The 72,089-nt window shown below is 40.6% G+C and overlaps 1 protein-coding gene across 1 annotated transcript; it reads right to left on the bottom strand.

Moving 5' to 3' along the window:
- Positions 1 to 45,772: 45,772 nt before the first annotated feature.
- ARRDC4 (arrestin domain containing 4) lies at positions 45,773 to 58,560 on the bottom strand. The gene is made up of 8 exons (XM_004431907.3): positions 58,214 to 58,560; positions 53,952 to 54,018; positions 53,567 to 53,714; positions 51,549 to 51,651; positions 50,314 to 50,570; positions 49,641 to 49,803; positions 48,898 to 49,055; positions 45,773 to 48,521 (listed from the first exon to the last, which is right to left on the bottom strand). The coding sequence occupies exons 1-8, from the start codon at positions 58,500 to 58,502 to the stop codon at positions 48,465 to 48,467; spliced, it is 1,242 nt and encodes a 413-aa protein (XP_004431964.2). The 5' UTR covers positions 58,503 to 58,560; the 3' UTR covers positions 45,773 to 48,464.
- Between the last annotated feature and the right edge of the window lie 13,529 nt (positions 58,561 to 72,089).

Genomic DNA, 72,089 nt, shown 5'->3' on the forward strand with positions numbered 1-72,089 from the left:
TTTGGAACTGGATAGAGGTGATTGTTGCACAACCGTGTGAATATCCTAAATGCCACTGAATTTTATACTCTAAAATAGTTAATTTTATGTTATGCGAATTTGACCTCAATTAAAAAAACATCTATGGTGGCATTTCAAGAATCCAGGAGTGGATCTTTAAAAACAGATCAGAAGAATATATTTCTTAAGTACTATACACACACATGTACATACACATACAGATATAGATACAGAGGTCCCAGTATGGAGACTGGTAATATACATTGGCCAGGTAGGATGATTAATTTTATGTGTCAACTTGACTGTGCCATGGGGTGCCCAGATGTTTGAACATACATTATTCTGGGTATTTCTACGAGAGTGTGTTGGATGAGATTAACATTTAAATCAGTGGATTGACTAAGCAGACTTTCTTCCCAAACATGGGTGGGCCTCATCTAATCAGTTGAAGATCTGACTAGAACAAAAAGGCTGATTCTCCCCAGAGTAAGAGAGAATTCCTTCTGCCTGACTGCACTCAAGCTGGGACATTGACAGTTGCTTGTCTTCAGACTAGAACTAGTCCATTTCCTCTCCTGGGTCTCCATCTTGCTGACTCACTCTGCAGATGTTGGGACTTATCAGCCTCCATAATTGCATGAGCCAATTCCTTACAATAAATCTCTTTATATCTCTATATCTATCTATTTATCTACCTATCATTTATCATCTATCCTATGCGTTCTCTTTCTCTGGAGAATCCTAATACACCAGTTTACCAGGTTTCTAATACAATTATTTCTCTTTTCATTTCCTTTCCGAGCTTTCTTTCTGTGTACCATTTTATCCTTGCCCTGTTGTCTACACAACTTTACTTCAAGGAGTCTCACACTTAGTGGCAAACTAAATTGCTTATCCAACCTGAAATAAAAATTTTATCAGAAAATAAAGCTAATAACTCCTTTGTTCTTTTGACTGAAAGTTAATTTTACTGTGTGAAAATTTCACCAAATTATATGTTTCATTGTCTTTTTTCTTTATAAGAAGAAAGGTTTTTCTTTAGTTGTGCCTTTTCTGACATGCCAGTTCTATAATGAGGTGTCCAGCTTTGTCTCCCATCCTGCTGCTCATTGGTATGTTATGAAACAGTTTATGACCCTCATTAACTTCGATGGTTATAATTAAATGAAGCTGTGAAATACATCCAGGGCCAGCTCTCTGGTGTGTTCCTGATTCAGTTTCCACAGACACTCAAGAGATGATGAGTCTAGCTAAGCCAGAGTCTAGGATACTGTGACTTAAATATCTATTGTCTGAAAATAAGAGTCTTTCTCTAAAGAAAAAAATAAAAGGCCAGAAATCAATAAAAGTCAATATGGAAAGAGCATTGTGGATTAGCACAGTGACTACAATGGACAAAGCTTCAGAGGAGAGGTAGTGCTTCAGTTGGGGTTTGGCCTAATTTAGTAGGGCATTTAGTTAGGGCATCTATTGAGCCCTAAGAGTGATCTGAGCATATATTATCTCATTAATTCTTAGAAAAGCCTTGTAAAGAACATAAATTTACCCCACTGCAGAGAGGAGTAAAGCAATGCTTTTGTCCCTGTAAACTTTGTGGCATAAAGCAGATGTCTCAGCTATGCATATACTAAAGTCCTAGATGCATCTGGATGATGAGGGGTTGGACAGTGGGCCAGAGTGGCAGGAGTGTCTCATTGTGTCTGTCCCTCCAAGAGTCTTGCATTGGCGTCCCATCATCTTATGTCTGTTTCTAAGCAAGACAGTGGTGCAAAAAGAAGTGAGAGCAAACAGAGATGACTGATTCACCAAGCCCTCCAGAAGACATTCAGCGAGGTAGGGGATGCACAATCCGATTCCAATAAAGAACAGACAAATAGATCAATGCTGCAGAACACAATTCAGAAAGGAACCAGTGAATCTTTGCAACTAACTGTAGTATGTAACAAAGGTGGCCTTTCGAACCAGAGCGTAATTAAAGACTACTTGATGAATGGTGTTGAAATAATTTGTTATTCAAATCAAATTAATCAAATTAATTGAGGAAAAAGTAAAGTTAGTTCTCTCCCTCACACCATGAAAACAAAATTCTAGACAAATCAAATGCCTAAACAATGAAAACATCAAAAAAGAATTAGAAGAAAAGCAGAGTATATTTCTAATCTTGAGAATAGGAAAGAGATTAGATAAGAAACAAAATGCAAAAGTATCACAGAAAAGACGGCTACATATAATCATGTCAGGAACACATATCAAGATCTCAAAATGATCCTATTCTATTAACTCCTTTTCCTTGGTTTGGGGTGAACACAGACATGCCACCTTTCCCTGCCCCCAGGGAAGCGGGGCTAACATCTTTGTCCAAAACCTTCTCTAACAACCCAGTGTCCTTCTCAAAGTCCTTTTATGCCCTAGACATGGTCCACGGATGAAAACCATTGACGGCCTCCATAATGATCTTGTATCTTACCTTGGAATACAGCGTCTATTATCTTGGGACCTCAGCCAAAGCTGAGTAATTTCATTTTAATATCTTTGCGTGTGTGCACTTGTGTGCATGTACACACACACACGCATGTCTGATGACACGCTTCAAATTGATAGCAGCGCTAACTCCCGGGGAGGGGAAATGAGCAGAACAGTGAGTAGTCAAGACGGACTTCAGCTTTGTCTGTATCGTTTCAATTTTTATAGTGACAATATATCCATGTATTGCTTGTGTAATTAAAAATAAATGAAATTAAATATACTCTAGCCTGTGCTTGATGATTTTCTACGGCTTAATTTCCATCTGCCAATGAAATAAATCTGAAACCTTTCATTTGGGTTAATAGCCCAATTTCATGTGTTGCTCTGTTGGAAGAAAACCAAATTGTGAGTCACTTTTCGGAGCTTGTGCTGCAGATTGCTCTCATGGTCTCAGCATCTGTCTCTCGGTGCTTACTCCTTCCAGGCATGTACTTAGGATGTAACGCACATTTGCCCTGGTACTTTGACTTCCTGGCCCTTGGCCGACCTAAAGCAATAAATGGCAGAGCCAGCAACTTCCTCTCTTGCAAACATGAGAGAATACATAGCTACCTGGTCCATTTCCAGTTGGAAGCGAAAACCCAGTAGGTAGGGTGTTTATTCCAATGGTGAAATTGAAATGGGTCTTTATTTAGCTTCCCAAAATAAGCTGAATAACCACTTTTCTGGTGTTCAAACAGCACCCGGGGGATATTTTGGTAAAGTAACAGACAGTCATGGAATGAACAGGTGATTAGTCCTGAAAGTGAAATGTGACTTTGGCTGGAAGCACACAAGGCAAAGCCTCGCAGTAAAGGCACGGACCCCTACCTTGTCCAGGTACCCTTCCTCTAGGTCGTTTCCCATGCTGCATTAATAATACCTCAGTAATACCCATTTATATAAACATTTCAAAGTGCTTCCACATTGTCATGGGCCCATTTGACATCTGTGGAGTGCCCATAATTGTTGATCCTGGGGCTGGAAGCAGAAAGAGCCTTTTCTTCTCTTGCAGGAAGCTCAGATTATAGTTCAAGGAGGCAGACACTTAAGCCAACATTACAGCATGGAAAATGCTATGAGAGAAACAAACACAGGAACAGTGGAAGAACAGAGCAGGGCATTGGAGAGGTGGGTGGGAGCAGGGCTGCTTTAGGAAGAGGAAATGGCATGTGCAGAAGCACCGAGGTATGGAATTGCACCATGGGTTTTGAGGAATGTACATTATTGAGGGCAGGACCTGAGCACAGTGAAAGCTATGGCCACATGGAGGGTCTGTGTGCTCGTCTGGCTGGTCTGTGGAGACTAAAGCTGACCTGAAGGCAAGGAGAACATTCGATGGATTCTAAGCAAAGAGGGGACTTGAACATATTTGCACTGCAGGGTGAAGAATTGATTGGAAGGAAGCAAAAGTGGAGGTTGGGAGACTAAGAAGCTATCTCAGGAATCTGCAGGAATGAGGCTGCTGTAAGACAATAGTCCCAGGAAAAGAGAGAGGTGAATGGACTTCAGATAAGTTAAGGAAGCAGCATCTATAGAATTTGGTGACATGTTGGATGTTGGAGAGGTGTGTGGAAGGGTGTCTGGCTTTGGTGCTTGGATTAGTGGAGGCACCGTTGACAAGGCAGTGAAACCAGAAGGGAGACTAGGATCAGAGGGGAACTGATAAGTATATTTGTATAATATATACTCTCCCACACTTTCTAACAAAATTCAGGTGAACTAGATATGATAGTATGATGCAGTCTATCTCCTGGCAAGAAACTTTAGACTCTCAAGATAAGTGGATTTATCCAAGACCTCCACTTGCTTAGTACCAAATATGGGACCAGAACCAAGTTTTACTTTCTCTGGCTCAGAGCTCCTTTAACTGAACTGTGAAAGTTATGTCCCTTTGACCCTAAATCTACTTGCTGTTCCATAGAAGGCAGGACATATACCAGATGCTCTTTGAGCACAAGAGAAACTGTCTTCCAAATTCATTCCTTCACTTATTCGGCACATATTTACGAGCACCTCCTCTGTGCCAGGCACTCTTCTAGGTATTAGGAATTCGGCTGTGAAAGTTTCGCTCTTGTGGAGCTTACACGTAAGATAGGATGTGGAATCAGATAGTACAGGCCCAAGCAATTGTACAGAGGGACATGGGTGCTCTGGGAAAAAGTGTAGCAAGGAGAGGGCGGGGAGTGTTGGGGACAGGAGGCTGCTCCTTCCTAGAGGGTCATCAGGGAAGGCTCCTTGGATCAGGAGATGTTGAACAGAGATCAGGGAAGTGCGGGAGTCATGTGGACGCCTGGGAGAGTATTCTAGGGTAAGGAAACTGCAAGTGCAAAGTCACTGCTGTGGGAGGTGTTTGTCATAGTCAAGGAACATGGAGAAGGCCAGTGTGATTGAAGCAGAGGGAGCCAAGAGAGGATGGCAGGAGTTGAGATCAGAGAAGAAGTAGGTGATCAGGAGCCTGAGAGACCAAAGCAAGGCTCCTGCTCTGAGTCGGACAGAACCATTGGAGAGAGTTGTTCCCAGAGCAATGACAAGAAGTGACTCGCCTTTCAAAGGACCACACTTTGGCTGCAGGGAAAGGGCAGAAGCAAGGGGACCAGTTTGGAGGCTGTTGAGATAATGAAGATGAAAGAGCCTGGTGCCTAGCACCGGGGTGGCGGCTGTGGGGCGGCGAGAAGTGGTCAGGTTCTGGATATATTTTGAGGTAGAGACAGCAGGTTTGCTGGTTGATTGGCTATGAGATGCGAGACAAAGACAAACTAAGGATGGCTCCAGGCTTTTTCCTGAACAACTGCAAGAATGAAGTTGGCATTTATTTAAGTGGGGAAGAATGAAAGGAACAGATTTGGTAGCTGAAGGGAGATATTTGTTTTGGGACATGTTAACCTGACATGTTCCTTAGACAGCCAAGTGGAAATGTTGAGGTCTGGGATAGAGATATAACCTTGAGAGTCATTATCATTTAAATGCTATTTAAAACCATGAGACTAGATGAGATCACCCAAGGTCTGAGGGGGAATAGAAGAGGGAAGAGGTGTGAGGACTCGGCTGGGGAACATAGGCAATGAACATGGGAGATGAAGAGAAACTGGGAAAGAAGACCAAGAAGGGGCAGCAGATGAGAGGAGAGCTAAGAGAGAATCATTCCTTGGAATCAGGTAAACAAGCATTTCTAAAAGCTGCTGAATGACAGAAGAAGTAACGTAGAGAGACCTCAGACCTGGCCATTGGAGACCATTAGCCCATGGAGGTGACTGGTGATTGACGAGCACTGTGTTGATGGAGTGGTGCGGAGAGAGAGAATGTGTGTCTACAGTGAGAGGAGAGGAATTGAAGACAGCAAGTACAGACATGTCTTTCAAAGAGGCATATTGTAAAGGTGAGCGAACAATTGGAGAAGTACCTAGGGAGGGTGGGGGGTGGGTAGAGTTCATTTAAGTTTATTTTTTTAAATGAGTGATAATACTGCGTGTTTAATACTGATAGGGTCCATCCTGGAGAGAAGGATACATTGATGCTGCAGGAGTGATACCCTACACCATGTACACATTGAACTAACTAGCAAGGACCACATTTACTAATAAAGAGGAGACGGAGTTGTCTAATTACTACTAAATGGAGAGAATCTAGTCTCCAAGATGAGAGAGAGGCTGGTTAGAATGACTTACAAGCTCATAAAATAAATGTATTAGGGCAACTAAGTATTCCTCTGAGGATTAAAAAAAAATTATAGGATTTACACTTTGTACTTTACATTAAAACAAATTCCAGATGTATTAAAACTTAAAAGCCAAAGAGTGAAATTATAAAAGTATTAAAAGAAACTAGAGAAGAAATTTTAAACATAACTTTGGGGGTGTGGAAGGCCTTTTGGAGTGTGACACAAAAACAAGAACTCAAAAATGAAAATGTTGATAAATTCAATCTTATACAAATAGAAAAATTCCACATAGCTAAAAATAGTCAAAACATTTAAAAATATAGGGGAAAATGTATGTAATTCATAAGACTGATAAACAGCTAATTTCCCAAATATATGGGGCTTTTACAAATCAATTAGATAAAGACAAACAACCCAAAGGGGAAAATGAGGAAGGTTATAGACAGACATTATAAATTGGTTGACTACTTTGGAAGATGGCCTGGCAATATCTTTCAAAACTAAAAAATGCATGTACCCTTTGTCCCAGAAATTCCATTAAGATATTTTTTCTTACAAATAAACTTCTATGTGTGTGAAATGATATTTATCAGGGATATTTGCAGCAGAATTGTTTGTAGTAGCAAAATATTGGAGGAAACCTAAAGATTGTCTATCAGTAGGAGACCAGTGTTATAAATTATGAAGCAGCTATATAAGGGAATACTATGTATCGTTAAAAAGATAAGGCTGCTCTCATGCACTTAGATCTCTAAGTTACATTGTTAAATCAAAAAACCAAGATATAGGGCCAGCTCTGAGGGTCTAGTGGTTAAAGTTCCACACTCTCCACCTTAGCAGCGGGGGTTTGTTTCCCAGTCATGGAACCACACCATCCGTCTGTCAGTTGCCATGCTGTGGTGGCGACTCACATAGAAGAACTAGAAGGACTTACAACTAGGATATACAACCATGTATAGAAGGGGAGAAGAAGGGGAAAAAAAAGAGGAAGATTGGCAACAGATGTTAGGTTAGGGCGAATCCTTCCCTGCAAAACAAAAAACAAAAAACCCCAAGATATAGAACAGTTGTATCATGTACCATCATTTGTTATAGGAATAACACAGGAGTGAAATAGACACTCAGCCATGCCCGGAAGCTGTGAGATGTGCTGCTGGCAGTGAGGAATTTCTGAAGCTATAAAACTCAAAGGGGAGGATTGGCCACAAAACAGAGAAGCTGAGGAAACATAGGTCCTGACAGTAGGAAAGAAGCCCTCAGCAGAACCTCATACTAACTTCCGTCTCAGAATTCAGGAGGTATGAGAAGGATTAGATCCCACATAAGTAATTAATTGAAAGGTAATGGGAAAACTGTTCCATTCTCCCGCTTTCAGTGAGGCCAATGTAGGTGTCTGCCTTAACAAGAAACCAGGGTTAGGATTCTCTTAACTTGGAGTGCTTACAGGAATAGAAAGGAACTTTCTTAACTGAGTGAAGGTTGTTAATCAGCAAGCTACTGCAAATATCATATGTACCGCTGAGATTACAGAAGCCTTCCTACTATGTGAAAAACAAGTCACAAGTTCCATTACTTGTGCTGCTGCTGAACAGCAGAGCCTTGGCCAATGCAATAAGTCAAGTTTTTAAAAGATAATAATTAGATACTGGAAATAGAACTGTCATTAATTACAGTTTGGTTATGACTCCTTAAAGAAAGCTTTTTATATTTAGCTACATTAAGGAACTCTCTTATTAGAAAGTCTTAATAGGTTTTCAGTTGAAAGTTTTGAGCTTTTTCTAAGAAAAGTGTCTACACATGATGTTGGAACAAATTAGAAAACACAGTTAGACATCTATTATTTAAGCAATGCACATCTCTTTCTCCTTTCCCTCTGTCTCTGTCTCTGCTTCTGCCTCTCTGTCTCTGTCTGTCTGTCTACCTATCTGTCTCTCTCTCACACACATCCTAGACCCATGAAGTTCAAAGTCAGATGGCCAAGGAAAGAAATGGAAGGCCTAGAGAGAGCAGAGACCTCAGGAGGACTGTTTCCTAATGGCCTTCTCTAGTGCTTGGTGCTGAGCTGCCAGAGCCCTGAAAATTCCCACTGTGTACCCAGATATTCATAGAAGAGGGTCTCTTCAAATTTTCTTTATCTGAGAGAGAAGTAGAAATGGCTGCTGGAGAAAAAGGAAAGAAACAGGAAACATGAGACATGACAACTAAACAAAGAATTGGGGTTATTCCCAATGGGAGTGGGACCACTCCTTATTCCCACCCCACACAGAAGACATGAGTTCTGGTAAAGAATATTTCACAAATGTTTGGAGGGAGAGCAGAATGTAGGCATTCTTTTAAAAAGAAGAAAGAAAGGAAAAGAAAGAAGCAGCATCTGTTGAGCAGTCCCTACACTCTCTCTAACATTTTCTCAGGGTGGAGAAAAGTGAGTGGGACATGAGACATCCATTCATCTGTAAATTACAGCTCAGCGGGAAAACAACAACCCACACATTATTAGAGCAAACCAATGCCTGATTAGAACTGGACAAACATGAGTCAGATGGAAAACACATTATGGCAAATGGGTCAACCTATTTCAGGTTTTTCAGGTGAAAAAGTACTTTGTGTGAGGGGTGAGGGTAGGGGTGGGCAAGAGGAACATGATATGAAAAGTGAGAGGATGTCAAACTCAAAGAAACCATGGAATGGTAAGGCAATTCTTAGTAATTGCTTTATGCTACAGAGCAATTTAATAAGAATAAAAATTCAGGTTAGCTCGAGATGAAATGATAAAACAGTTGAAGAAAAAAGATAACTTACGATGTAAGGACTAAAGCCCAAAAAGTCATTACTGAACTCAAATATAAATTAGATTTTAAAAATGAAAAGACAAGCTACAGATTGGGAGAAAACACTTGCAAATCACTTATCTGATAAAGGACTTGTACACAGAACACATAAAGAATACTCAAAACTCAGTAGTAAAAAACCAAACAATTCAACTTTAAAATGAGCTAAAGATTTACCCAAGTAAAATGAAAACTTATATTCACATAAAAATCTACAAGTGAATGTTTATAGTAGCTTTATTTGTAATTGCCAGAAATTGGAAAAAGCCAGATGTCCCTCAACTGGAGAACAGATAAACAAATGATAGCACATCCGTAAAATGCAATAGTACTCAGCAATAAAAAGGAACAAGCTACTGATACACGCAGAACCACAAGTGAATCTCAAATGTATTATGCTCAATGAAAGAAGCTAAAGTCTATACACTGTATAATTTCATTTATATCACGTTCTGGAAAAGGCAAAACTATAGAGATGAAAAGGAGATCAGTGGTTGCCAGGGCCTGTGGGTGAGGGGTAAGCTAACTACCAAGAAGCAGGAACACATTTGGAGGATGAGGGGAGGTTTTATATCTTGATTGTGTGGTGGTTACATGACTATTAACTTGCAGAACTCTTCACTAAAAAGGGTGAATTTACAGTACGTAAATAACACCTTAATAAGAAAATGGGAAGAAATTTTAAAAGTAAATAAATTAGAAACACTAAAGAACAGAGTATGAAAATCAAATTAGTGATATAGAGAAAAGACCTAATATAATCACAGAAAATGTTGATCATAAAGGTAAAAAGATGAAAACATTAGAAGAGCCTAATACGGGTTCCACATGGAAGGAGACTGGAAGTTGCCACTCTATCCTAATGACCAGTAAAAAGCCAAACAAACAGAAAAATCAAGAACTCTCCTTAGTTTTGTGTGAGGAGTGAAGTCACCCAGCAAACTGCTGCCCCCAAATTGGAGAGACCAGCAGGTGAATACAGAGAATCACAGACTACCAGAGCAGAAACTCACGAGCTGAAACCTCTGTGGAAACCAGTACTGGGGTAGGAAAATTTGAACTGTTATTGATGAATTGCCGGAAGCTCAGTGTGGGCAAGTCTGAGAATTAAAAACTTCAGGGGGGCTCCTTGTCACTGGGCAGCCCCCACACTTCAGTGGATGTTAGCTCCAGGAGCTTGACCAGGCTCTCACAGTGACGACTGGAGAAAAATCCCCTCACGTTTCTGGCAGGGGGCGGGAAAAGGAACAATTTGAAATATGACACAGCACTCTGTCCTTAACAAGGCCTGCCCTTGGGAGAAACTAGTAAACCAGATCCTAACATGGTGGGGTTTTATCAGAGCCTAACTAACCTGAGGGAAGGGAAATACCTAACTCCAGCCTACTCTAGCCACCCTGTCACACTTAAGGGAGGGAGGGAAACTTAGAAACACTGTGAAGTTCACAGTCCAGAGGTATATGCTCACTAAAAGACTGAGACCTAATCATAGGACTATAGAGCACTTCCCCTCCCCCTACACCTCACCAGCACAGTACTAAAGGCCTATTTACAGCAGTTCCTTTTATCCAATACATCATATCTGGCTATCAAGAAAAAATTACAAGGCATACTAAAAGGAAAAGCAAACAAACAAACAAATAGTGTTTGAAGAAACAGAGCAAACATCAGAACCACACACAGAAAAGATGTTGAAATTATCAGACTGGGAATTTAAAACAACTATGAATAATATGCTAAGGGCTTAAAGGGATAAAGTAGACAGTGCACAAGAACAGACAAGCAATGTAAGCAGAAAGGTGGAAATTCTTAGGCAGAACAAAAGAGATGTGCTAGAGAAAAAAAATCACTGTAACAGAAATGAAGAATGCCTTTAGTGGGCTTATTAATAGACTGGATATGACTGAAGAAAGAATCTTTGAGCTTGAGGATATATCAATAAAAATCTTCAAAACTGAAAAGGAAAGAGAACAAAGACTCAGAAAAAAAAAAGAACAGACTATGCAAGAACTGTGGGGAACTGCAAAAGGTGTTATATAAATGTAATGAGAATACCAGAAGAAGAAGAAAGAAAGAAAGGAACAGGACAAATATTAGAAACAATAAAGACTAAGAATTTCCCCCAAATTAATATGAGATACCAAACTACAGATCCTGGAAGCTCAGAGAACACTAAGAAGAATAAATGCCAACAAACAAACAAAAAACCCCCTCTATGTAGGCATATCATATTCCAACTATAGAAAAGCAAAGATAAAGAAAAAAATCTAGAAAAAATTTAGAGGGAAAAGACACCTTACCTGTGGAGGAATAAAGATAAGAATTACATCTGACTTCTCCTCAGAAACCATACAAGCAAGAAGAGCATAAATGAAATATTTAAAGTATTGAAAGAAAAAAAGCCACCAACCCACAATTCTGTGCCCTGCAAAATTATCCTTCAAAAGTGAAAGGCAAACAAAGATTTTTCAGACAAAAATTGAGGGAATTTGTTGCCAGTAGACCTGCCTTGCAAGAAATGTTAAAGTAGTTCTTTAGAGAAAAGGAAAATAATACAGGTCAGAAACTCAGATTTGCATAAAGTGAGCAAAAACATTGAAGAAGGAATAAGTGAAGTTAAAATAAAAAATTATACTTATGAATTCATATACATATATATATATGAAATAAATGACAGCCATGATACAAGGGACAAGAGAAAGGAATTAGGATTATCTTATTATAAAGTACTCACACTACCCATGAAATAGTACAGTGTTATTTGAAACTGAACTTGGATTAGTTGTAAATGTATATTGCAAACTCTAGAGTGACCGCTTAAAAAAAGTAAAAAAATAAGTATAACTGACATGTTAAGAAAGGAGAGAAAATAGAATCATATAAATCGATCCATTAAAACCACAAAAGGCAGAAAAAGAGTGGAAGACAAAAATAGGAACAAAGAACAAGGACAACAAATAGAAAACAATAACAACTATGGTAGATATTAATCCAATTATACCAATAATTACTCTAAACCTCAATGATCTAAATATACCAGTTAAAGGACAGAGATTGTAAGAGTGGATCAAAAAATGAGACCCAATTATATGTTGTCTACAAGAAATCCACTTTAAATACGAAGACACATATAGATTAAAAGTAAATGGATGGAGAAGGATATATCATGCTTACACTAATCAGAAGAAAGTAGGAGTAGCAATATTAATTTCAGAGAGAACCAACTTCAGATTAAGGAATGTTATTAGGGACAAAAAGGGGCATTACATAATGATAAAAGGGTCAATTCTCCAAGTAGACATAACAGTCTTAACATGTATGGACCTAACAACAGAGTATCAAAGTATGTGAGACAAAAACTAATAGAAGTGTAAGGAGAAATAGATGAATTCAATATTATAGTTGGAGACTTCAATATTCCTCAGTCAGAAATGGACAGATCCATCAGGTAGAAAACCAGGAAGAACATAGTTGAACTCAACAACACCATGAATCAACTGAATATAATGGACATCTACAGCCTACTTCATCCCACAACAGCAGAATACACATTCTTCTCAATCTCACATGAAACATTTACCAAGATAGGCCACATTCTGGGCCATAAACACACATTAACTAGTTTAAAAGAAGAGAAATCATACAAGATCTGCTCTCGACCACAAAGGAATTAAACTAGAAATCAATCACAGAAAGGTAACTGGAAAATCCCAAAATACATGGAGATTAAACATACTTCTAAATAAAAGAAGAAATCTTAAAAGAAATTTAAAAATATTTTGGACTAAATGAAAATAGAACTTATCAAAATTTGTGGGATTCAGTGAAAGCAATGCTTAGAGGGAAATTTATAGCACTGAATGAATATACTAGAATAGAAGAATGATCTAAAATCAATAATCTGAGCTTCTACCTCAGGAAATTAGAAAAAGAAGGGCAAGTTAAGTCCAAGTAAGCAGAAAAAATGAAATAATAAAAATTAGAGCAGAAATCAATGAAATTGAAAACAGGAAATAGAGGAAATCAATGAAACCAAAAGCTAGTTCTTTACAAAAGTAAATAAAAGTAATAAGCTTCTAGCTAGGCTAACTAAGAAAGAAAAGAGAAGACACAAATTACTAAGATCAGAAATGAAAGAGGGACATCACTTCAGATCTCATAGACATTAAAACTATAATAAAGAAATACTGTGAACAAGTCTATGCCCATAAATTTGAAAACCTACACAAAATGGATGAATTCCTTGAAAGACTCAATTTGCCAAAACTTGCACAAGAAGAAATAGATGATGTGAATAAGCCTATATCTTGAAAGAAATTGAATCAATAATTAATAACCTTCCAAAAGAGAAAACATCAAACCCAGATGAGTTCACTGGTGAATTCTACCAAACATTTAAAGAAGAAATAATGCCATTTCTCTACAATCTCTTCTGGAAGATAGAAGCAGAGAGAATACTTCCTAACTCCTTCTATGAGGCCAGCATCAACCTATACCAAAACCAGACAAAGATGTTACAAAAAAAGAAAACTACAGACCAATATCTCCTATGAACATAGATGTAAAAATCATCAACAAAATGTTAGTAAATCAAATACAACAACGTATAAAAAGAATTATATGCCATGATGAAGCACATCCCAGATGTGCAATTTTGGTTCAACATTCAAAAATTAATTAATGTAATCCATTTCATCAACAGGCTAAAGAAGAAAAATCATGTGATCATATCAATAGATGCAGAAAAAGAATTTAACAAAATCCAGCACCCATTCAAGATAAAAAAAAAAAAAGAAAAACTTCAGTAAACTAGGAATAGAGGAGAAGTTCTTCAACTTGATTAAGAATATCTACAAAAAAACCTACAGGTAACATCATACTTAATGGTGAGAAACTTGAAGTTTTCCCACTGAGATAAGGAAAGAGGCAAGTGTATTGCCTCTCATCACTGATTTTCAACATCATAGTGGAAGTCCTAGCTAATGCAATAAGATAAGAAAAGAAAGTAAAAGTTGTACTAATTGGGAAGGAAGAAATAAAACTGTCTTTGATCGCAGATGACATGATTGTCTATATAGAAAATCTGAAAGAATCAATAAAGAGAACTCCTGGAATAAATGATTATAATAACGTTGAAGGATATAAGGTTACTACACAAAAGTAAATCACTTTCCTATATACCAGCAATGAACAAGTGAAATTTGAAATTAAAAATGCAATACCATTTATATTAACACCAAAAGAATGAAATACTTAGATATAAATCTAACAAAATATGTATGAGATCTATATAAGAAAAACTACAAGTCTCTGATGAAATAAGTCAAAGAACTAAAAATAGAGAGGTAGTCCATATTCATGGATAGAAAGGCTCAATGTTGTCAAAATGTCAGTTCTTCTCAAATTGATCAATAGATTCAATGCAATCCCAGTCAAAACCGAGGTAAGTTATTTTGTGGATATTGACAAACTGATTCTAGAGTTTATCTGGAGAAGCATGAAAGAGAGAATTGATAAGCTAGACTTCATTAAAACTAAAAATTTATGCTCTGCGAAAGACACTGTCAAGAGAATGAAAAGACAAGACATGGACTTGGAAAAAACATTTGCAAATGGGGTATCTGATAAAGGACAGTTACCCAAAATACACAAAGAACTCTTAAAACTCAAAAATAAGAAAAAAATTACCCAATAAAAAAATAGACCAAAGACCTTAACAGACACCTCACCAATGAAGATACAGATATGGTAAATAAGCTTATGAAAAGATACTCCACATCATATGTCATTAGGAAAATGCAAATGAAAACACCGATGAGATACCACTACACATCTACTAGAATGGCCAAAATCCAGGACATTGATTACCCCAAATGCTGGTTAAGATGTAGAGCAACAAGAACTCTCATTCATTGCTGGTAGGAATGCAAAATTGTATAACCAGTTTGGAAGACAGTTTGGCAGTTTCTTACAAAGCTAAACATACTCTTACCATAGGATCCAGCAATCCTTGGTAATTTGCCCAAAGGATTTGAAAACTTATGTCCACACAAAAACCTGCATAAAAATGTTTATAGCAACTTTATTCATAATTGTCAAAATTTGAAAGTAACAAGATGTCCTTCAGCAGGTAGATGGGTAAATAAACCGTTACATCTTGACAATAGAATATTAATCAGTGCTAAAATCAGATGAGCTATCAAACCATGAAAAGACATGGAGGAACTGTAAATGCATATTACTAAGTGAATGAAGCCAATTTGAAAAGCTATATGGTCTATGATTCCAACTATATAACATTTAAGGCAAAACTATGGAGACAGTAAAAAATCAGTGGTGGGCCAGGAATTGGGGGTGAAGGAGAGATAAACAGGGGGAGCACAGAGGATTTTTAGGACAATGAAAGTACTTTGTATGATACTATGTATCCATGTCATTATACACTTGTCCAAACCATAGAATGTACAACACCAAGAGTGAATCCTTATTTAATCTATAGACTCTGTGTGATAATGGTGTATCAATGTAAGTTCTTCAATTGTCACAAATGTAACCTCCCTCTGGTGGGGAATGTTGATGAAGTGGGAAGATATCTATGCATCTGTGGGGGCAGGGGGTATGTGGGAAATCTTTGTACCTTCCTCTCAACTTTTCTGTGAACCTAAAACTGTTCTAAAAAATAAATTATTTAAAAATAAATAAATAAATAAATCCATTTTTAAAATATTAGGAGAGAAACTAATACATTTGTGTAGAAATGATTCAACTAACGTTAATCCATGCCTCTGAAACAAAAACCTCAACAAATGGAAAAAAATATATAATACAAGAACATTTTCCTGCAATAAAGAACAAATAACCATATATGTTTTTTTAAAAGTTGTAGAACTCTTGGGCCGGCTCCGTGGCTTAGCGGTTAAGTGCGCGCGCTCTGATGCTGGCGGCCTGGGTTCGGATCCCGGGAGCGCCCCGAGGCACCACTTCTCAGTCCAACGTGAGGCCGAGTCCCACATACAGCAACTAAAAGGATGTGAACCTATGACATACAACTGTCTGCTGGGGCTTTGGGGGGAAAAAAACTGAATAAATAAAATCTTTAAAAAAAAAAAAATAAATAAAAAATAAAAGTTGTAGAACTCTTAATACTAAGATCTATCCCACTTGAGCTATTGAGCTTTACAAATAGATTTTTTTTCCCATAAATTTCCAGGCAGAAAGATAAAAGTCCTTTCTACAAGGGAAAAAATGTCAGCTGGCTTCAGAGTTTTCTACAATGGCATTCTTCTGTACTGGAAAAATATGGAAACCTAAGGCAAAAAGAGGCAACCCAAAATGTTATACATGGACAAGCCGCCATTAAAATCTAAAGGTACTAAGGAAACAGTCAAATATGAAGGAACTTTGAGAATATCTAAGAACCATTCTGGAAATTAAAAACAAACAAAACAACCACCAAAACCTCTATATGAATGTATCCAACTAAGAAGTTAAAAAAAAGATGAAATCAGAATGGAGAAAATGTATTAAATGACTTTGTAGTGAGCACTGAATCCATGTATATATAAAACTCATTATTACTAAATTATGAGAAATTATGGATACAGATGATATTGCAAACATCATCTACTTGAAAATCATTTAAAAAGTTCTAAAGTAACAAAAATCGGTAAGCAGAGGGAGGATCTTGTCAGAAGTGCTTCTAGCCGCAGTCTAAAATTGAAGCGTGAAGACTTTATCAGATGGCTCTTACTTTTATTTTTTTTCCTTTAATCTCCACTTCTGACTTACAGAGATCTTTTGGAAATAACACTACTCGTGATAAAGAAGCAGTTATTTCAAAGTAAATTGTCCCTTTAGTTAATCTTTTCATTTTCAAATTCAAGTCAAATTCAAATAAAGTTAAATATAATGATTTTAATAAATATAGAATATATCGAATTATCTAATGTTTATCACAGTATTTCTGAGTAGCTGGCAATGCATCTAGCTCTGTATATGTGTAGAAAGATGCCTATAGTAATAATAATAATAACAATCTTAAGAGGAATAATATTTAATATTTAGTGTATGTCAAGCAACATTCTAGGTGTTTTACATGGATTAGCTCATGTATTGTCATCCTTGTAGTGTAGGTCCTGTCATCATCATCTCCATTCACAGATGAGGAAACTGAGGCACAGTTGTGTCCTGCCCTTGGACACATGAATGGACCAGGAGGCATCTGAAAGCAGCCACTCAGACTCCTGAGTCCCACTCTGCCACCAAGCTGAGCAACCTTCCAAGGATTAATGGTGGCCAACTCCAGGAGAAGAATATTTTTTTCACTTCCATTTTTGTATATACTTTTTCCTATATTGTTTGAATTCCTTTAATGAAGTGTATTCGTTTAAATAAAAAAGAATAACTTTTCTTTAAAATTTTTGTAAAGAGTTGGAAGAAAGTTTGATGTGGACCAAGACGTAAACTGGGAGGTAGAAATGCAAATGTTTTTGCTTCTCTGAATTCCTTATATTTGAATTTTTTATTTTTTAAAATATTGAAGAAAAATTGTGATTTACTTCAAAGTGAGATTGGCTCTCTTTTAGGCAGACAAGCCAAATAGCTATTTTTCTACGGGTTCAATTTACCTTCAATTTTTATATCGATGAGGCTTGATCCTTTGCCCATTAATTTATTCCAAAGTCCTTACTTGGAAAAACATTCATTCCTGCTTTTTCTTAAAGTTCTTTGAGATCAACTACTAAGGGGAGTGCTAATTTTAAAGAGATTGGAATACAGATAGTTGCAGTAAAATAAAATTGGAAGGAAAATACACCCACAGGAGTAAAAGATATTATTTTTAAATAATTATATTTGGAAGAACTAATGTAGGGTCTTTATAAACTTCACTATGGAATTTTTATGCAGAGCTCTGTCACCAGCTATCTCTGTTCTCTACTAATCCTACTGAGAAAATTTACCAGGTACTCAAAGAGACTAGAAAATATAGCCCAAAACATAAATTCTTGATTTTTAAAGTATTCTAAGATTTTCTAGTTTGGGGCTCTTAATTAGCATCATCCTGTGTCTTCAGACTGTTAATGTAATGCATTAATTTCAAATCTGATATATTTTGGGTGTGTCCAAAGGCTCATTTGAGCCTCGCAATTAAGTAGGTATTAAATGGGACACACAAGAATGTGGTGATCTAGAGCTTAGGCCGTGGAGCCAGCCTGCCCGGGTGCAAATTCAGCTGTCCCACTAACAGAGCTTTATAATCCAGCTTTCAATGTCCCTGTCTGTGAAATGGGAAACAATAGCTGTGGCTATACCATAGAGTTATTGAAGGCATTAAATAATCAATATGTGCAAAGCCCTTAGAACAGTACCTGGCACATAGTATGTCCTCAGTAAATCTGCACTATTAACGTTGTTAGTCCCACTTGACACAGGAGGAGAATTAGGGTGAGAATTAGAGTGGTCAAGTGCCCAGCCTTAGGTCAAGGCCACTGCGTCTCGTCAAAACGGTGTGGTTGAAAATAACCACTTAATATACCCTGTGTATGCCTCTAGATTTTAAAACATCAGCAACTTCTGTCAGAAAGGTCTATAATATGTGCTTACTAATCTATATTTATGCAAATATATGTAATATATGTAAACTTACATAAACGAAATATTATATTATCATCATATGAAAATGGCTGCATGGATTCTCAAGAAATTTGGAGAGTACTTGAGGCATCCATTTACTTAAAATATAGGCTATCTAGTTAGCAGGAAATTACATGTGGGGGGGGGCGGGAGTCATGTCAGAGCAGGTGAAACTGAAGAAAAGAGTTTATCTAACATGGAGGTTGAATTTTGAGACGATCTGACTTAAAATATAGCCTTTGGAGCATAAACAAAATTTCTTTTAGGTTTTTTGAAGAGCCTCTCAAAAGGACAGTTTCGTCCTTCGGGTGGGCCAATGCTGAGGGATGGTGAGACGCCCCGTGTGACTGCTGAGCTGGGCTGTGTTGGCCACGAGCAGAGGAAACACACAGTGGTTTCACATACAAGCCTGGATGGGAAGTCACAGGGGCAGATCCCATGGAAAGCAGGCACTGGTTGGTGGCCCAGCCACGTCAGCTGGGATTTAGCTACTTAATGGTTGAACTGGGCACACTGGGGAGGTTGGGTGGAAACGATAATAGCAACAGCTAATACACTGAGGGGTCAACCTTGGAGTCCTAGCCCCTGTGCCATGCCCCTTACGTGCATGGACCCCTCCCATTCTGACGACTGGCCGATGAGGTAAATATAATTATCCAGTTATCCCAGTCAGAAAATAGAGACTTTAAACAATGGAGCAGTTTTTCCAAGGAGACAGCTGGTGAATGGCAGAGGCAGCAGACAAACCAAGGCCTGGCTGAGGATATAGTCTGTGCTCTTAACAGTACGATTTTGAATCCCTGTTCCACCACTGTCTAAATGTGTGGCCTTAGCAAGTGCCTTAACTTTTCTATTGTTCACTTTCCTCATCCATAAAATGGGCAAAAAAATAGTATCATTGCTGCAGGCCTGTGATGAGGCTTAAATGTGTTAATAAATATAAACCCCGAGATGATGCTTGGCACTGCGCGAGCTCAGATGTCGGCTGTTACTATTGTGATTATGATTTTTCAAGGTGCCTCTTATGCCCTGCTTCTTTTACACTCCACACAGCAACGAGAAGATATTGGATGCTCAAAGAAAGAGAAAATTTGACTGAGTTTTCAAGTTATATACTGATTTTTAAAATGATGCAAGGCGCTAAACTCAAGCTTCCATGACTGGAAACACCTGTCACTTCCTTACGAGTCTCTGATACCAACACCCAAGTGATGAATGGCGAAGCTCAGAGAGAGGATGTGGCTGGTAAGCAGGAAATAGTAATTTTGCAGTGACGACAGGAGGCTTCCTGAAGGACTTAAAATGGTAGCATGTTGGTGACTAATTTGGTCCCTCCCCCTCTGTCATAGTGTAATCCCTGGGACTGCTCTCCTCTCCACGGTGCTCATTGTCTTGCGTAGTCAAGGCTTCTTGGTCTTCTGTTGAAGGTAACTTAGAAAGAATGACAAAGAGAATATCCCCACTAAACAGGAAGGTGCAGGCCATGTGTATACGGCACCTCTTGATTGAACTAAACTGATGAGTCAAGTAACTTTTTGCTTCAGGTGGACAACTGCTGTGATTGTTGTTTTTGTTGTGTTTTCCATGAATGAAAGAGGAGTGTTTTAGATAAAGTGCCTTAGACTCTTCATTGTGTTGGTTCCCCATTTCTTTACCAAATTGACCAAATGCTGGAGTTTTTCTTGTGTCCTATTGACCTGATTGATACGACTATAAACACTTATTCTTTGTTACATATTCATTTTCCACTGAAATAAACCTGGGGGGAAAAACTAGCCTCCTTTTGACTAAGTGGTAAGAACAGAGACTGAAAGATAAGGTCAGTATTCCGGGGGGAAAAAGTTACTGGGGGTTTGTGAAATAAAAAAATATATATATATGTATTGGCCACTGCCCCCTAGTTCCTGGCATGCAGCTCCTAATACCCTTGGAATTTCTCGGGTGATAGGAATGTCTTTTGTTCTAATGAGGCGACTCTTGGCAGGCTCCTGGATAGCTTCAGGATGGGAGCTGGTCATCAGAAAGACCAAGCCATGATTTGAAGCTTGGAACTTTCAGCCCCACTGCTGTCCTCTGAGAAGGGGAAAGGGGCTGGAAATTGAATTAATGATCGATCCTGCCCATGTGATAAGGTCTCCATAAAAATCCTGAAAGTATGAGGTTAGAACCTCTGAGTTGATGAACACATCCATGTGCTGGGAGAATGGCACACCCCAACTCTGTGGAAACAAAAGTTGCTGCACTCAAGACCTTTCTGGACTTTACCTTACGTATCTCTTCATCTGGGAAGTTCATCTGTATCCTTTATTAGATCCTTTATAAGAAACCAGTAAACATAAGTAGGAGTTTCTCTTAGTTCTGTGAGCCATTCTAGCAAAGTACTGAACCCTAGTAGTGGGGTGTAGGAACCCCAATTTAGAGCCAGTCAGTCAGAAGTACAGGTGTCAACTGGGGACTTAAGATTGGTGTCTGAAGTGGGGGCCGTTTTGTGGGACTGAGCCCTTAACTTGCAGGATCTGATGCCATCTCCAGGTAGATAGTGCCAGAATTGAATTGAATTATAGGACATCCAGCTGGTGTTGCAGAGAATTGCTTGATGTGTGGAAAACCCCACACACATTTGGTGGCCAGAAGTGTCAGAAATGACATTTTCTGAGTGTGGGAGTAGTGTTAGAATAAAAGAGAAACACACAGGGAGTGTTTTTCCAATACAGGATGTCAGAGTCATTTCAGGAACATAAAATAAAGAAAACCAATTGAAAAGAAGGGCTCAGAGTAATGGCGCCACGTTGGCTCATGAAAGACCTCATCATCAGGGCTAATTCTCAGGCATCTGAAAATGAGGGGAGGGTGGACAGATGGAGAAAGAAAGGAGAAGACCTAGTTAAATTTTCCAAAAGGATGGTTCAGGTAACTGATAGCAACCCAACTAAAGAGTGGTTTGACTCCTCTTTTATGGAAATATTACTATGTTTGTGAAACCAAATTAATCCTCTCCCTATGTCACCCTTTGCCCTAGGTTTAAAATGGGCTTTCCTCCTGCCTTTCTTGAATGTGGGTGATGCCTTTGTTGGCTAATTAACAATAGGCCTTGTAAGCAGATCATCTTTCCTACACACTAGTTGAACCAGCCTTTGTGGGTGAGTAATGGAGGTGGCTTGACTCTGGATTATAGGTTACTGAGTGCCATGCCTCATGCCACTGGGTAGTTTCTTCCCCAATGCAGTGGGCACACCCACTCACTTGATCTCTTATTCTAGAAGCATCCAAATTTGTGTGCCAATTCTTGCAGCCTAAAGCCCCACTGAAAATGATTTGTACCAGGTGGACCTAGGTGGATTTGGTACCTTTGTCACCTAGAATGTTCCCACAGTACCTGCCTGGTCTTCTTTCCTCTTTGCCTCTGTTAAACCTACCTGCTATAGTCTAGTCTTGACAACACCCAATATTGCAAATCTGACCACACCTTCCTCTGCTCTGACCTGTCTGTCGACCACCCAAGCCCATATGGCTCCATCTCATGTGCTGTGGTCCCATAAGACTAAGCTGCCTGCAGTTCTCCACAGATTTTCGTACCTTTGTTTACAATCCTGCCTCTTCCTGGAATGCTCTTCTCACTTGTCATCAGGAGGCCAGGTCTCACTTATCAGGCGTGAGCTGATACTCAGGCACGATATTCTCCAGGAAGCTTTCCTTAAACACCTGGGTTAATCTCCAAGCACTCCGGGTATTGCTCCACATTGGGACTAATCTCAAGATTATGTGCCCATCCTCTGGATGAAATTGTGAAATCCGCTTGGGCAGGGCCCTTGTCTTATTTATTTCTGAGTATGTACCTAGCACCCAACACAGGGCCTGACACTCAGTAGGCACTCAATGAATGTTTGTTGAACTCAACCGGTTTCTGACTCCCATGGCTCTGGTCATACACACCAATCAGATCTTTGTCACCAAGTCTTTCCCTTCAGCCTGCACAGCCTTGATCTTATGACGAGGTCAAGCAGGACAGGGCCTAGAGTCTAGGTTTAAGATGACTAACAATTTCCCTCCAGAACACAGTGCCTATCCTGAGCACAGCGGAGGGAGACTAACCTTCTTGTCTTTTGAGAACATGAGCAAAATATTTGAACTTCCTTTCTTCTATCCGTCTGGTCATTGATGCATGCTTTTCTATTGCTCCATTTATATGTTCTGTGGTCTCCTGTGTCTTCTGGCCACATGGGGCACTTGACACACAGGGTGCAGGACACACAGAGCCTTTCAGATGTTCCACCAGGCCGTGGTAAACAGCCTTTGAGTATGGGCAGAGGCAGAAGGTTTTCAGAGACTGTGCCTGAGTGAAGGAAGTGGTAACAGAGATCTTTTGTCCCTCTGATTGTTCCCCACCTCTCCTTCTATCTTAGGCTTGCCAGCTGATGGAAAGTGAGAGGATTGTGGAGAACCCAGGGAGTGTCCCAGAGCAACTGGGTGTGCAGACCTCATTAAGAAGGGGACACTGCGGGGCTGGCCCAGTGGCCTAGTGATTAAGTTCAATGCACTCTGTTTCAGCAGCCTGGGTTTGGTTCCCGGGCACAGACCTACACCACTCATTGGTGGCTATACTGTGGCAGCGACCCACATACAAAATAGAGGAAGACTGGCACAGATGTTAGCTCAGGGCAAATCTTCCTCAGCAAAAAAAACAAAAACAAAAAAAAATGAAGGGGACATTGGATAGTCTGTGCATGTGAGCAGCAACCCCACTTACCAGCCCAAAGGATGCCCTGGAAAGTAGCAAGAAAGCCATGCCTGTGCCCTCATGACTCTCACACACAAATGCGTGTGCACACACATGCACACACCCATTTTTAATTCTTCGGCAACCCCACTGCTACGTGAGGTATGTCCTTGGGAACTAATGATGGAAGGCTGATACTCTCTCATGACTAGCCTCTTAGACAAATAAGAGAATTATTGTCATTTTCGTTGACTTCTTTGATGTAGGAACAAGGTAAAGACTGTCACAGGTCAGGGAAAACTGGGCACGAGATTAATTTCCAAAATGACTCTTATGCCAGGAGGTGCATGTAGCCATCATGTTTTAAAGTTTCTTTTGTCTTTGAATAAAAGATGACTAGCTGGGAGAGGAGGGGCAGGAAGGAGGGCAGGAGTGATGTACATTTTCAGCAGAAGTGAAGCCTCGAAGGATTTTATCACTTTGTGGTATTCCAGAAATGGACTCCAACGGATATTCTTATGCTGGGTAATAGAAGAGTCAGTTGGAATAAACCACTGTATTATTGGTTCAGATCATTTGTTCTAAGACTGTTCATGCAGGGAAAAGCCAAAGGAAGGTGCTGGTTTGTTTCTCCTCCCATGTAGAGGACTGGACCGAGTGTGGATTTTGAAATCCACAGCCTCAGACACGAATAACCCTTTGGAACTGGGCCCAGCCGTGCCAACATGCTCCCCACATGGTGCTTAGGCCCTTACTCTGTGCCTGGTTTTTCTGCAGCCCGTGGTCACTATGTGATGTTCCCTTTAAAATAAGGGGGCAAATTGGCCTCAATCTGGCAAACACTAATTATGGCTTTCATCCATTGGAGCTTCCACTGAGGAAGAAAGAATTTGTTGATTTTTATCACCCAAATATACCATTTTAGAATAGCTGGTACTTAAATGCTTCCTCTCCTATGATTTTGTTAAGGGCTTTGTTTTTATCCAAAGTAAAGAAGCTTTAAATTAGAGAGGTGTTCTCTGCCCTAACAAAATACTCAGAAGCCACTTCCTGTCAGAGTTAGTCTTTCCTAAGGGAATTTCCCAGATGCCTCCCTTGGGGTTTCATTAAGAGCAATGAGTCTGATTATCTACCTTTCCCAGAGTGGCCCTGGGCTGAGTGTAATTGTGCTCTTATTTAGCCCAACAAAGACAGAGTGACGGCCCATTAAATTCTATTCTACTTCATAGACTGAAGAGGCTAGGTGGAAATCGTCATAGGATATTTTAGAGACAGTAGAAGTAGGTTTTTAAGTTGCAGGCAAATTGTGTGTGTTATGGACCTGAGGTGATCACCAATCCTGCCCACCTGTTCCGGGCACAGGGACCTGGACTCCTTCCCAGCAGACTGGATGGGAGATTTCCCATTAATCCAGCTCTGCCGGAATTGCCAGAAAGCCCTGCAGCAGAATAATTTACATGCCGGCAACGTCTTCAACTTTAGCTTTTAGAAACCGCCAGTCATTGTGCAGAGCCAAATCAGGTGAAGCAAGAGTGATTAAACTGAGTAATACTGCAATGGTCAAGAAGGAAGTTCTGCTGAAAGACTCATCACATTTGTTCTTGGGTACGGTTTGTAATCTGGCTCTGAAGATCTTCCCAACAGAGGGATTGCAAAATTGTCTGTGAACAATGGCAGTGGGCCTGCAGTCATTGCTGAACGCTGAAGGTCATGGCACTCACTGTCTTTACACGGTGTGCATTTTTTAACAATCAGCTTTAATTCTTTTTCCCCTTAGCAAATAAAGTGCAACAAACATTTTTTGAGTACCTGCTCTGGGCCCAGAAATATGCTAAACGCTGGGAATATAAAGAGGAGATTAGCAGTCCTAGCCTCAAGCAACAGACACAAGAACATATTCACGTGTACACAGTGCAGCCAACATTATTGCAGACTTACGCCCTGTTTGGGGCTGAGAGGGTGGCAGGGGAGCTGATAGTCTCCCTTTCTTCCTCTGGAGTGGAGAGAGGGGCAGAGATGGGAGGAAAGAGAGATTGCTATTCAACTAAACCAACCATCTGCCCAAACTTGATAGCAGCCCTTCCATAGACAGATATTTTTACATTCAGCTCTTGTGAAACTCCAGGTTTTCAGACCTAAGGCTGAGTCCATTCTGCTGTCAAATGAGAGCCAAGTGGCCAACACCTCATGTCCACGTTGTCTACCCTGAGCATGGAGAAGAGGTGGGTCAGCTGCCGACTCCAGCCTTGGAGAAAGAAGACTTCAGTCTGAACAAACAACTCCATGTATGTGGACTCTGAGCTGGGCAGTCTCACTCTGGATTCCGTTTCCCACCCTCTGGCCCTTCATCACATTAGGAGTCAGAGAAATCCAGTGCCAGTCAGGACAATAGCCCTAGGCTTGGTCTCAGAGAAGGAAAGGCTAATACCCATGTCCGCGGTGAGGGCGGCTCTCCATGGGTGGCAATCAGGGCCAAGAGGGGCCTGCAGCATGGCGAGGTTGGTGGAGCATATTCTGGGTCTTTTAAATACATGATCTTACATCACATATGCATCTGCTCTTCTGTATCTTCCCCCATGCTCATAAAGTGAAGCGAAACAAGCAAAGGGCATATGATAGGAAAATCGGAAACAATCTTAATGGCTGACAGTAGGGCACTGTTAGATTAATTATTGTACTCTCTTAGTCTGGACTATCATGCTACCATAAAAAATTATGCTGATGAAGAAACTTCTAGCTTCCAGCATAGTGATTGAAAAAGAAAAGATACATGTCTGAGTGCCCAATGAGATCTCAATCACATCTAAACTCATAGTTTAAACAAACAAAATATAAAAATATCGATATGTGTGGGATTGTCGACTTTTTCCATTTTTTTCTGTACTTTCTGAATTTTATAAAAACAGTGGAAGTTATTTGGTTTTTTGAAAATTAACAGATCCTCCAAGTCAAGCAGCAAAGGATGGTGTGGTCTGGTGGATAACCTCTGGGGGTTAGATCTCCTGCAGGGCACAGATTTGCATCTTTCCTCCTTCCCCCCACTTCCCTCCCATCACTTGCTGGCTATTCCTTAAACCAGAGGAAGAGTCACAGACCAAACCAACTGGGAATGAACCCACTCCAAAATAGTCTGGAGTGCTTCAAGTACCTGATCCGAGCACCCCCTGTAGAGGGTTCAGGACCTTTAAGAACTCATCCATCCCACAGATATTTAATGAGCAAATGCTATATTCCAGGCACAGCTCTGAACATGGATAATATCCCTGCTCTCATTTCTACCTTTCCTCTCCTTACTAAATGGCATCTGTCTTCTCTTTGAGGTTCACTCTCCCATCATCTACAAGGAGGGAGGAGCTAAAACTAATGTCAGCCAAACCTCCACTGTTATCTCATATAATCCTCACAATAAACGTGTGAGTTTACAGAAGAGGAAACAAGCTCAGAGAGGTTAAGTAATTTGTTCAAGGTCACACAGCAGTCAAGGAGCCCAGCACGGCCAAGCTTATGCTTTTCCCATGACATTATTCTACCAATATAGAGAAGCGTAATAAAACATCAAGTTCTTTTACTCCAACCCAGCTTTGTATTCCATGAACTTTAGGAAGACATCCAGACATAGGAACTCTCCAGAATTTTAAGATTCGTCAGGTTTAAGGAGGATTGTTGCCACTCTTTGTTCAAACAATTTTTAATTTCCATGGACAACAAAACAGCACTAAGAAATTCCTATAGTTTATTTTCTTTTGTTCTTTATCTTTCATTAAGACCTTACCAGCTAGTCACAGTCTATGAGATGTCAAGGATCGTCTTCACAGACAGAAATTCTATAAGCTTGGCCAAGTTACAGGAACATAAGGCCCTACTTATCCCAAGGGTCACAGCTGTTTGATTGATGGCCTTCCTGCTTTTCTCTGGCTCCTTTCCTCTCCTGCTCACCTCCTTTCGCCCACTGAATTTTTTCAAGCTCTTTCCCATCTCAAAACTTTGCACCTGTACTTCTTACCAGGAACACTCTCCCAGCCGGCCCTTGGTGGCTGGTTTCCCATCATCATTCCCATTCAGCTCACATGCTATCCTTTCATGAAGGCTTTCCTGTGTCCTATACGAAGGAGAAAATCCCGAACTAGCCACTCTCTCCCATCCTCCTGTGTATTTTTCTTCATATTATCAACTATTTGTACTAGTTCATTTATTTATTTGTTCATTGTTTATTGTCTGTCGTTCCTTGAAGAGGCCATAAGCTCCGTGGTTGTTTTGGTCTCTGCAGCAACTAGAACGTACCTGGCATGTACAAGACACTCAATAAATATTTTTGAATGAGTAACTGGGCTCTGAGGCCAATGGGAAGAACTCTGTGCCAACACTTGCAGCCTCCAGGCAGAAACAGTGGGGTTGGGGCGTTGACAAGGGAGATAATGGAACCAAAAGACCATTATCAAAAAGCTTGGAAATGAGGTCACCGTTTACCTACCTAGAAACCCCCACTCTTTTGTTCCACACCTCGTCTTCCATCCCATCTGAGATCTGAATCTGAGAGCCTTCTCTTGGCCACTTTGACCACGGGATCAATGCTTTTCTATGAACACCCTGGCATCAACAGATTGCTTTTATATTGAAATCCATTTCTCGATTACACCCTGTTCTATTGCCTACCATTGAGCTCTGTTTCTTTGTTTTCCTTGTTAAGGACTTAACCTCATCCCAAGGATTAGATCCTTGGGAAGTTTGCTCAGGTTTCCTGTCTCGACAGCAATCCCTTCTGCTGTGCAAGTCCAGCTGATCACCTTTCACGATGAGACAAGAAGTGATTTAAGTCAGAGGGTAACCCCATTACAATGTCTGTGCTGTGTCCCACGGAGACAACCAGGGCTGAAATCCAATATCTGGTGATCGGAAGATCTGGAGATAGAAACTGACCTGAATTCCAAAAAACAACTGGAGAAAAGGAAGTCTGAGAACAAGCTGGCGTTTCTCCAAAATCTGTTCATTGTGTGAATTCCTAGAAGATAGTGTGGCACCCAGCAAGAGGCGGGAGTGCACACCCAAACAATGACACGCCAGAGATCTGCAAGGCGCCGGGAAAACAAGCTGAGCAACTGGGCAAAGAGGGCGGAGTCCCGTCTCGGCTGCCTAAGTGTTTTACGCTTGTTTCTTTGTTGCTGTTAGTGTTCTTGTTGACATGCTAAACCCTATGGAAAGATCAAAAGTTTAATAAAGGTCTTCTCTTCTAAAACTTGCCCCTAAGCAACAACAACAGCAGGAAGTGTTTTTGACCAGCCACCATCTGATAGACATTGCTTTAGGCTGTGGAAATGCAGTAGCGAAGAGCCAGACCTAGCTCTGTCTTCACGGAGATAGGATCTCTGTACAAGGAGAGAGGACCTCCAGTCCTGAGGTCTGTAAGTGAGGCTCCTCTCTGCAGGACAGTGGTGCTTCCAATTACACTGCCCCACGAGAGGGAGAATACAGCATCTCAAAGTCCAAACGCTTACACTTGTCTCAGTAAGGGATCTCTACAGAGGAATGGTGGAATGGTTTCCCCCACTAACGTCATTAAGTCACGAAGCTCTTTGGTCTGAAATATTGGATTGGAATCTCACTAAACAAGATTTCTCAATGGAATGCTAAGACATATGAGCACTCTCTAGCTTTAAACCTCACTGATACTGCCTCTCTCTTAGGATTTCTTGTGCTTCATCTACCAGAAAGCTACACGGAACTTTTAGAGAGTTTACTTCTCAGATTATAAGAGTAAGAGAATTTTTTAAATACAAAGACTGAAGAGCCATACAAATTATTCTTTGATAGTTCCCATTCTAGCAACAACGTTTTAGGTTCCAGAGAGGTATTTATTTGGACACTAAAGAGACAGTGTGGCCCATGAGAGGAGAAAATGGTGTACAATAACAAGCAGAGCTGAGGCATGAGGGATTCTGAACTCTAACTGGTGTGTCACGATGTGATCTTGGATGGTGCCACCTCTCTGGGCCTCTGCCTTGTCTAAAGTGAGGTGCTATCTGAGAGTCCATCCTCTGAGATCACCCCTAAAGCTCAGGTTCTATGAGCCTGTGAAGGGCAAAAATATCTCACACTCACTATTTGATGTTGTCTAAGTGATAAGTGGCAGATCTTTACCAGACAATCCATTTAATTTAAAAATGTAGTTTTAAGAGTGAAAAAATACCACAATAAATATAATTGACATTTGTCAAAAGCTTATAATGTGCCGGGCACTGGGCTTTAAGGCTTTCCATATGGAGTCTTTCCTTTCACTTTCATTGCAACCCAGTGGTGAAAATAGCATTATGATCTATTTTTCCACACGTGTGCAAACTGAGGCTCAGAAGAGTGGTACCACTGGCCAAAAGTGATAAAGCTGGAAATTGACAGGACTGAGAGTCAAGCCCGGGTGTTGGGCTGCAGCTGCTGAGTCCCCAGTGAGGGAGACTCTTTCTGGAGCAGCCCGCCTGCCTCCAAGAGTGGCGTCTGTGAGCCCTTTGAGGAAGGAACTGCAATTATATCTCTCTCCAGGTTTCGCACACAGAAGCAGCTTCATGGACCCATCCCAAGGAAGGGATTTCTTGTTGGCAAGCTGAGGTGTTACCTTGTAGATGACTCTCCTTATATGTAACCACCACTCACGTGGGACCTGGTGATCTGACAAAGGTGCTCAGACATCACCCCACAGCCCGATGACTTATCTAATTGTCTACCTGTCGATGCGATAGTAATAGAACATTCTGGTGGCCCCCCCAGTTGCCTGTTCCTGTCTCAGGGGACATGTCTCTGAGACGCAATGTAAGATGCTTTGAGAGGTTAGATATTGTTGAACTGGATTGCCTGCGGGAGAGAGGCAACAGGTTTCCCTGGATCCCAGCCCTGATGGCAAGTGATCGTGTGGGAGTAAAGCCCTGAGAAGAGATTCTCCAGGAAAATTAAAAGCCTTAAAACAAAGGAATAGTTTTTAGAGACCTACTAGGGCTACAAGCATTCAAAGGTCGAACTTATGCTAAATCGTTCCTTCATTCATCAAACATTTTCTGAGCTCCATGCTTGGCTCCAGGGAGGCAAAGACAGATAAGAAAAGTTGCCTACTTTCATGATCTAGTTAGGAGATAGGAGTTATCACAACACTCACTAGTATTTCTGGAAAATCCTACAAGTTACGTTGCATGGTGCATCTCTTTCTTCGGAATCAGAATACCTAACTTGAATTTAAATGATGGCCTTGTCTCCCACTCTCATCACATAACCACTCTGAACCTCAGTTTTCTCTTCTGTAAATTGGGAATAATCATTTCTGCTTCATTGTGTCATTCTGAGTATTAAGTGAGATTCTTCATGTGAAAGTAATAGCAGATGATTTAATGTAAAGGATGATGAATAAAGTGGGCATATTTGGGGGCTCCACGTGCAGATTTCTCTCCTCTTTCCATATTCCAAGATCTTACTTAGCAGACTTACTAAGGCACATAGGTGCATTTTTCTTCAAGTTCATTAATTGAAATTATTCCTTGCTTTTGTTCCTAAAATTAGACTTCCTCCATTTTTATTAATTTCTCAGTGTGGTAAAGATGGGGAACTCTTATGTCAGTTACAGCTCTTGAATGATAAGCATTTAGTGTTACTCTAATCTAAAACAGCCTTTCAGGACCGAGGCAATGGGGAATTTTGGTATCTCCATTAGTGCAAGAAGCAGGCAAGGGAACCTCAGGATTATGGACAAAAGTCCTTGTAAACAGCTTCTAACCAATTTTCCTTACTGTTGCCAAAACAGGAACAGACTTGTGAGAGAGCCACAGAGGGGCTTAGGTTTCCTGACAGGCACTGAATGGCTCCCATGCATTCTCGAGGGCTGACTCAGTTCCTAGTGGTGCCAACAGCAGGCATTAAGCAAGTCCTTCTGTTTATGTGGCAGCTCAAGGTCCGGTGGGCCTGGTCTAACTGGCTCACATTGTGCCAGTGAATTCATATATTTGGGAAAGGCAGGGTGTGGGCCAAGCTGAGTTGCTTGTGTGCAGGGCTGTTGATCTCCGGACCTCTCTGCACCCTGCATCCTCACCCTAGTGCTCCTTTCCCTGTCCACTCCCTTCCGCATTCCCGACCCTCCATGCTCATCTCTCATCTTGTCTTCCCTGGAATAGATGACCCAGACAGGCCTCTCGTCCTCCTGACTTTTACACTTTGAACACCTTTTTGTGTTTCCTGCTTCCAAGCATTACTCGAAACTGCAAAGCCCAAGTTCACGTCTAGAGATCTGTCTGCTTCCTACAATGGCAGAAATGGTAGAAGGCCGAGTTTCTCAAAACTTCTGGACTTGCCAGAGACTCCTTCCCTTGCCAGGCCTTCCATGCGGTACCCAGGAATCTCTTCTTTCAACATGTATCCCAGGGGATTCTTATGATTAAGCAAGTTTGAGAAATAACTAGAATCCCCGTGTGGGTGATAAGAGTTGAAAATAGTGTTATGGTTTACTTCTTCAAGTACATTTGCATTTTATCCTAACAGACTCTCAATGCTACTAAATGGTTGACTGTATGGATGATTCAACCAGCATGCGGTGGCCCTGATGGAGTGATAAGAAACACTGTGCACAGGAAGTTGAGAAAGGGCCCTGGATGCTAACACGTCCCAGACTTGAACCAGGTCTTATGAAACATATTTTGGTGCTGTCGAAGCCATGAAGATGAGTTTTCAATGGTGGCAATTTAGTTGCCTTGGAAGATAGAAAGGAGAGATTTATATCAAGGGTCTTTTCCCTTGTTTATATAAAAAGACTGTCTGAAACACATCAAAATAATTAAGCTCCATGAGCATGGGGACCTCTACATGCTTACTATGGTGTCTGGCACACAGTAGGCTAGCCATCAAACAAAATGGAATGAATGAATGAATGAATGCACATTGCATTCAGTGATGGTGGCTGTACAGTGCTCCTTCCTCCTATTGACACATCTGGGTCTTCCCACCCGTGTGATGTGGGGAAGAACTTAGCTGGAATCACAAGAATTGAGTGTAAACTTTGGCTCTGCATTCTCTATCTGGGGGCTTCCTGAGCTTCATTGATAGAAGGGAAGGGTGTCTCCAGGACACTGTGTGGGTCCAGTTGAGAGAATAGACTCCAAGGGCTTTGCCACCTCTCGACTCCTGAATAGATGTAAAGAATCATTTTATTTCTCCTCCACTTCAATCAGGCCAATTCTCTACCCCACGTGACACCACCGTCACTTCTCAGTTTCATATTCCAGAGGGGGCTCTTCTAGAAAGAGTCAGTGCCCAAGAGCTGTGAGACAGTCATGCATATTTGCTTCTTTTTCTCAACATGTACGTGTTCGGTATAGCTCAACTCTAAAAATCTAATGGTGAACTCTAGTATTAGCAGTAGAGAATATCAGAGAAGAAGATGTGCTCAGTGACCTTGGGCAAATTCCTAGACATCTCTAGGCCTCAGTGTTCTCCCCTATAAATGGGTAAATTGGTTTTAGTCATCTGTTCAGTCCTTTCTATGTCAGCTTGGAAGCCCCCTGTCAGGAGATAAAGGGTAACTCTGTTTAGTGCTCTGAGGATCTATGGGAAAAGGCCCAAAGGTGTAATAATAGAAAGAAAATGAAGGTTATGACCCTTTTACACCTTTCACAATGCAAATATGGAAAGGCAAAGAGCCATGAGGAAAAAAGGAGTTGTGAAAGAAAACAATAGTGGCCTTATCTGTTTTTCCTCTCTGCTAAAGCGGTCTTCTCTGGGCTGCTTGCCCATGTTGTGTAGGTTTTTATTCTTTTCCTCTTTCATTTATACACTTATTCATCAAATATTTATTGAGAAGGTAGAGTTCTCTCGGCTTTCTCATCTGCGCGATTGTGTGTCCAGGCTTTGTGCTTTCCTGTGACGAAACTTCCATTTTCCCAAGCAAAGTAGCAGTTATTGCTGTTTTCTGCTTAGCATCTCACAAGGACAGACTGTTAAAACTCTCTCAGGCGTTACTGCTTGGACAAAGAGCTGACTTTGTTCTCCAGAGGGCGGAGGAACGGCTCTGGCCTCCAGCCCCTCGCCCTGTGACCCGCCTCACCCTTTCCAGTTGTAGCCCCCCTGTGCCCAGGCAGCAAGTGGCACTTCGCTCTCCCAACTGGCCTGTTGCCATTGCATGCATGTCCCTCTCGCTCGGCCCCTCGAGCTGTTGGGAGGTGGTGTAGTGAGGTGGAAAGAGCAAAGGCTATGAAGTCAATGAAACCCGGGTTTTACATGAAATTCCAACATTAACCAGATTTGAGAACTTTGCCAAATTTCCTAAGCTCTCTGAACTTTGGGTTCCTCTCGTGTGAAAAGACGATGGTCATAACCACTTTGCAGAATTGTCTTAAGGCTAAAATGAGATAAAATATGCAAATTGTTTGCTCAAAAAATGGATTGATATTTGCTCATTAAATCTCCTCCAGTGAGATGTCCTGAACCTTATTCTTGTGCATCCAATTTCTACCCAACTTTCAAAGTCGGATTCTCATGCCGCTTTTTTTTTTTATTATTGAGGTTGTAATAGTTTGTACCATTGTGAAATTTCAGGTGTACACTATTATTTGTCAGTCACTATATATATGTGTCCCTTTACCCCTTATGCCCACCCCTCAACCCCCTTCCCCTCTGGTAACCACTAATCTGTTCTCTTTGTCCATGCGTTTATCTTCCACATTCTCATGCCACTTTTGTGTGTGTGTGAGGAAGATCAGCCCTGAGCTAACATCTGTTGCCAATCCTCCTCTTTTTTTGCTGAGGAAGACTTGGCCTGGGCTAACATCCGTGCCCATCTTCCTCCACTTTATATGGGACGCCACCAAAGCATGGCTTGACAAGCGGTGCGTCAGTGCCCGCCCGGCATCTGAACTGGCGAACCCCAGGCCGCCAGAGCGGTGCGCGCGCACTCAACCGCTTGCGCCACCGGGCTGGCCCCTGTTATGCCACTTTTAATGTGAAATGTCCAGAAGCACTTGGCTGTCTCAGCTGGACTCTGTCTTATGGCTCATATTACATTTTAACATCTACTTTAGGTATACGTGCTGTTATCTCCCCAACTAGAAAGTAAACATCTTATTTATCCTTATTTTGCCCCAAAGCTGGCACAGTTCATTGCCCATGAGATGTAGTACTCAGAAAATACCTGTAAAACGAATCAGTGAGTGAACACAAAATGAATTAATACATGTATATGCTAGTAAAAGAAATTTCTATATTTAAGAAGCTAAAAGGGGCATTTTAGCTGCTGCATCTATCTGAAATAAAAGTTTTTGAAAATGATCTCGCAGTAAGATATTGAAGCACATATAACTGACAACAGGATTTGGATCTAGAATACATGAAGAATTCTATGAATCAATAAGAAAAAAGAACAGGAGTAGGAACAACAAAGAGTAGGAACACAAGATTTCACAGAAGATGAAACCCAAATAGCCAATAAACATGTGAAAAGTTATTGAACCTCACTGGTAATTACAGAAATAAAAACTAAAATAATGAGGGACCATTTCATAAAATGAAAACTTTAGAAGTGCTAAGTATTGGTGAGAATATAGGCAACAAGGAGTCTCAAAAAACGCGTGTTTAAAATTGATCATGGTATATTCCTACAATGAAATACAAAAATACAGTGAAAACAATGAATATGTGTCAACATGGATAAATCCTGAAACCGTAACAGAGAATGATAAAGAATGACAGAGGTTATTTGGAGAGGTGTAGAATAGTGTGACAGCATTTATATACAGCATCAACACACACACATACACATACACACAACCGTGCCCAAATTGTTTCTGGAGGGAGAGACATAATGAGATTATGAAAACGTGGACAAGATAGAGTCACACAACGTTGGAACCGTGGTCTCTTCTAGGAAGGAGGGAGGGAGAAAGGCATCAGGAGATCTGCAATATGATCTTTGACTTCATCTAAAATGTTTTATTTCTATATGTAGAAACATCTAGAGCAGATAAAGGAAAATTATGGGTGGTGAAAAACTGGGTGGTGAATAGGAGTATTTTTATTTTATTCTTATTTTCTAAATTATAAATACTTCACAGCTTCAGAAATTAAAAAAATAAAAGTAAAACTTCCTTGACATTGTGAGGGGACACAATGGGTTACACAAAGAAAGCTCAGGTTTGCCAAGCACCAACCTGCCCAAAATGTTGACCTATGCCCAGATGTTTAGTTCTAGAATGTTCTAGCAATAAGCTCAAAAGGAATGTTAACCTATACAGAATCATACCTAAAGTGATCCTGAAAATCCAGATACATTATTAAAAACACTATTTAAAAAGCCCCAATTTTTGCCACAGAAATACTTTTTCCTGTATGACGTTATCTTTATTTTCTTTTCTACCTGACACTGAGAGCATATCACCTGCTGGTAATGCCTTGCCCTTCAATGCTGAGTGCTGAAGTCTTTTATAGAAATATAAAAAACAGCTCTCCCCAAGATTCCCCGGCCCCCCATCGCTTCTCTCCCGAGCAGTACTGCTGCGGGTGCTTGGTAGAAATTGGCCACAGGGTCCTATCCGGTGGCCACACTGGATGGCCCAGAACTGCCCTACTGTGGGAGAATGAAAAAGGGTTAGTTTGGGGCTTACTGAATGGGGGGAGAGTTCAGAGGGGCAGAGGACTGGTCTAGATGTTAAATCTGCCTGGAACCAAATTTAACTCATCTCATCACTGAAGCGAATGAATGACTTAACTTTTCCAGATGCATCTAACATTTATTGAACATCCATTACAGCTTCATACTTTATGGGATCTATGCTTTGCAGATGTTACTCCATTATTTCTCTAAACAACTACTGAGGTTGCATTATTATTTCCATTGTTCAGATAAGGAGACTGAGGCCCAGAGAAGTTGAGTCACCTGCCTGAGGTTGTATCTTTGGGGAGCCAGCAGTTAAAGCCCAGTCTCTGATTCTGTTTGGTGTTGCCTCTCTTAGATAAGTCTCTGATTTGATCTGTTATCCTCTGTTGAAGAACAAGCTTTTTTCTCTCTTTCCAGGAAATGTTCTTCCGTTGCCTGTAAACATGAGAAGAGCATTGCAATTTTTCCTACAATGTTCCGTCTGATAACATCAATGGACTCAAACAAAGACAGAACCCTTTTTCATCACTTGACAGATCTTTGCAAGTGGAGTAGGCAACTGACCCTGAGTCAGCGTGGAGCTTTGTGTCACTCACGTGAATGTTTCATTCAGGGGCTAGAAGGACAGAGCCATCAGAAGATTACTTTTAAACAAGAACAACAAGTTTACGTTTCTTCAAAATATGTGGCCGCTTATTGTGCAAAATGGTTTGTAATAGTTCCCAGGCATCAGAGATAAAATACTTCTTTTTACTGTTTTCTTTCGTTATCTGTTCGTCCACAGCTGAGTAACTCAGAGAGATTCTTCTCCGAGTCTTGCCTCTGAGTGCCTGTCTTGAAGGCATCAGTCATCGTAGTGGAGATTGGCCATGTCCAGTTACGCAGTCCTTCAGTCTAGTGTGAAATATACCTGGCTGGACCTGCAGGAAACAAGTTGAGGGCTTCCTGTTTCTTACATTGTCTGAGGAGTTCATGCCCAGATGGCTGGGACAGGGACCGGAGAGGATTGAGGGACTGAGTAGAAGAACACTGAAGCTGGTAGCAGCACCAATTACAGATGCAGTGAACTAGAAGGAGGTCGTTTAGGGTTCCAAGTTTTTGGAACTGCCTGAAAATCCTCCGCTAGCCCTCTTTACATGCCTTAGGGATGCGAAGTTCCTGCCTGATCACGTTTTAAAGGAGAAATCCAGGAATGACTTGAGGGAATCAGAGGGTTGGGGATGTTGAAGGTATTTTTCAGAACGGTGTTCGGCTTCTCGACACCAGTTCTGTATTCTCCCCCAGAGATCTGGTGTCTCACGTTGCCTGTTGTGCTGTAAAAGCCAAATGAGAGGCTTTTAAATTATTTCTGTTGACTACGAAAGAGAAATATTATCCGTGGTGACAAAATCATCAAATTTTATTATGCATAAGTTAGTGCTATATATTTCAGAGTTTTGCTTTAAAGGATATCATTTAGAAAAATGGGACAGCTTTTCATTGGCTTGGAAGTTTCTATTGTCAAAACATATTACCAGGAAAGGACAAAACATTGTAAAATTACAAGGAACTGCGATTCAGCCCGATTTTGACTTTATTTATAAAAAACAAATTAATAGCAAATGAATAAAACTTTTAAACCATTATCTGAGTAATAATACTAAACAAAACAACTAATAAAACAGCCGCATTCAAACAGCTGTTTAAGAAAACCCAAAGATATTTCATCCACTGTCAAACTTGGCATTTGGGCAGAATAAAGACCAAAGTAAATATTTATTGATTCATGTGAGAACTCTGAAAATTCCTCTTTTATAAGTAGAGTAAGCAAATAAACCATGATTTATAAGAACCCTGCCTAACTAAATCAGCTAATGGGTCTATTCAAAAAATTCTTATCATGTAAACTGTGAACTGACAATTATAATTGAAAATTACCAGTTTCTCTATGAATTTAATATACATATAGTTAACCACCTGCTTGACTGTTATACGGAGCCATTTAAACGTGCAAATGGATGTACAAATGTTGGAAGGCTTTTGAACCAAACACATTAATTGCAAGTCTGTGTTAATGGAAACAGGCAGAATGGATGCTTGTTTCTCTCTAATAAATATAAAAATTCCCTGGGCTTCCAAGTCTGTGCTAAGCACAAATGGAGGCCTTTTATAGGAGGAGCTCATTTGAGAGGTTGAGCCCCTCAACCCCAACCAAATAGGTGACAAGGAGATAGGAAAACGTTACATCAACTGGATTTATTACAAGTGCCGCTTTCCTAACATAGTTCTGTCCAAGTCGAGATGCTTCTCGACTGAGCCCAGACCGCTGTGGAATGGGCAGTGAGAACAGAGATGAAGTGCAAAGCAAGATTGTGGGAACATTAGTGCCCAGTTCCTTCCTATTGACACCTAGGCAAGTGACCTTGTGTTTTCCCTTAGTGGCCTGGGGACCCCTGGACCTGCCCTCACCAGGAAGTGACCCACATGCTCCAAAGCTCTTCCTCCTCTGAAAGATATATCAGTCCTCTGGCCCTTGCCTACTTATGGGATTTGGGTGTTTCAGACAGACATGTTCATGGAAATCTAATCATAGCCTGGTGTGTCCCCCTGCCCAGTCTCTCATTCAAAGGGGCCATTGGTTGTGTGGGGCAGGTGTCCTCTCTGGGGGCTGCGTATTGGGTCCCTCCTACAGTCGTGCTCTGGCTCGCCCTGCATTTCCCATGTCTCTGCCCATCGTGGTGCTGATGGAGGGGCCCCGGCTTGACTCTGAGTCGGAGCTCACTGGAGGGTGTAGATACCTGGGAAATGGTTGGGAACTTCTGGGGGCAGAGAAAGACCCATCCTAAGGTAAGAGGATTCTTGGGAAGACAGATCTGGCTCTGTCTCAGAGCTTTAGTCTTCAGAAGGGAGTCAAGGTTCTGAGGAGTATGACTTTGCCAGCAGTGCAGTCCCAAGGTTGCACACTTGAGTCTTAGGGAGAGGGAAATCTGCAAATAAAGAAACTAAAACAGCAGTTTCACTAAGAACTCAGCAATAGGTTGGGACCCAAGAAGTTATTTTTGGGGGAGCTTCTCACAAAACAAAGTACAAAATGGCAGGAATCGTTCTTCTCCACTTGGTAAAAACCAACCTCAGTCTGGGTCTAGGAAGCCTTCAGTGTGTTAGAGGTGATGCCAGGGGGAGTGGGCTGGACTTACTCAGGGGCCTTCCAGAAATTCTTGGGAGTAGGAGAGGGATTTGTCAAGAAGCTGAGATTTTTCAAAAGAAAATCAGGGTGAGAGTCAGTGAAAAGGGGATTTTATTTTTAATGGGGCCCAATTCACCTCCCCAGGCTGATGGTACCTGGGAATACCCAGGTAAGGAGAAGTATGAATAATGTACTACATATCAGACATTTGGAAATTTTCTTCAGACCCAGCTGGTCAAACCCCAGAAGAACATCTTGCTCACTGCTGTCTCTCATCTCACTGCTGTCCCTCACCTCTGCTTTGGCTGGTTTAATCAGTGCCACCCCAGCCCAGCATTAGGCTTTACTCTCCAGGCTTGTTTCTTCATGGCCTTTGGACAGTCTTAAAGCATCAATTCCAATCTCAAAGGATAAAGACTCTTCACCAGTGAAGATATTAAGAAGACTATACACGGACTCTAAGGGCAAGTTCAAGAGAGGAGCTCCAGACACCCTTTGAGCATAGTTGTGTCATAGGACTTTGTGGTTGGTTGTTCCTCATATGCATAAGCATACCATCCGAGCCTGGTAATTACCCAGCACAGTAATTACACATCAAGAGGGGCCCAGCTCACACTGGACCCAGGTCATTGTTGAAAGAGCTACAAGAGGAAGAAAGGGACCCCACAGCTCTTGAGAAATCAGTTCCTTGTTTCTGTGAAGGTGAGGGAGAGAGAGAAGGAGAAAGAGAGAGAGAGAGACATGGCAAAAGAAGACAGCCTGAGACGGCACTGCTGTGGCCTCTGACCATGTACGTTTGTACACAGAGCTCAGAGCCTGGGAGGAAATAGTGTGCAGAGGTGTCACCTGTGGTCCAGAGCCAGGCCCTGGTCCCTGAGAGCCCTGTGGGCTGGCGCTGGGCAGGCTGGGGCCTCCACAGCAGAATGGGGAAGGAAAGGCCATTGGGATGGGGGGAGGTGGAGACTGGCCTAGTATAAGGTTGGCCTCCATGGGGGTCCCACTCCAAATCCCAATGGCCAAAGGGGCCTGAGCATTCCAAGCCCCAGTCGTGTGTCCTTGTTCATTTCAGGAAAATACTCCACTTGGGGGCTGTTGGGTGACAGCAGGAGGAGTTTGGTGCTGGAGGCTCAGAGGCAGGTGACAGTGACTCATTGAGAGCCCACAGCCAATGTGTGTGGGGATGAGGATCAGAGAAGTGTTGCCCCTGATAGGAAGGGCAAGAGTAGGTGGCCAGCTGTGCCAGTTTGGGATTGAAGGGGTCCCAGGGCTTGGGGAAAGTCCTGGGCAAATGGGACAATTTTTTCCCCTGGATGAGGGTAGGCAGTCTCTGGGCAGGGCACCAAGGCCCCAGCTGGGTAGGAAGAGAGGCTCCAGCTTCAGGATTATCTGGTTCTTAAGGTATAAACTTCCTTCACAAAAATCGGGTGCAAAAACAATACCCACCAAGAGAGACAATTTCCTCTTAGTGAACTCACTTGATATATGAGCCCTCATTTTTGCTGATGGCAGCCATTTCTGATTTACTTCTTGGTTTGAGGAGTTTCTGGTACCTTCCTCTCCCTGGAGGATCCTGGTGTTGGAGTCGAGGTTCTAGGTCTCAGCAACGAAGGCTTCTCTCTGGGGAAGGGCTCCCTCCCAGCATGTGCCCTGTCCTCCGTGTGAGTCACACAGCCAGCGAGAGGCAATGGCTGAGCAAGGTGGGGGCTCGGGTGCCCAGACTCAGACTGGACTTGGGACAATGAGACACAATCCAGCTTCCACCGGAGTGTGCCTCGGAGCCTGCCGAGGGACTATTTATCTTGGAACCAGTCAGGCTAATTCTGAGGGATCAAAGACTGGAATCAATGGCTGGGTGTGGCTGGAGAAAGAAGGAGGTTACTATGCAGGTTGCATGGCTCCCACCAACTCGCTTCTTCCCTGTGAGATCCTGTATTGTGATCAGGAGCAAGTCTGAGAGCATCAGAAATCTCCCTGCTCAGTGTAGACACCCTTTGATGCATCTTCCCATTGGCAGAGGGAATTATTTTGTTTTGTTTCTGGGAGGACAATTCTGGAGCTGGTTGATTTAAAATGACTTCCAGTACAATGAAATTAATTTTCTTAAAAACATCACATTTATCTGATGTGATACTGCCACTCTCTTACAGGAACAGCTGTTGGTGTTTACAGCCATGTATGTTTGAGATAAGCTATCTTTTGACATTACCAAGGCTTTTTGTTATGTCAGATAAGATAAAAGCAGGTATTTGTAGCTACAGCTTTCCCTGGAACTCAGCATTCTGCATTTATCTAAAAAGGGCCAGATATTGAATGAAGGATGGAATAACAAACATTGAGATTTGCTTTTAAATCCACCTCGGTAGAAGTAGGTTCTCTTAAGAGGTTTACCAGGAATCTTTTTTTTCCTGTCCTAAGGAAAATAGAAGAAACTAGAGACTTTTGCTCACTATTGTACTCCTCCTATGTATATGCATACACATACTTCTTAAACTTGTTTTAATCAAGCAGGAGAAAGAAATTGTAATAGTGCTTAGGTGTTTTTCTATAATCTCAGTTCTCTTGGAGCTACTAAAACTGGTCTTTAGTGACGCTCTCAGATAGTGAACATTCAGCGTAGTTTCTTATATGTACTCACATGGGCTGCCAGACCCTTCTTAATTATGCCATGGACTATTATGTTTCAACATTAGGATTCTGCTGGGGCCTGCCCTGTGGCGTAGTGGTTAAGTGCGCGCGCTCCGCTGCTGGTGGCCCGGGTTCGGATCCCGGAGCGCACCGACGCACCGCCTCTCCGGCCATGCTGTGACGGCGTCCCATATAAAGTGGAGGAAGATGGGCACGGATGTTAGCCCAGGGCCAGTCTTCCTCAGCAAAAAAAAAGAGGAGGATTGGCATGGATGTTAGCTCAGGGCTGATTTTCCTCACAAAAATAAAATAAACAAACAAAAAACATTAGGGTTCTGCTTTCAACTTCCTGTACTGCAATGATTGAAGGTGCGTATGGAACATCGAATTGTTTTGCTGAAAGCCTCCTTACCCCCTATCTGTTTACTGCCTACCAGTATATCAACTATCAGGCTCATGCTTTGTGTTCTAGCTGCAGGATGAATTAGTGATGATAATGTGCCCTCTCATGCAATTTTTGATGAGCTATCTTGCCTGTGGGGTGAAGTCTCCAGTCAAGAAACAGCATTTGTATATGTGTGTGTGTGTGTGCGTGTGCACGTGCTGTATTATGAAGTAAGCTAATTAACTAGAGACCATAAATCTTTATAGGTTACTTGAATCAACTCAATGAACCAGTCCAGGCAAGTCTGAATATTTGCAGTGATAGCTAATACAAATAAGACATCATATATTGAATGCTTATCATGTGTACTCTCGGATGGATTCTGGCACCTAAGATTAAAAGATAAAATGAAAAAACATGGGCATCTTTCTGTTATGGTAAAGTGAGTTTGTACATGTAAAGAGCATAGTAAATACTCTATGTATGAGGACTGTTATTGTTATTTTGTTTTGGAACACTTTATGTCCTTTAGTCATTAAAGAGATACAGGGCTAGGGGCAGGGTGGGGGAACGACTATTGTATCATGCAGTAACTTTTCCTTTTTAGGGAAAAGATAAATTCCTGGCATCTACTTCCCTCAGTTTACTCATTTAATATTTCCCTGATACCTCTACTAGTCTTGTACTATCTGGGGGAATATAGGTATGAAGCTGGTGGAAAATGGCTTCTCTTCTAGCAAATTCCTGTGGAAGTAGGAACCCATTGTCTGTTTCTATCCTTTGTAACAGAACCTACATTCTTACCTGAATAAAATAGAGCCAGGTTTGAAGGTAAAGAGTGTAGATGAAAGGCTAAGAGAGAATGTGTCTGTGCATGCACACATGTTCATGCACCTGTGCATGTGTGCTTGTGTGCATACCTGTGCACATGCATGCATGCATATGTTCACATGTGTGTGTGTACACATGCATGTGTGTGTGTATTGGAGGGGGTTTGCAAGTATAAGGGAAGCACCTATGTTTTCACTAGGAGATGTTGCCTTAAGCATGTCTCTTCCTGTCCATGCCAGACATCTTGGTTCTTTGAAAATGTGAGCAGGGATGAAATCTCCCATCAGTGAACACAGAAACAGCTCCACCAAAGAAACAGTTCATTGTTAATTCAGTCGTCGTGACATTCTGGAAATTGGCACTAGTCACCACTTTTCATCCACCCTCACTCCTTCCGCCGTGTATTTCAGTTTTGCTGCTTCTTTCCATCACCAACAGATTCACGCCTTGTTCTAGAGGAAAGCTCTGTAGGTTAGCATGTAATGGCTTCTATAAAATAGTTCTCCTGTCTAGAAAAATTTAATAGTCTTAACAAGTCAGTCCCTGTTTTATAATACTGTTTCATTAAGAATAAGGGTGTATTTTATAGTTAATTTTTCTTAGCTTCCAAACGGGCTTTTCATCTCAGATATTAAGAAGCAGGACTGGAAAGAAGAGATTAGAGACAGGAAAAAAGAAAACAAAAACAAACAAAATTTAATACAAAAACACGAGGCAAATGTAGTTTCTTTCCTGCGTAATTTACACTAACTTACCAGATTCAGAAGCTAAGATACATAGTCCAAGATAATTTCTCCTTGGTTTATACTTTCATCACAGGTGTATCTTGCTCATTTATAATGCAATAGTTTCCTATTTAAAGGCAAAATACTGCAAGTACATTGGCAAGCTAAAAATGAGCCCCTAGAAGTTTGTATAAACCTGCATTTATGTATTTTCTACATAAAAGGTAGTTCTCAAATTCGAAGTCAAAATATTTACAAAGGTATCTTGTGCACATAAATGTTAGACATTCTCTTTGCAAATTGCAAAATGAAATTGTAAATAATAGCCAATTTCTTTCTTTTAAAATGTCTCAGCTCACACAACTATCTACTGGGGCTTTGGGGGGAAAAGTAAATAAATAAAATCTTTAAAATGTCTCAGCTGAAACATAAAAGCACAAACTATTGAGAGACACAACTTGCATGGATCTTACATGAGGAGTGAAAAAACCAATTGAAAAGGTACATACTGAATGACTCCATGTATCTAGCATTCTCAAAATGACAAAATTATAGCGATAGAGAACAGAGCAATCAGGGGTTAGCGAAGAGAGGATGTGACTGCAAAGGGGCAGCCCAAGGGAGTTTCTTTGTGGTGATGGGGCAGTGCTTTATCGTGATTGTGGTGGTGATGTGAACCTAGACATGTGATAAAATGTCATAGAATTATACACAAAAACATACACAGAACAATGAGCCCATTCAAAGACTGGTGAAATCCAAGGCCTAAACTCCAGCTAATTGTATGTATTGTGTCAACGTCAATTTCCCGATTTTGGTGTATTTCAGTTATGTAAGATGTTACCTTTGGGGGAGACTGGTTGATGGGTACATAAGATCTCTCTGTACTATTATTGCAACTTCTTGTGAGTCTATAATTATTTCAAAATATAAAGTTAGAAACAAATGCTTCTGCTGAAGAAAGGATTCCAGCTACTAATTAAACATACTTATGAAGCAATTTAGTCAAAGAGTGGTATCCTTTTGGGAAGCAGGGCTTTTAGATATAAACACTGAAGACTCTTGATTTAGCATACGTATGCTTAGTATCCAGGTCTGTAAGTCTTACACTGTAATTTAAAGCAATTACTGTTTCCATAACCTCTGTTAGAGTTGTAGTTATCAGGAAATTTTAGAGTGAGCAGGGGTCCTACAGAGAACCTATATTCTATAGGTCAAATTTCCAGGTTACACCTCTAGGTTTTGGTATCCTTATTTGTAATATGAGGGCTTTGTCCTAGATTCTTCGGAATGTCCTGTGCCACGTTCTAAATTTTATAATCCACAACTGTACAATATAAACCACAGCACCTTTAATGGTGATGTTATAAATTTTGCCTCAATATTTATTGCATGAGACAAATATCTCCATTTACATTGATTGCAAATGTGGATGCAAAAAAACCTATTATTTAACAACATCTCACATTATAAACACTTGGAAAGTAAATTACCTGGGCTAATTTTTACCACTTAGCTAAGGTTGATAATTTTCCAGAAGAGAGTCCCGACAGCTTTCCTGAGATGACATACCATTACATATTCCTTGTACAAAACACATGGCTTTTATCCATTTGAGTATTTACGTAGAAAGAGGAGATTTACTTAGGTCAGTGTCTCCCAGTATGGGAACACTGACTGCCCATCAAACCACTAAATCAATCCTGGAGAGATTCTGGCCAAACACGAAAAGTTAGGAAGCTTGAAAAAGTGGCTATTATCATTTGGGAATAAACGAAGATAATGCTCTCTAAATGACCAATACGGCTCAAGCTTATTTACTCATCTCAACTACTTTTCTTCATGGAATGCTAAAAACTAATTACCTTGGGGAAACTGTGCCCACCATAAAAACAGGCTTGGAAACCCCTGTGCGGTGCGTGGCTGTGCCTGGCTGGGTGATAACACGCATACACAAACGGATCACAACAGCAGTAACATCTTGTTTTGTACTGATTTCCCTTAAGTCTGTAACAATTTAAGTCATAGTCTTCCCAAAAAAACCCCCATAAAAAACAAAACAAAAACAAAATCAGCAACTCACAGCATCAGTGTAATCATTTTATTAACAAAAGGAACCCATAGGGTTCAAACAAGAGTACAAAATACAATATTTTTTTTCCCTGTGGGTTAAATTGTTACATTCTTAATAACAAAAATAAAAAGTTTTCATAGTTAACTTATCAAAAACATAACCCCTGCCTATTGAATTTCTTATTGTGCAAAACAAAAACATAAGTAAAGTTCTGCCCATGGAAGGATTTCGTGTGCCAAAAGCTGCACATTTTCAATTTCAAACTTTTTGCATCAAAAAGAAAATTCTAAGGCCACGGTTTCTTTGCAAACTAAACAAGAGGGGAATATACAAGCAAATACAGCAGCTAAATTTTTATCTTCATTTTCAAGTATTCTCTGTTCCAATGTAGAATTTTCTACATTCATAAAATCATTTCTCGATTATAAAAAGGTATGCAGTTTCATATCTGACTGCTTAAGGTCAGATACACCAATATCAATTCAAGGCAAATCATACCTTTTAGCTATTTTCTTATATGCTACAAAAGCAGCTTTCCTTCACTTCTGTGAGTGCACTTCATGATTTCTCTAATACAGGTGGTAAAACAATCCCAGGGAAGGATTCCATTAAGTAGTTGCCTTTCCACATGGAGCCAAATAATGAAAGCTTCTCTCCCTCCATATCATTTGTTTCAGTATCACGGAGATGGACTACGTCTTGACACGGCATGTAAACTATGACTTAGAAGTCAAGAAAGAGTTGAAGATGATCTTTTTTAAAGTAAAAATAAAACTGTGTAGACAGCACTTAAATACACACAGCTATCTACAAACACATAAAAAACAAAGCAAAATAAAAAACCAAAGCAGGGAGTAACGCTTTGTGACAATTGCGGTACCACAATTATTGGTCTAAGTTTTGCACTGCGATTTTAAACAGTGGCTTACAACAAAAGAAATGCTTACGATGCTTACAGGATTACAGAGAAGAAAGGTACGTCCAGAAGGGGGAAAAGCATACATTTACCTAATGTTTGTAGAAAAATCCCTGATCAAATGGCCAACTAATTTTTAAATACAAAATTTAACCTTAGAAGAACTTTTCTATTTCTAACTGAATATACTGATTGAAAGAAAAATTAATCGTTCTGTTGAATGAAGTACAGTATTGGAAGCACCAGGGTTTCTAGATCAAACCCTTAGAACATGGAGAAAACCAAAGTACTCAGCTGGTCCAAAATCTCTATTGTGGGACTCCCTACCTCCCTTCCACTTAGTGTCCAGAAATGCTCTCAGCTCAGGAAACCAACAGATTAAAGGAAAAGCAAGTGAACCTGTGACCATGAATAGAGGGGAGAGGGGGACAGTAAAAACACTGCTCAGACTTTTAGCAGCAACACAATCCTGTTGGTCTGAATATCCTGAGGTTAAAAGATAATCAAATATTTCACCAAAACGATAAACAAAATCACAGTTTAAATAGAATTACTAAAGAATTGGAATAACAATGTATAATGCGGTGAAAGCCATCAGTAAACTTAAGTCTCTTGATAATAGGAATTAAGTTTATGTCTTTTTTTAAAACGGTATTTCTAGCCGCTTTTGATTTTGCATGTATTTTGAAATACCCTTTCACATACATACATTAACTTCCATCTAACGCTAACCTTACAGACTGTTCCCTTAGTTCAGTTTCATCTAGTGACAGGTGAGATAAGACTGTACTACAAATTAGCAGAAATTCCCAAGAAGACTTATCAGGCTTAGAGTTGTAAAACATATCAGATAACCCCACTAGAGGTAGGCTAAGAAAAAGCTTTTTGTTGTTGTTTTTTTCTGTGTAGTTATCAAGGCATCCTGAGGATGCAACCTTTTTCTTATCCCCCTCTTTTTCTAATATGCGCCTAGGTAAATAAAACATGAGGAAAATCAAACATTTATCCTGGTACAGTACTTAAAGGGGGTAAGAATTACAGCTTTCAACATGTGTTTTCATATTGAAATTCATCTTTCCGCTTTGAACTGACAAGTCTTTCAAGGGACTCTTTCTTGGTTTCATAATGCTGTATAGCCAATTTATAAACTACATTTTAAACTACTACTGGAAGAGTGACAACTGTATTACTTCATTAGGACCTTATAAGACCATGATCTCAGGAAAGGATTCTTTCAAGGACTTCAGTCCTATGGAATATGGTGAGAAATCATGCAGACCCTGACACCTGAGGGTCTCACTTCGTATTCGGAGTAGGCCACTTTCCTATTCATGCACACACTTGTGCTGCTACATTCTCGAAAATCAAGTCTCTTCCCGAGTCTGTACTGCCTTAAGCTTAAGATACTTTCGTTCCACTCTGAAAAACCTTTTTAAAGGTATACTCCCATAGTGTTTCCACTATTTACACAGATCCCTCTCTCTTGCGTCAGCGCAGGCACCCCATACTACTTCACTTACTCTATCACCATCAGGACTTCCATTACATTCTGTGACTTTTCACATCTTCATCCCATTATTTAAAGGGGACATATGGCCATATCATAAACATGTGCAATAATCCTTTTGGCCCACTGGAAAGTTCCCATGTTCTTTAATTTCTATCACCTTTGGTCTTGAGGTTCATTTATGTTCTTAAGTTAATCATCCCGCTTCCTTCCCCCAAAAGGCAGGGGGAAAGAACCAACATTCCAATTTGAAGATGAACACAGTGATTTCCGAAATATGTTTAGAGAATGAAGGAAACAGGCTGGGTCTCTTCTACATCACTAGGATGTGGATCAACCTGCAAAAAAGAACAGACTGAGATTACTACTATAGCATTCTTTAAAATGATTCGAGTATCTGTTCCTTATTATGATGGCTGTAAGCCAAGTTGCTTAGAACCCGGGATTATTAAGAAGTCCCAGTAGGCTGCTTAAGTTCTCCGTGTTCCACGGCCACATAAAACACCTTCAAGGCAATCCACGGTACTCCACATGCATGCTACAGATCACAAGGAAAATAATGCCAAGTGTGGTAATGAACGATAATCTACCATCACGGTAAAATAAAAAATTTTTACATGTATCTCCTACTACTTAAGAATCAGCAACAGACACTTAGACAAGCTTATTTACAAACAGCACAAGAGAACTCTAATTTTCTTTTGCTTTGTTTACCTCTGAATAAAGAGGTGGAGGCTGAAACCGGAACTCCTGCATGCAGGAGGCAAACATGGGACAGCATGCTTCTTCCCCACAGTTAGGAGGCTGAGGGTAAGGAGGGACGTGTCTAGAGAATTCTTCCTCTGACACCACGTCTGCGTAATTTGGTGGTGCTGAAACAAAAATGGAGTTGAGAAGGAAATCCGTGTAAAAACTAGTTACATTAATCTCTTCTGAACTCTTACAAAAACAATAAATTTAGCTAAATTTGAAGATAAAACAATGCTACTTTTCCCTCTAATCAGCAAGTTTTTGTGCTCATTACAACAGAAAAATATTTACTAGATTCTGCTTTTATTAAACTACAACTAACATTGATAACATTTTACTCTTGAAATGTGTGTTACAGTCTAGGTAAAAAAAATATCATTGACACATGCTACAGAAAATACCTAACACTCTATTCATTTTTTTTTTTTTTCCCGTGAGGAAGATTTCATTGTTTTACTATTATAACTCAGAATCAGGAGATGTAGATTTTATTCCTGGATCTGCCACTGGCAGCTTTGTGTCCTGGATAAGCTAAACTCTCTCAGTCCCTTTCAAGAATAATGTTTTATGATTTTAAAAAATAAGAAGAGTAAGAATAGTTGTAGTGGCAGTAGTAGTTATCATTTAGCGCTTATTATCTTACACATCCAATTCTTAGGTATTCTACGTGTAAAACTTCATTCTGAAAGAACCTCAAAACATTTTACCTTCAGGCTGTTCTGGCAGAGTCAGTGTCAACCAGCTCATATCCATACTGAACTGGCTGGCAACGCTGGAGTTTCTGCTGCCAAAACCGTTATATGGAATTGTACCAATCACTAAGGGCAACTCGAGCATCAATTTTTTAGCACCAGGAATGTGAATATACACCTAACATGCAAGAAAAAGAGAGAGGCAAAGATATAAGTTAAACCTCATTGTAGACATCCCGATTCACTTTTTCATAGAAACAAATGCCTTTGTTGCCTGCCACCACCTCCAACATAATTTTAAACTGTCCTGACCAAAAGAACGAAAAACAAACCAAATGAAGATCACACAAAATATAGTGAATGCTCTGTGATGGGGAATTGTGGCCTTAACATACTTCATTGTAAGTGAGCAAGGCTTACCTAATATCTATAGAAAATTAAGTATGTCTTCAATATAGCAAGCACCCCTTAATGAACCTTAATTCTTTCATGTTATTTAATTAAATTCTTTAGGAGGATAGTTTTTGATTAAAAACAAAGGCCAATCTTCATATATTCCACAATCTGTTCTACTGCTGACATAAAATGACATTTTTCTAGGTAGAAAATGTACATATTCACAGTCACATGGCACCAGTTATTGCTCCATTCTACATATTTTTAACTTTTTAAAAAGAACTCTGCTTACAGCTAAGGAATAGTCCACTCTGATAATGCAGCAATCCAGGATGGAGGGAGTAACAGGTGGAATTTTTAGAGTCTTCCCATTCCATATGTCGGTGCTCCCAGAAGCAATGTGGTTGCCTCGCACATTGGCAATCATGTGCCGGATGGTCTTTATTTTCCCACTAGCCAAATACGTCTGGGTTTGGAAAATGGCAGCTTTAGGAACAATTAAACGAGAGGAACAATTCTCTATTTCTGCATAGATTGGAATAGCTTCTCCTAAAAAGAAAACAAAACACCTTCAGAGACTTATCAGAAAGTTCTCAACACACTGAAATAGAGCCGTTACAACTAAAGCTGAAATGTTGCAACATAACTTTAACAAACTGAGAACCCTGATAGAAAACTTATATTGTAAATCTGAGAGAAATAAAAATTCACTGCAGGTTGTGGTAGATATTGTTTTCTAAGCATTGCATTATTCACTTTTCTAATATTAAGTTACCGCTTCTAAAGATATGTAAATGACCAGTATCTACAAAAATTAAGACATACAACAAAAGATTCAGTAATATGTTAAGTACAAAAGATCACTAACAAACTCATTAGTGCCTATAAATTAAAATCTGCTCAACAGGAGAACAAAGCCTTTACTTTTAAGGAACTGATGTTAAGGCACAAATAAAACAATGAATGGAGTAGTTAAGTTTTACATCTGCATTATACATCCACCATCATACCATTCCATACCACATTCACTTCCAACAAGCCAGAAGCCTGGGGTGGGGCTCAATCCTCTGTACAGAATTGGGCCCTTCACAAACGGTCGTTCAGATATCAATCTGACTGTGGAGACTGTTAATGTTCTATATTCTAGCCCACGTATTTGTATTCCTAGCATGGAATCAGAATGCCTAACAGTAACTACAAGAGCTCTCTTCTGAGCAACACTGCTCTGGACATTCTTTTGCAACATTAAAATAAAATTCTGGCATTTTCCCACTCTTCTAGTTTTAGTCTTTATTACTAAAGTAACAGGAGTGAAGTCAGAAATACCAGGAGTTTTATTAGAATCTACTCATCCATTTAAAAACATTTAAATATCAATTATTTACATTAAAGAGAAAAAATTTTATTATTCATGTTTTAAAATAGTATATACTTCTTAAATTACAAAACACACTATTTAAAATCACTTAAAATTAGCTAATAGAAATGAGTGAATCTTCCATTTGGACTTGCAAACATTTTGCTTACCATTACAGTATCCCTTCCTTTCAATTTTGGCACTCAGTGAGACTGGACCAGAAGTGAAAATCCAACAGCCAACCATTTTCTCTTGAGTTTTCAATACAGGGGTCTTGAAAATTTCAAATAGTAAAACGACTTTAATTACATCAGTCTAAAAAATTTTCAGAACTTAAAATTATGTCATTTTTCATTAAATAGTTGTAAAGAAATATCTTCCAAAAAACAAATCAACCTTTCTTATCCTCATGTGACATAGACAAAATACTTACCAAAATACAAGCATTAAAAATCATTCCCTTTGTAGGAAAACTAAGGTGAACTTTCAGATTCAAATTAGGTTAACACCATCCTATTTTACCCTATAGTCATTATATTTCTAGGAAACGATATAGCATCCCTTAAAAAAGCAATCAAAAACTGTAGTACTACCTATTAACATGATAAAACTTTTTTTTTTTTTTAGGACTTTATGTGTAGATCAAGTACAAGGAGAAATGGTATAAAAGTCAATAATCAGAATGTTCTATTTGTTTTGGCATTTAAAATGTGGAACTAGCAAACAGCCTTTTTTCCTTAACTCAAAATGTATTATTAGGCAGAAATTTCAGGAGTCCTTAACTTACAATGATTTCTAGTTGTGTAATGGCAGCACAACAACACACCCAGTGTAACGGATCTGAAAGGTTATTGAACACACCACTCCATTTTCTGTTCTACAGTATCAAGACAAATGATCAAGATTTAAAATGCTCAGTTTATGAGATGTACAAACCAAAAGCTTATTGTAAAACTCAAGGTTCTTAATTTTTTTTTTAATTATGGAAAGAATAGTAAAGAATAAATAGTATCTCTTTTTGGCAAAAAATAAAATCTCTTAAATCATTTGCCACCATGTCCATAAATAATTTATAAATAGTTAACTTCCCAGTTCTAAGTAGTTTTTTAAAAATACAAGACACTTAGCATTATCAATTTTCAAAAAAGGTTTTAAGTGGATGATAAGTCGTAATTATAAGCCAGGTCAGCTGGGTGCTGGCTCTTTTATGATTTTGGCCATAACGGACCGTGCAACTAGGGTTTATTTGTTATATTTTCACAGTCTAAAGGGGAACATTAGAGTAAATGCTATTTCATTTTCATGTGAAAAGAGAGTTAAACAACTTTTAGCTCCTGTTTTTTTCCTTATTTTTAGAAACAGTGGCTAGAAGAAGAAACCTCCAATACTAAAAATACGTCTTTGTAACATAGTATCATGGTGGAAAGTTTAAATTATCCCCGTATTTTCTATGAAGTAAAAAAATCATTCATATTTAAATGAAGAACCATTAGGTCCTAGTAGCTATCATGAAAGTATAAGGTATAATTTTATATTATTTTGCTAATATGGGTTTAGATAAAAGAATCTAGCTCATTAGCTCCCATCTTGCCTATTCTGTTGTTACTTATAGCCTAATCTTTCTTATCAGTCTACAGTTTTTCTGGTGATTATTAGAAGTTCAATGCTTTAATGTGGCCAAATCTGTCATAAGGAGATGATAAGTGAAAGGCTCTCTGTAGCAGCTGCATGCACTTACTTAATGTTAGAAAATGACATGCAGAATGGAAGGATACATAGCATAATGGCCTGGGCCTCAATAACAGGCTGAGCATGATTAATACTCTTCCATAATTACTGTTCCTCAACCTGCTATTATTGCAGAGTTTAGAATACCAAGCCCCTTGAATGTGGCCGCTCTGGTAAAAGTAACCACTCTCTGTGTGTGCATTATTATTATTAAGGCTTATTAATGCATTTCAAGCCCGTATAACTTTTTGGCAAAAGAAGCCCTGAACAACAGGGACATAATCAATAGTATTAACACACTCAATTTGTAATTTGCCCAACCTAGAGTCACATATTTATAGTGAATGCCTACGGGTTACAAGAGTATATCAGAAAGTGACAGGACAGACTACCACTAAAACTGGCTAAATGCAGATACCACTGTTGAAGGGAATGAGGAAGTGAGGAAGAAAGAACTTACTAATAATGCTGGTGTGTTGACATCGATGTGACTTACAACCTGGAGTTCCCGCTTCACACTCTGATCAGGTACCTTGGGTCGTTCCAAAACTGCTCTCACACAGTACTGAATACTTCCATATTTCCCAGTGAATGAGGTTACCAAAGGTCTGAAATAAATCAAAAAGATTAACTGATAAGTTTATTTTTCAGTTATACAAAACCGGGCAAAGCCCTTAAAATGTTGGTTTTGGTTAAAAGAAAAGGAGTGTGAGCAGGGTAAGTGTATTCAGAGGCTGATCAGGATAAGCATGCACACTCGAGTGTCAGAAAGACTTGGTACCCATACACAGGGATGCACAGGTTGCAGGGAAAGAAAATCACAAAAGTTACATAGTTTCACTTACTCAGATGGAAGTTGAAAGCTAAAGGGAAATTCATGTTTTCCAGGCTGTAATAACAGGATGCTTTCACCTAAAACAAAAAACATTTTTATTTTAACTAGGGTTAATACTAATCAAGAATTTTCACAACCTAAATCAGATTTTTTTAAAAGGAGGTTTTCCTGGCTATAACATCCAGTATACTCCAAAGAATTCATTAAACCAAGATTTAGAGAATTAAAATTTGAATTCATCTGTAAGAAGTTTAATCAATTTCAAAACATAATATATATATAGTGCTTCTATCTTCAAATAGACCAATTACATAAGTAATTACCCTTATGTGTCCGAGTCCAGAGTTCCCATATACATATATATGTATACACACACGTATATATACATACGTGTATTAGCATACTATTATAGTAACATGAGATACCAATATTAAATTGGACCTACAACTAATTTAGAAAAAAATAGATCTATTTATTTTGGGTATACCACAAAAATGAGACTATGTATTCTTTGGTCAGAGATGGAAAAGGAGGTGAAAGATTTACTTGGAATATCATGAATACTGAGTATAATACTAAACAGCCAAACCAACAGGGCAAGTTATGAAACAAGAGTCATGTATTTACACTCACACTCTACTGATTAAGAGGGTATCTTGTTGGTTAACTTGGGTTCTAGAGCAGACTTTACCAAGCATGGCCATGACTCCCTTCCGCTGCTCTGGGTCAACCAGCTCCATTTTATTTCACGCAGAGGCTGATTCCTGATTGTGAGAAGGCCAAGATGCAAGGTGTGGACAAACCACACAAGGCCAGAGGCACTGCCGGAGCTGATGAACACATGGAGCAAATCTGTATCATTCAGACCCAAAGCCAATGCCAGGGCTGTCAGTGTCGGTCGGGTGGCTCTCCAGAGATACTTATAAACTTTCTCTTCATTTTATGCTCACAGATTCAAGTTTAGAACAAATTCTCTCACCAAGGGTGGGATGATCAAGATGAAGAAAGGGCAGCACAGACTGAGAACTTTCTCTGAGATTTTCCTGGTCACTTGAATATGAAAATGAAGATTTCTACTCTATCCATTCACTTAAAATTTTTTTAAAAGGCAGAAATCACTTAAATCCTAGAGTTCTAAGACCATAATTCAGATAACATTTCAACCTTGCACTTGTAGAAACCAGGAATGCATTACTGGCCCATTAAGTCTTCTGAATCTATCCCAATTTTCAATGTGTAACATATTGTTAAAACAAAGTATTTGCCACTTAGAAGGTCATTCAAATAGAAGTAGTCCACAGCTGGGTGACTTCGGAGGCAAAATAAACAAGTCACAGGGACGTGAGGCCATGTTACATGACTGTGACAGAGCAAATCCCTGGGGCTCAGGTGTGCCAGAAGCTGCCCTGTGAGCCTCAGCAGTGTCCGAGCAGCGCTGCAGCAGTGGCAGCCAGGGAAGCCTCTCCACTACATGGCTGCCAGGTGAAGGGCTCAAGGCAATCCCACCGCTCATGAGAGCTAGCGAAAATTCTAATTTGTAATCATCACATTACTGAATTTGACAATTTAAGTACTTTAAAATGTTTAAAAATGTGGATTTCATTTGAGTTCAAAATTTATAGTGCTTAGATGTCAGGCACTGTGGATATAAAGAATAACTTCAATGCTCAGAGAGGTGGGAGGAAAGGAGGCTAGACACTTGCACAAGTCCTGACCACAGAGGGCTGGAGCCCATAGGGGGCACGGCCGGGGGGGGGGGGGGGGGGGGGGACTTGAGGACACGCCCACAGCGGACGTGAGGGTTGGCATGGAGATGACTGGAAAGGGGTTTAGATGAAGGGAACAGCCTAAGGCAGGGCATAATAAGCATATGTAGAGAGCAGAGTTGCCCGGGATCTTGAAAGAAGTTAAGAGAGAGATGAAGTTTCCTCTTCACAGAGAATACAAATCAACATAGGAACTATAACATTTAAAATTAGACTTTCAAGCACCTGAAAACATAAACAGGAAAAAAAATTGAGAAAGTTGATAAACATGGGTTATAGTATTTGGAATCAAATCTTTGTTTTCATTCATTCACTTATAATTAAAAAGGTTCACAAGCTGAATTGTGTGTCCATTTCTGCTTCTGTTCTCACGGCTCATTACTTCTGCCTTATGCACTGAGGACTAGTATGGCACAGGGAGATGTTTCATTCCCTAACCAACTTATAGCCAAATCTCCTATCTCAGGGCACTCATGAGTCAGACCACTGCAGAGTTAGAGATGGAGGCTCCAGAATGAAGAGGGACTTGCACAAGGTCATACTGCTGGTGGGTGACCAAGAACTGACACAAATTCTCTGGTCTGTTTTCTCTCTCTACCACAATTCCTCAATTAAAACAGGAAGAAAACCAATCACAGTGATAGCAAGTGGTTGGGTTACATTAACAATGCCAAAGAACTATCTGGGGAGATATTTTGAAAATCCCACAGCCACATTTCCTGAAAATCTAAAAATTCTAAAAATCTCTTCAGGTGACTGAAACTCAACTAGGTTTTGGAATTAAATGAGAATCTAAGAGTAGGTAAAGTTGCTAGTTGCTTCTAAGCTACAGATGTTAGCAATGACCTTTTTTCTCAACAAAATCAACTAAAATAGACCTTAATTTTAAAGTAAAACATAATTTTTGCCAATATTTGTTATGACACATTCTAAAAGAAGCTAAAGATTTTCGGATTGTCTAGGTTTAGACATTCCATGCCATCAGAATGAAAAAACAGGATCTGACTTGTAAATCAAAACACTATTTGTTAGCCCAGATTTTACCAAAGCAATTTTTTTTTTGTAATCCTAGGTGTAACTGTTATTAATCTTACACCTATTTACTCAGCAGTTATGGACCCAGAGATACTGAGTCTGAAGTCCTGGACAAAAAGCCAATTTACTTCTCTCTTCCATGGCCCTTTACTCCAGTCCGCCATCTTGAAAATCCGTATTGTGTCACTGGGGGAGGCATGTGGGAGCTGACCCTGGAAACCATACTGATGAAAGGGCACTAAAGCACGTAACAACCGGCATCTAACACACTGCACTTGTTAATCTAAAAGAGAGCTCTGGTTCCAAATATGTTTTTCCTCACTACAACTTTTGGGATCATTCAGTTCTCACATACCTTGAGGACTTAACGGTGGACAGTCTACTTCTCCACAGTATGACAAGGCAAAACTGCACCTTCTATTGATTTTGCATAAGACACAGCAAGAGTTAAACACAGATACAACGCATTTTACTCTCCAAGGAGAGAGCATCTGTACCATTATTCTATTTTATAGATAAAAGCTGATGCTGATGAGGCAAAGTCAAAATAGCTTCCACCAACTCAACGAAGTCTAAGACTCCTTAATATTTTCATGAGTAATGGAATCAATTTTTTCACTTAATACTAATAGAACACCCATGTGGTGGGTCTCCACATGGTCACTTCTGGAAAAGCCTACACTATTAAATGGACTTCATAAGAGTGGATAGGAAGGGTGATCCTTCTTCCAGCAACTCTTAGCATGCCCAGATCCCATTGTCTCTAAAGGCCTAAGGGGGGGAGGGGAGGGGAGGAAGAGGATGCAAAGGAAACAAAAAAAAGCAAAGAATAAAGCCAAATAATATAACGTAGAGCCAGAATTCTTAAGTCATCTCATTCTCCAGAAGAGGGAAACACTTCTTTTGAACTCCTAACGCTCAGTAACTACTTCCCTCTTCCCAAGATTCAGGATTTGCTAACTCATCATGAACCAAACACGTGTAGGCCCCGGATGGGAAGAAAGGGAGGCCCATAAAACACTGGGTACCAAAGTATGGAACCTCCTAGACTCTGGCTGCGCCCGCCATTCCTCAGGCCATAAGGGACAGGACCTAGATCCCCAGATCCTTGGTTCCTGACTGATCATCACTGGTTCCCATGGCAACGGCTCACTCCCAGAGCTGTCCTAGCAAGTCCTGGGACGCCTGGCGCTGGTCTGGCCCAAGCGAGCCAGGGGCGGGGCGGCAGGTAGAGGTGCGCACCCACCACGCACATCTCCCCGATGCTGTGAGGCAGGGGCCCAAGCATTGTTACCTGCCCGTCACCGGCGACCACACTGAGGCTCCCGCCACCCCGTGCGTGGATCTCACCCCCTGGGAGCCCGCCCCCGCCCACCTGGCAGGTGGGCATCCTCCGGCGCGCCCCCTCCCAGCCGCTCCCCGCAGTCTCCCGCGGCCCGGCGGAGGCTCCGGGGCCGTGGCCCGCGCTCACCGGCCGGGGGCTCGCGCAGGCTCAGGCGCACGTTCAGGTACTCCACCTCGGAGAGGGCGGCCGAGGCTGCGGTGCCAGCGCTCCGGCTCCAGGCAGCAGTGGCGCGGCCGTGGGCCTCCAGACGCAGCGCGCTCAGGGCCACCGGCTCGGCGGCCTCCAGCAGCACGTGCCCCGCCACCGTCTCGCCGCTCGAGTAGCAGACCTTGCGCTCGTCCTCGAACACCAGACCCAAGCTCTTCACTCGGCCCTCGGAGCCCACGGCCGCCGCGGACCCCGCCTCGCCGCCCATCCCGCTGGGCGACGCGGCCGCGCCAAGGAGGGAGGCAGCGGCCTGGAGCCGGGGTCGCGAGCAGAGCGGCGCCGCTGTCACGGGCGCCCGCCGCACGTCAAGGGCCACCGCGGCCGCTGTGCGGTGCTCCGTGGAGCCCAAACGCGCGGTGGCCCCTGTCGCTTTAACAAACCCAGCTGGGACTGGAAAGGGGCCGGGACAGCCCGCCCCCGGCGCGCGCCCATAGGCCGGCTGTGAGCCCCGCGTCGTGCGGATTGGTTGTAAATGGCCACTGAGTCATTTCATTGGCGCCCTCACGCACCGGCTGGCGCAGGTAGGTAGTGCGTGATCAGGGAGTGGTGACCAATCGGGATACGCAGGCGTGCACGTGCACAGGCCGCTTATTGGCTGGGGTAAGGCACAGTCCTGGGGCACTGACCAATGGTGACGCGGTGCGCCCATGTGGACAGATAGTGGGAAACAATATTTGTTAGGAAGGGGGCGGAAGAGGGAATCTTCGGCTCGCGGCGTGTGAGCCGTTCCTATGGTTACGAACGGGGGCGGGGTTTCTGGCAGCATGGGGAGTGTTTCCAGGAGTCTGTGAGTTTGCACTGGAGCGAAGAAGTTGTCACTGCAACTGGCTTGTGTTTATGATTACGTCTGCAATACTCAGAGGACATAGATGTCCTGGAAGATGGAACTCAGCAGTATTTCCTTGTGAGATTTGGGGGCCAGTTGCCTCGGAATCTTAATGGACAACTTGGCATCTATTAACCTCCAGGTTCCTGAGCCCCGCCTCTCCTGGGTTTCGTAATTTTCAATTTAGGAAAGAGCCGCAGATAGGAAGAATGAAGGCTGTGGTTCTCAACCTGAGAACCTAAGACTTCCTGCTCCGAGGCTTGCAGCCTCTCTAAACTGGGAATGGCTGGAATGGTAATTCTTCCTGCTTTAAATAAGGTCATCAGTCAGGTTGTTTCTAAACAACATCTGCCACCCAAGTTTCTGCCCCACCCGAAAGGATTTCCTGGCTGACTCAGTGTCATAGTCCACGTAAATTTCCAGGTAGGGTAATAACTTGTTCTCGTTCTCCCTTTTGTCTTTAGTCCTCCATTCCTTCTCCATTCCAAATTGCTTTTATCGTCTAGCATAGCTGCCAATGTCGGGCCATCATTTTCCAACCCTTTTAAGTTCTTCCCTTATAAAAATTCCAAGACTGTGAGCTATCACGGATTGATTAATCTCATATTGAGATTTGAAAACTTTCCTGATGTAGCTATTTCTTTTCTTTTTTATAAGGATCCCAAACTAAATGTTGCTCTACTGCCTTTTTGAGTTTATAGATTATTAATGTGCAACTAATAAGACTTTACAAGTTCAAAGTTTCCTTATCACTTCTCAAAGAAAGTGAAAAAGGCTACAAATCCAGCTCTGTGTGAAATTCTGAAATAGCTGTTATTCTCTGGCCACTTTATCTAGAATAGCCCCCAACGTGCTCTTACGCTGCCACTTTTCTTTATGACACAATCTGATCTTATATATGTATTTGCACACTATCACCTCCACTTGAAACACAAAATTTGTTTTTATCGTATTTGTCCCTCTAGTACCTAACACAGAGATTAGCATACAATAAGCGCTCAATAAATGTTTGTTGACTGCTTGAATGAATGGATCCCAACTCATGCAGTATTATTAATTCTGCAGTAAATGATTAGCACTGTGCCCCTTACTCTACTACACCTTCATCCTCTCTAGGCAGATGTTTTTTTCCATCCCTCTCCCCTCCAAATTTAGTGGCTGGGAAAGGGGGAAGGACAACGCCATAACAGTGCCCAAAGGGCAGAATTGCATATATGGCATTATGTGCTGAGAACAACCAGACTCTATTCATTGTCAGTTAATAATACTTTGACTACAGGTAGCAGAATGCATGACCACCAGTGGCTTAAACAATATGTATATTTCTTATTTACTTAATAAGAAGTCCAGTAGTAGGCATTCTCAGAGATGGTTCATCAGACTCCGTTTATCTTTCTCCTCTGCCATACTCAGCTCTCTTCCTTGTGACATTGGTTACCACAGCTCTAAGTATCTCATCCGCCTGTAACAGAATTCAAAAAATAAAGCACACCCACCAAAAAAATGGGGGGATTTTTTTCTTGTCCTCCTCTCTCTTCTCGGAAAGAAAATATGTTTCCTAGATGCCCCCAACAGAATTCTTACATGTTGTTGGCCAAAACTGAGTCATGTTGCACTGGTGGGTTATTAACTGGTAAAAAGAAATGAGATTTTTACAATTCACTCAGCCCAGTGATTTTTCTCTGTGAGCTGAATGAATTCAGAGTTCAGTTAACAAGAAAGAAGGGCAAATGGCTATTTCACTGGCTAACCTGAATCTGGCCAAGTTTTCTGTAGAGTAGAGCTACCTCAGCCAGACCTTAAAAAAGGAGGATATTTAAACAAACAAAAAGTATTCTATAACTAGATAGACGGTAATTTATGTGATGACCCACCTCTTTCACAGATAAAATTTCAGTTTTTATTGTGTATACATTCTAGCGGATATTCAACTTCAGCTAACATTAATATAGTAGCATACAAGTTTAAAAAAAAAGAAATCCAATCTTGGAGCTGGCCAAGTGGCATAGTGGTTAAGTTGGCATGCTCTGCTTCAGTGGCCCGGGGTTCACAGTTTCGGATTCCAGGCATGGACCTATGCACCGCTCATCAAGCCATGCTGTGGCAGCGTCCTATAGAGAGTAGAGGAAGCTGGGCATGGATGTTAGCCCAAGGCCAATCTTCCTCAGCAAAAAAAGAGGAGGATTGGCAACAGATGTTAGCTCAGGGCTAATCTTCCTCACACACACACAAAAATCCAATCTGACAGTCCCTGTCTTTTAATTGGTGTGTTTAGACCATTTACATGCAATGTAATCACTGATATGGTTGGTTTTGGGTGTATCATTTTATTATTTGCTTGGTTTGTGCCTGTGTGTGTGTGTGTGTCTCTGTTTCCCCTTCCTGCCTTATTTTCAAATATTTGAATATCTTTTAGTAATCCATTTAAATGTATCCGTTGATTTTTGGACTATATCTTAGTTTTTTTAAGCAGTTGTTCTAGGGATTAATATCCTTCTTTATGTCATAGTTGGCATGCGTACAATGTCCACATTTTTGCTTCAGATAGTTATATGTATTTTAAAGAATGCAGGAGAAAAATAGTCTATTATAATCATGCAGATATTTACCATTTCTGTTGCTCATTCTTTATTCCTGAAGTTCCAGGTTTCCTCAGGGAACATTTCAGGTTGAAGAATTTCCATTAGCCTGCTTTAGAGAAGGCTTTTGAGCAATGATTTCTCCTAGTTTTCTTTCCTCTGAGACTGTTTTTATTTTGACATCCTTATTGAAAGATATTTGTGCTGGATATAGAATTCTGGGTTGGCAGTTCTTTTCTCTTAGCATGTTACAGATGTTGTTCCATTGCCTTCTGAGAACTTTGGTAACAAATGAGAAACCAAGCAGTTCTTCAATCTGTTGTTCCCACATATATAAAGGGTCATTTTTTTTCTGTCTGCTTTCAGGATTTTTTCCTTTAGCTTTAGTTTTCAGTAATTAGATTATAATGTGCGTGGGTTTGGTTTTCTTTGAATTTATTCTGTTTGGGGTTTTCTGAGGTTCTTACAGCTGTAAATTTATGTCTTTCACCAAATATATATTTTCTGCATTCTGTCTTCAAATTTTTTTTTTCTGCATCAATCTCTTTCTCCTCTCATTTTGGGGCTTCAATAATATAAGTATTAGATCTTGTTGATATTGTCCCACAGGTCCTTGACACTCTGAATTTTTTCAATCTTTTTTCTCCTTGTTGTAGAGATTAGATGAATTGCATTGATCTGTTTTCAAGTTCACTGACTCTTTCCTCTGTCACTTTCATTGTGTTATTGAGATCATCCAGTAAATTTTTATTTCATATATTATATTTTCTCAGTTCTAAAATATCCATTTAAAACAATAGTTTCTATTTCTCTGGTAAGAACGTCTATCTTTCCATTAATTTCAAGAGTGTCTACTTTTATCTCTTTTGAGTATGACTATAATAGTTGTTTAATGATCTTTGAAAAAATTTCAATATCTGGGCAATCTCAAGGTTGACATATGATTTTCTTCTCCTTGGAGAATTGGTCTCATTTTCCTGTATTTTTGTATGTTGGGTAATTTTAGATTATATCCTATACATTTTGAATACTATGTTATGAGACGCTGGGTCCTATTAAAATTCTCTGGAGAATGTCAACTATTTTATTTTAATGGGCAATGAACCTGAGACAGATTGCAAGTTCTGTCTGGGCCTCTCTGGACAGTGGTTCCAATGTGAGTTCAGTTCTCAAAGCCTTTGCTCTCCTGCTTTGGGTATTTTCTCCATATGAACAGCTCAGAATGAGCCTGGGACTTGTGTCAGTTCATACATGGAATTAGGGAATTCATTTCTCTATTTCTTTCTTCTCCATTATTTTCCCCATTCCCTATGGCTCCCAGTGGCCCCTTTCTCCAATCCTCTGGATAGAAATTTGTGTTTTCTCTAGGAATTGTAGCCACATGTGCTGTTGAGTAGTTTTGTGTGATTGGGATTACTTTCAAGGCAAAGCAGTGAGGGAAAAGCAGTGAGGGAAAAGAGAAAAAAAAAATAATGGAGATTCCCTCACACTCCAGACCACGGGGTCCTCTTTTCTCATTTCATCTAGCCAGAAAGATGAGTTTTCCCTTGGGTTTTAGGTTCCAGTGCCACCACCACCATGACTACCACCTCAGTGCAGCTCCAGGATGGGAGGCAGCATTAGGGCAGTGCCAGGAGAAAAAAGAGAAAAAAAGGAAAAAAACCCAAAATATACATGAATCCATATTGATATAATTAAATGATTACATAAATAAAAAAATAGAGGAGAAGAGACAAATCTTCCTTACAGAAGAATTCCCAATAATCGATGTAGGTTCTCTTCCCTCTCTCCTTGAGGGTGTGCTAGACTTAGTGACTTGCTTTCGACCCAGCAAACACTATTTTGGCCAGATTAATATCATCAGTTTTAAGTTATGTTGATAGTGTGTACCCCTGGTAGGATATCATGAGAAGAGCACTTCATCTCTTTGATATTCTTCCCCCAAACCCATAACTCCAGTTTAAACATGAGCAAAACATCAGGCCAACCCAATTTGAAGGACATTCTACAAAACACATGTTAAGTACTCCTCAAAACTCTCAAAGCCATGAAAACAAGGAAAGAGTGAGAAACTCACAGATCAGAGAAGACTAAGGAGACATGATAAATAAATGCATTATGATATCCTGGATTGGATCCTGGGACAGAAAAAGGACATTAGTGGAAAAACTTGTGAAAGCAAATAAAGTCTGGAGTTTAGTAATATTATTGTACGAATATTGATTTCTTAGTCTTCAAAACTGGACCATGGTAATGTAAGATGTTAACAATGGGGGAAACTGGGTGAGGGGTGCATGGAACTCTATAGTACTATCTTTGCAGATTTTCTGTAAATCTCAAATTATTCCAAAGTAAAAGTTTATTTAAAACAACGATAATAGCAACAGGGATTTTTTTCCATACTCTCCTGCTTGCAGGAACACTTTTTCTTGGTTCTCTGACTAAAAGATAGAGGTTCTCTGTGACTTTTTACTGCCTGGGCCAGCACTGGTTTCAAGCCTGGAGATAAAAGAGACAAAACCCTCCACAAAACTCACTTTTGTTGTGGTTTATTTTTCAAGTTTCAACTTCCCTCCCCAAGCCACTTGCTGTTGTCAGTGCTCAGATAGTTTCTGCTCTTCTCACCTTTCTTCTCCTCCTCCTCCTTTTCTTCTTCTTTTTTTTCAGAGTTTTAGTTGTAAACACTGGGAGAGAGGCTATAGTGTGCTGACTCCATGTTGCCCAGCACTGGAACTTATCTTTCAGGAAAATAATCACTGCATAAGTACTAACACTTGCTCATTATCTTTTTGTGTAGTGCACACATTTCATCTTGGTTTTGCCTAGACATTTTTATCTTATAAATTTAATTTGTGCTCACTCAGACCTAGATCTTAATTTGGGGGCTGCCCGTATATGCTTGCTGATGTTTGAAATTCATTTATCACCTGAAATCCTGTTTCCCAATTGGGAATAAAATTTTCAAAGCAAAGATTTCTAGGAAGAAGGAGAAGGACCTAACCTTTACTGAACACCCCTGGACGCCAGTCTAGATGCTCAGCATGTGAAATTCCATCCAACCTCACAATCACCCTGAGAAGGGGCATCTTGGGATAGAGGTTCCAGTTTACAGACAAAGGGCCCCAGGTTCAGAAAGATGGAGTGCCGTGCTTCACGTTCCATAGCTAGTAAGAGACAGGGACAAGGTCAGAACCAAGCCCTTCTGTCATTACACTGCCTTCCATATCAAGGTTAAAGGGAAAAGAGAAAGGAAGGAAAGGAAGAAGGATGGAAGAGAAAGGAGGAAGGAAGAACATGAACTTATTTTAATAACTAGAAAGATCAGATGTTAACCACCACCAGTATGGCTTCCCTACCATCATGGTACGTGCGCTGTCGACACTGAGGTGCTGCTCTGTGTTAGTAATACTCTCCTGGAAATGGTCAGCACTGTGCCGGAGCACCGTGTCTATCCAAGGCCTAAAATGACCCTCCACCTTCTTCCAAAAATGATTTGTGGCAGCTGCAGAGGAAATAACTGAAATGAGTTTTTTTTTTAATTGAAGGACAGTTTGAAGGGAGAAAGCATATGAGGGAAGAAGGCAACAGAGGACAGGGAAACAGAAGAAAAGAAAATACAACCGAAAAAAGAAAGACTGCAGACAAGTTTCGTTTGAGTCCCCATTTTGATGGAGAGACAGGAGTTCACATAAAAGCACAAGGACTCTTTTGCTAAAGATATCTTGTTCTGAACAGCAGCAAGGTCCTGCCTCCTTCTTGCATGGTTTACACAGACACAGTGTAGTTGAATTGTGATGGCAACAGAATGGGCAGAGCAAGAAAGTCTTTCCTGCAAATGAACTAATAGTAGATTCCAATTTCATTATTAAAACTGAACAGGCAAACATGAATCAAGACAGGTAAGATAGGTAACAATTAAGGGTCTTAAATAAATATAATTAGATCTATATTGAATGTGGAATCGATGGGAGAAGCTCGTCTGTGACCAAACATCATTTGTTCTACATGATTGCCCTTTACTGCCCTTTCCCCACAAGGATCTGCTCCGATGGAAATGGCCACGTGATAACTGACTCTGTTATTGATTTCACAGAACACCTCCTGGCAAATATTTGGTGGCTCAGGAAGAATTCTAATTGAATTAAATAATAAAATTTTCATGACAATGATGTAAGTTAATAAACACTTTTAAAAATCACTTTATGAACTGAGGTCCGTGGAGTCAAGACCGTGATTTCCAGTGGACTCATGCACAGAATGTGTGAGTGGGGTGAGTCCCATGCTCCTGTTTGGTCCCATTCAACCCACTGCTCCCAGTTTAGTATCTCCATTTGCAAGCATATGTGCATTTATACAGTTTTATATGTCTGTCTTACACATATGCACACATACACATAAAATCTACTGTAGTTATGGGTTCTGCACCTTCTTTTTCTTCACTTTGAAGTATGCTGGAGTTCATTTTATCAGTACATCATGGTCTCCCTCATGTTTTCATGAGTAACATAGGATTTCATTGGGTGACTGCACCATTGTTTGTATAATCATAGCCCACTAATGGGCATTTAGAGTCCTTTAGATTTGGGGCCATTAATAGTCATAATGCTGAACACCCTTGTGTAAGTCTTTTTGTATACATGTGTAATTATTTCCCTCAGGATAGAAACCCTGGAGTATAATTGCTAGGTCAAAGGATATGTCGTTTTTAATTAAATAGGTACTGCCAGATTGCCCTCCAAAAAGATTATATCCTCACTAACAGTACACAGGATCACTTTTTACCTTGCCAACATTGGATATAACCAGTCTGAAATTTTTACCAATCAAATGGGTGAAAAATGGTATTTTATTGGGGGTTAAATTTGCCTTGTTATGACTATGACTGGGTATGAATTAGATTGAGCCTACTTTCATATGGTCTGTTGTTCTGTGAAATGGCAATTCATCTTTCTTGCTCTTTTTTTTCTACTAGGTTATTTGTCCTTTTTTTCATTGATTTGTAGTTATTTTTTATGTATTCTGAGTGTTGAAACTTGGTGTTATATATTATAAAGATTTCCTCTCATCTTGTGCATTTTTGGTCTTTTGTCATACAGATGCTTTTAATTTAAATTGAATTAAATAGAAATTCATTTACTGTAGTTAGATTTGTCAATCATTTATGTTATGGTATCCTTTTTTTCTTTAAATCATAAGAAGGCATTCCCTTTTCCATGATTAAGGGCTGGCCTGGTGGCATAGCGGTTAAGTTCGCATGCTTCGCTTCAGCGGCCCAGTTCACAGGTTTGGATCCTGGGTGCGGACCTACACGCTGCTTGTCAAGCCATGCTGTGGCAGGTGTCCCACATATAAAGTAGAGGAAGATGGGCATGGATGTTAGCCCAGGGCCAGTCTTCCTCAGCAAAAAGAGGAGGATTGGTAGCAGACGTTAGCTCAGGGCTAGTCTTCCTGACGACATACCCAAAAAAGAAATCAAGCCTTTTCCATGATTATAAAGCCTTTACCTACATTTTCTTTCAATACTGTTGTAATTTTCTTTTTAATTCTTTAATTATTTACTCCTAAAGATAGCTAATTCCTCCAACATAATTTATTGTAATTTATTTATTCCCTTTCTCCACTGAATGAAATATTCACTTTTATCACAGAATGAATTGACATAAATCCATCATCTGTTTTTTTTTTTAAATTATTGTTCCTTGTACTGCTCTGTCTGTTCCTGCCCCAAAATAACATTTTTGTTTATTTCAGATTTTTCTATAGTATATTTTGATAACTAGTAGAGCAAGTATCACCTCACTTACAGTCTTTAAACGTTTTATTTTGGCCATTTCTATACATTTCATCTTCCTGAAGAAATTTTAGGACTAACTTTTCAGATTTTCATTAAAAACTTGGATATTTGATTGGGATAGCATTGGGGGAATATTCACTTATCAGTTAAATTTTTGAGAGTGAGCAGTTTTAAATATTGAGTTTTCTCATCCAGAAACTTATGAGTTCTTCAGTAAAATTTTATCTTTTTCTTCATGTGGGTCTTGCGCATGTCTGGTGAGGTTTGTTGAATATATTCTCCCTGCTATTTTGACATAATGGGATTTTTTTCCCTCCTGGACACCTTCAAATTGGTTATTGCCAGTGCCCAGGAAAACTGTTGTTTTGTATCTGGCTCCTGCACCTGTGCACTCAGTGGACTCTCATCTGTTAGAATACAGGGCTCAGACAAGCTTTTCAGGTTTTTCCTAGAGCCAAGTAGATCACAGGCTAATGTGGTGAAAAGGCATAAAGGTATTAAAATGATAAATCCCTTCACATTGTCCAAATGTTAACTTCCCTGTGTCCTTTGGATCACTTGGGTTTACAAGGGAATGGTATCAGGCTAGGCAGGGAAGCCTTCCAGCTCCCCGTGGCCTGTGTTGGGATGGGGGCACTGCTGGCCTTCAGCATCAGCTCCAGGACTGCACCCTGCTGAGTGGGGATTGTTCTGTGATGTTCAGAGGTATGTGGAGAGCAGGTCTCTACCCGACATGAAGGCCATGGGGAAGTGAGAAGAGCAGGGGCTATGATTCCTAGGGTCAAATCTTACTTCTAGTGCTTGCTGTGTAAAACTGAGGAAGGGACTAAACTCTCTAGGCTTTAGATGCCTTCCTTGCTGGTATCTTTCATGTTAGACGGAATAATCCATGAAGGTAGCTGATATACAATATGTGCCCAGTAAATGGTGGCCCTTGGCATTGGTTAGATGATGGTGGTGGAGATGGACTTTAAGTCTGACAGGCCTGGTTTTGAGCCCTGGCTCTACCCCTTCCTGATGGCGTGAATGTGGACAAACTATTTGGATGCTTTAAGCCTCAGTTTCCTCAATGTGGGGCTAGTTGTAATTTAAGAATTCAGTGAAAACATGTATGTGTTAGTACTTTGTGAACTGTAACATTTCATGTAACTATAGCTGGGAGTACTGTCATTTCTGGCCGTCTTCCTTCTATGGGCAAGAAAAAAAATGTTCTTGTTGAGATGTAGAGAAGAGATGTATTTTATTAGTTCACATTAAAATCATGTTTATAATGAAAATATTTAAAGGGGGCTTCAAATATCATTTGTGTCCAGTGAAGAATTTCAGTGTTTTGAATGACTGGGTTTTTGTGTGTTTTAAAGGTGTTCTCGGCTAGGCAATTTTCTGTAAAGATATGTAGTAAGGGTCCCAGGTAATCATCCAGGCCATTCACTCAAAACCTAATGTCTAACTTCTCTCATGAGGCTGCGCATCACAGGACACTGCTTTTCAAAGACATAATGAGACTGATTACAGCCTTGGTTTCATGCCTCAAGACACACCATCATGGATTACTTGGGGAAACAGTGAAGACATCTCAGTTGCATTGGGTCACTATTCTTCCACTCTTACTGTTAGAGTAGAAGTAGTCCTTTTCATTTATTCATTGAATTTAGGCTGGCATAAGAGAGAGGCATTTCAATTATTGTTAATAAGGAGGATTGATTATCACAAATTTGAGTCCGAGTCAGAAGTTCTTTAAAATTGGACACAGTAGGGGGCTGGCTTAGCAGCTAAGTTCGTGCGTTCCGCTACTGGCGGCCTGGGTTCGGATCCTGGGCGTGCACCGACGCACCGCTTGTCTGGCCATGCTGAGGTGGCGTCCCACATACAGCAACTAGAAGGATGTGCAACTATGACGTACAACTATCTACTGGGGGGCTTTGGGGAGAAAAAGGGAAAAAAAGGGGAAGGATTGGCAAAAGATGTTAGCTCAGGGCCGGTCTTCCTCAGCAAAAAGAGGAGGATTGGCATGGATGTTAGCTCAGGGCTGATCTTCCTCACAAAATAAATAAATAAATAAATTGGACACAGTGGGTTGTGGTGTAAGAACTAACATTTGATTGAAGGAAACCTTATTGCTGAGACACTGTTTTTTTTTCAAAGTATTTTATCCAGATAGCTTCTGCAACCAAATGGTGGCTGATTTGAGCAATCTACTGATTTGAACATCCTAGAGGAGAAGCCAGATGCTAACCATCCACCAAAATGTGGCACCCATGTTTCTATCCTTGAAAAAAATGAAAAGAGCATTTTTTAAAGAAACCATTAGCAGTAATGAACTTTTCCAAGTCAAGCTTTAAGACTGCCAATTAAATAATTCATCACATTAGTTGCCAATACACATAACCTGTAAATTTATTGCTCCGTGATTTTCAAAGAAGAAACTTTATTTATTTGTTTATTGCAGTAACATTGGTTTGTAACATTGTATAAATTTCAGGTGACATCATTATACTTCTATTTCTGCATAGATTACATCATGTTCACCACCCAAATACTCATTACAACCCATCACCACACACATGTGCTGAATTATCCCTTTCGCCCTCCTCCCTCCCCACTTCCCCTCTGGTAACCACCAATCCAATCTCTGTCTCTATGTGTTTGTTTGTTGTTGTTATTATCTACTACATAATGAGGGAGATCATACGATGTTTGACCTTCTCCCTCTGACTTATTTCACTCAAAGAAGTAACTTACTTTAAGGGTTAACTGGAAGAATCTACCTCCTCTTCAAATGCATGTGGAAATGATAGGCACACACAGATCAGAGGAAGAGTTATAGGCAGGCATCTTTGGGATGCTGACCCTTGTTTACCAAACACCAAGTGACTTAAATGAAGTCTCACAACCAGAAGGCATTGTGAGAGAGGTCAGTGGCCTGTCCCCACCCTGCTTGTGAATGACATTTGTCCCTGGTGGAGAGGGGGTGGAGGTGAAGATTCACAGCTTGTTGACAGGTATGTTTGTTAAACTTGGGTTTTATTAGTGCTTTTGCAGGTTTTATGTTTAGTACCTAAGCAGGATTGCACCCGAGGGAAAAGGATTTGACTAGAAGACCTTCTTACTCCCACATTGACCAGGCTTGGGCACGCCTGCTTCCCATACAGAGGGGGAGCCGAGAGGGGCAGGGGAAGGCAGAGTAGTGATTATTGCTTAGCCCAGACCCAGTTCAGGGAAAAGGCACCCCAGGGCAGTGGTTCTGAACCCCGGATGCTCTTTAGAATCACCTGGAGAGCTTTAAAAATACGGATGCTTGGGCTCCACCCAGACCAATTAAATCACAGCCTCTGGCCTGGTCACTGGTGTTTATTGCAGCTCTATGGGTAATTCCAGCTTAAATAGCACATCCGGAGTGGGGACCATGGCTCTGAACATTCGTTGTCTGAAAAGTGAGTTAGTTCTCATTGATCTCAACCGATATAAAGCAACCTGGTAATTCTTATTTATTTAGATGATGGTAGTGTCAGGGTTTAAAGTTACAGATTCAAAGAAGAAATAGAAATGTATAGAAGGTACCAGGTGTGAGTTCTTAACCTGAGGTCCATGAGATCATAGGGGTTCCAATGAACCCCTGAGATTGTGTGCCAAGTTTTGAGCATATGTGGGTCTCTATATTTGAGGGATGCGGAGAGGGAGGAAAGGGCTCATCCCTGTCAGAGGATTCCCAAAGAAAGCCGCAGACAGCAACTCTTTTAGAAACTGCTGAGGGATCAACCACCTCCATGAAATTCATGCCCACACAAAATTTTTAAGAAAGAAAACCTGCAGGTGGGAGGGTCCTGAGTGCTTCCCCAAACTTCAACCTTTCTCTTGTGGTTCCCACACACTCTGACTGCTCTGGCCACCAGTTCTGGTTCCCAGGGGACTGCAGCAGCTCCCACCTACAATTCTGACCTAGAGAAAGTCACCTTTCCTTCGTACAGCTTAGCACAGCTGAGTGAGTTCGATCTCAAAACTACAAATGGTGAAGCGGAACAAATAATCAAGATGAGCAAACAATGAAGGAAATAATGACAAGATATGCCATAAGAGTCAAGAGTCAAGTGCAGAGTCCTCTAATTCTTACTATGCTCAGGCTCCGAATTCCTGTTCCACTTCCTAGATATCTTAACTGGTTTCCTCGCAACCCTCCATCTCCACTTGGCTGGGAACCTCTTAGTTCTGACTACATGGGAACACTCTCATGAGCCAAAAGTCTCTGGCAGACCACTAAGAGACTGTTATAGCTTCTGAAATGAGGGACATGGTGCATCCTTCAGTACCCTTCAAGTTCAATTTGTTTTCAAAGCAGGGGCAGCAAATAGGTTTGAACACACATGCTAAAAATCCCACCAATTGATAAAGGTCTCCTAACAGAACTTCTTAAACTGAAATATGCATGTGAATCCCTTGGGTATCTGGCTAAAATGCAGATTCTGATTCCCTCTGAGAACCACTGTGAGTAGCAAGGTCCTAGAGGGTTCTGGTGAGAGTGACTCTGAGCTGCGCTCCTTTGGCTGCGTGTACCCCGGGGCTGAGGACAGAAGGGGCAGCAGAGCCCTGAGGTGCTCT

The sequence above is a fragment of the Ceratotherium simum genome, chromosome 3 (genome assembly GCF_057802395.1).
Source record: "Ceratotherium simum simum isolate JZ-2026a chromosome 3, ASM5780239v1, whole genome shotgun sequence".
Lineage (NCBI taxonomy): Eukaryota > Metazoa > Chordata > Mammalia > Perissodactyla > Rhinocerotidae > Ceratotherium > Ceratotherium simum.

Excerpts from the sequence above, each read along its gene's own strand:
- ARRDC4 (XM_004431907.3), bottom strand. The coding sequence starts at position 58,502 with ATGGGCGGCGAGGCGGGGTCCGCGGCGGCCGTGGGCTCCGAGGGCCGA. Across the intron at positions 54,019-58,213 it reads CCTGCGCGAGCCCCCGGCCG|GTGAAAGCATCCTGTTATTA; the intron begins GTGAGCGCGGGC and ends TTTTTGTTTTAG. Across the intron at positions 53,715-53,951 it reads AGCTTTCAACTTCCATCTGA|ACCTTTGGTAACCTCATTCA; the intron begins GTAAGTGAAACT and ends GATTTATTTCAG.